The sequence below is a fragment of the Anomaloglossus baeobatrachus genome, chromosome 1 (assembly GCF_048569485.1).
Source record: "Anomaloglossus baeobatrachus isolate aAnoBae1 chromosome 1, aAnoBae1.hap1, whole genome shotgun sequence".
Taxonomy (NCBI): domain Eukaryota; kingdom Metazoa; phylum Chordata; class Amphibia; order Anura; family Aromobatidae; genus Anomaloglossus; species Anomaloglossus baeobatrachus.
The window spans coordinates 706116273-706188361 of NC_134353.1; positions in this window are offsets into that span (position 1 = coordinate 706116273).

Below are 72089 nucleotides of genomic sequence, written 5' to 3' on the forward strand. Positions count from 1 at the left end.
ATAGGGGAAAGTGCGGTCACGAGGTTATGGGCGGCACTTACTGATGACACTCACAGCGCCGCCCATAACCTCGTGCCCGCGCAAAGCGTCACCAGCGGTCACACGTGCACACAGTGCACGGCACCACTACAGTGGAACAGCGCATGCGCGGGACCACGGGCACCCAGGGGCGGCGTCCTGATCTTTGAAATTCAGCGTTCGGGGGCGGCGTAAATCTGCAGGAGGAACAGCAACGGACCCCAGGCAGTCCGCCCCCATGGAAGATTTAAGAAATTTGCATAAGAAAAGGTACAAGTTTACAAAGTGTTTATTTTGGTATAAAAGGTGCCACAAAAACTATAGGAAGCTTCCTAGAATGCAGCCCAGGAGCTGCAGAGGGGGGAACTTTTAGCTTTATAGCTAAATTTCTGATGACAGGTTCCCTTTAAGTCTAGAAATCAGGAGGAGGACAAGAGTGCGGAAGTAGATGAGGTGATGTACAATTACGTCAATGACCCAACCTGGCAACGTGTCATGCAGAGCAATGACAGCAACTCAGATAGGAAGGGATCCACAGTAGTGCAACAGGCAACAAAGGCAGTGGGGAGCAAGAGGAAAAAGGCAGACAACTATTCGCCGGAGCACCCACATGCGGCAAGATCTCAGGTCAAGGGTTAGTTGGTCCCCAGTCTGGCGCTTCTTTAAAGAAAGTGCAGAAGACAAGAAACGGTCATTTGCAACCTGTGCTGTACCAAGCTCAGCAGGGGCCAGATCACTACCAGGCTGACAACCACGCATGCTGAGGCACATGTCATCCAAGTGCCTGACTGGGTGGGTGAAATTGCTTGGGTCCGCAATCATTGTCTAAGGTGACCCCACTGCTTCCTCTGTGCTATGTGCTGGTCAATCCCCTGTCCAGGACGCAGGTGCTGATGCCTCCTACCCTGAACCTGTTCTTGCAATTCACAAACAACATCAGCAACCATGTCGACTTCCTTGTCCCAGCGCAGCGTAAAGCAGTCTGTACTACCGGCCTTGAAACGAAAGGAGAAATACGCAGCCACCCACCCACAGGCAGTGGCGTAACTAGAGTTTCATGAACCCCGTGCAAAGATTGGACCTGCCCCCCCAACCGTACACAGACACTCGAGGTACGGAATAATTACACTAAGGCTATGTTCACACTAGAAAAATGATTTTTCTTAATAAATTTCTTAAGAAATTTCTTAAGAGTGAAGGATTAGTGCACCTGCGTTAAAAACGCACCAAAAACGCACGTGCGTTTTTGCCGCGTTTTCCGTGCGTTTTTACCGCTGGTTGCTCCCTGCGTTATTGTGCCAATTATCTATGGCAAATAACGCAGTTAGCTGCAGAAAAGAAGTGACATGCTCATTATTTTTCTTAAGAAAATCTACTGAAAGAATTTTCTTAAGAAAAAAACGCAGTGTGCGCACAGCTAATTTTTTTTGCCATAGGTTTTGCTGGGGAATGTCTGCAGAAAGGTTACAAGAATTTCTCAAGAAATTTCTGCAGCAAAAACGGACCAAAAACGCAGGTAAAAAACGCAGTGTGTGAACATAGCCTAACACTCAAGGTATGGGATTGGCTCTTTGTCTTAGCACACATGTTTCCCATGATCTGAAATCCCTCTTTCTATCAGCACCCAGCTTTCCTATGTTCTGATATCCATCTTGTCCTCAGCATGCACCTTCAGCACAACACCTTCACGTTAGAGGCTCTGGTGAAAAATTGATGAGAACCCATAGGCAAGCCCCTCTAGGTTTTGTGTGCGCTGTGGCCCAGTGGATCCACTCCCTGCTTGTACTCGCGAGCATTACACATTGCACTGAGGGCATAACCTTTCCCATTTCAGGAGTCAGAATGTTTTCAAAATTGTGCCAAAATTTACGGTATATCCCTCCTTGGAATTCTTGATAGCACTTCAACTGAGTGCATAGGCTCTATCAAGATAGGAGTCTAAATATTCTGAAAATTGACACAAAATTTAGTCTCAGGCTCTCCCCTCTATCTCTACCAGGGTGTATCCTAGTGCCTCCTTTTAATTGTTGGCAGCCCTTGCACTTAATACATAGGATTTATTACTGTGGGGCTAGCTGCTGAAGAAGGGATAGTTTAGGCATTTAGCCAAGGTTTCTTTCCTTTACAGTTATCATGCTGGTAGGTGTGGACACACTGCACCATGGGATCGGGCTCACCCTAAAGTGGTGTGAATAAGCTAATATCACGTCTTCATCAGAGCCTCTGATGGTGAGGTTAAGCTTGTGCTGGTAGGTAGCCACCAGGTACCACTCTAGGAAATCTCTCTACACTCTAGCATCTGGCCCTAGGGGTCAGGGATGCAAGAATGGACTAAGGAAAAGACCAGAAGGCTAAAACAGACTCGACAGCTGGATTAGATTGGACAGCTGGTACAGACTGGACGCCAAATAGCAGCAGGATGACAGGTACAGGCACCCTTGATTGGCACTGGAATACAGATACAGGTTAGTGTGCACAGGATACGGGACCTGACAACTAGCAACCATGCATCAAGAGAATAAACACATTGCTCAGGCACCTCCTAAAGGGGGAGGATGTCTTAAATACCCAGTACCTCTCAGCCATAGGCTGAGAGACAGTTCTAGGTTAAAGCATGCTGGTCCTTTAAGAGAATGGAGAAGGGGCGTGCAGACGTGTCCTAAGCGCGCTTCTGGGGGACCTATGCAGCATGTGGAGGCCCTGAGAGCAGGAGACAGTGATGAATATCGGAACAGGTATCGCTGCAGGACGGCCGAGGTGGTAAGTGCATCAGCGTCCTTGCCGCAGTGACATCGGTCCAGGAGTAACAACAGTCCTTGCTGTTGCAACTTAAAACCAATGGACATTTTCCATGCTGCATGTATTAGATTTTATACCCGATTAATTCCGCTGTTAGCGGCATACATAATTTAATATGTGCAAGACGTGCGGTAAGGGACAGGAAATGGACATGCTGATGATGGTGTAAGTACAGGTCGAGTTTGTGGGCCAGGTGAAATTGTGCCTGCTGCGTGAGCAGAACAAACATGCTCATCCATGAGACACACCTTACTGTACCACTTTGCAGGGGGCATGAGACAACACTCCTGAAGGCCGAACAGTGCAAACAGGTTGTCGGTTGGAAAGCAGAAAAGTGGTCTTGGATTGAAAATGTTTTAAAAATTGTCCCAGAATTGAATCAGAGTCTTTTCTCTCCGTCTTGCTGCATGTAATGCAATCCACACTTGGAATTCTTGCTAGTCCTGCCACTGAGTGCATAGGCTGTAGCAGGGTAAGAGTCTGAATCTTTTTAGAATTGACACAACATTTAATCAGAGGCCCTCCTCTAGTCTTTTGCTCTGTGTATTACTATCCCTCCTTGGAATTCTTGCTAGTCCTTCCAATGAGTGCATAGGCTGTACAAGGGTTGAAGTCAATCTTTTTAGCATTGACACAAAATTTAGTCAGAGGCCCTTCTCTCCATCCCTTGCTGCGTGTATTACAATCCATCCTTGGAATTCTAGCTAGACCACGGCACTGAGTGCATAGCCTTTGCCAGTTTCATAGTCCGTTCTTTGTAATATTGTACCAGTATTTAATCAGAGTCTCTCCTCTATGTCTCTTGCTGGCTATATTGCAGTCCCTTCTGTTATTTTTTTTGGGCAGCTCTTGCACTTAGTGTATAGGCTTTTCCAGTCTATAAATCCCACGCCTTAAAAATGGTCAATAAATAAGTCTCTATGTGTCTTCCAGGGAGTATTGCAGTCCCTCCTTCTAATTTTTGTCAGCCCTTGCACTTAGTGCATAACCTTTATGAGTGTAGCAGTCCCACTACCTAACAATTTTAACAGAATGTGTATGAGGCCCTCCTTTATGTCTAATACAGGCTGCATCAGAGTCACTCTTCCTTCTAATTTTATGATGTGCGATGGCTCTGCTATTAAAGGCCGCTTTACACGCAGCGTCATCGCTAACGCGATGTCGTTGGGGTCACGGAATTCGTGACGCACATCCGGCCTCGTTAGCGACGTCGTTGCGTGTGAAACGTATGAGCGACTGCTAACGAGCAAAAATACTCACCTTATCGTTGACACGGTGCTCTATTCCCAATTATCGTTGCTGCTGCAGGTACGATGTTGTTCGTCGTTCCTGCGGCAGCACACATCGCTGTGTGTGACACCGCAGGAACGAGGAACCTCACCTTACCTGCGGCCGCCCGCAATGAGGAAGGAAGTAGGTGGGCAGGATGTTCGTCCCGCTCATCTATGCCCCTCCGCTTCTATTGGGCGGCCGCTTAGTGACGTCGCTGTGACGCCGAACTAACCGCCCCCTTAAAAAGGAGGCGGTTCGCCAGTCACAGTGACGTTGCTAGGCAGGTAAGTAGTGTGACGGGTCCGAGCGATGTTGTGCACCACGGGCAGCGATTTGGCTGTGACGCACAACCGACGGGGGCGGGTACGCTCGCTAGCGATCCCGCTAGCAAGATCGCAGCGTGTAAAGTGGCCTTAAGGCTATGTTCACACACTGCACTTTGGCAGTACAGTGTTTTTAGTTTGTTTGATGCAAATGAAAAGCTGATTTTACAGTCCCAGCAAAAGCTATGGGATTTCATAAAGCTAATGAAGACATTTGTTTATTTTTCAGGATTGAAATAGAAAACTGCTGCATTTTTGAAAGAACGCTAAGTATGAATATAGCCAAAGGGGTGAAGAGAATTATATGGGAGTGTTTTCTAACATTTTATCCTGTAATATCCATTTTATCCTTTGTTTTGTGGGTTTTAATGTCAGTGGAAGTAAAAGTGGAGTAATACTCTGACAACATTGTTCCTAGCAGCGACTTAGGAGTCAGAGATATTGTATGTACAGTCATCTTCCCCATACTGTTCCCAATCCATTTCAGCGACATTTCCGTCCATTTCAGGGACTTTCAGGCACGCACAGACCTACCAGAAGGGTCTGATGGAAAAATACTATAGCTTCCCATTGACTTCAATTATGCTCGTTACTCGAGTCGAGCACCCGAGCATTAGAAATTGCTCAACTTGAGTAACGAGCACCCTAGCATTTTAGTGCTCGCTCATCACTAATTGTTACCCTTTTGCTCATCAGTGTACTTGGCTTATGGGTGCTGAGGCCAGATAGGTGCAGCAGACAGTTGAGGTGGCAGATGGACAGGAGGTCATCCTTTCTAATTTGAGTAAAGTTTACTACAAATTTAAAATAATTTGTAGAAAACCCTTTAATATTCTTAAGAATTGTTTGGCATTGGAAAAATGTGGACCTGACAAGAGGGAATTAGATTATAAATGAAGATATAAGTAGGGTAAGGCTATGTGCGCACACTTTTGGTTTTTTTTTACCACCCACAAAGATGCAGCGTTTTTATCTTTGTGGTGACTACTTTGAGCAACGTTTTTGGCTTAAAAAAATGCAGGAGTCCTCCACCTGTCAGACCTCTACTGAAGTGAGCCGCGGGATTAGCGCTGACGTCACCTCATATCACCTGACAGAAGTCACTGCTGATCTCGCGTGGCTCACTTCAGCCGTAGCCTGATTTGCGGTAACAGGTGGAGGACTCCAGTTAGGTGATGTGCAGTGATAGCTGGAGTCCTCCACCTGTTACCTGAAATCCAGCCGCAACTGAAGTGAGAGCGAGATCAGCGGTGACTTCAGTCAGGTGATGTGTAATGACAGCTGAAGTTACCACTGATCCCACGCGGTTCACTTCACTTGTGGCCTTACCCTCACAGCCAGCAGTCATATTCTATGGCCACTTGCTGTGATTGTCAGATGTAGCAGAGCTGGATGCATCGTGGGACCTCGTGTGGATTACGTCGGACCTGGAGGGATGTTTTAGGGATTAATAAAGTGGTGAAAGAGGGGGATTTTTGTGTTTTATTTCAAATAAAGGATTTTTTGGGTGATTGTGTTTACTTACTTTCACTTACAGCTTAGTGATGAGCGGGTGTCTCATAGACGTCTGTCATCACTCAGCTAGGACTTAGTGGCAGCTATGGGCTGCTGCCATTAACTCCTTAATACCCAGATTGCCACCGCATTAGGGCAACCGGGATGAGCCGGGAAAAGTCCTGGGACTGTCGCATCTAATGGATGCAGCAATTCTGGGCGGCTGCTGGCTGATATTTTTAAGCTTGGTGGGCTCCCAATAACGTGGGTCTCCCCAGCCTGAGAATACCAGCCCCCAGCTGTGAGACTTTATCTTGGCTGGTTATTAAAATTGGGGGGGACCGCACTTCGTTTATTTTTTAATTATTTCTTAATTTTATTTACTGTACGATATAGACCCGCCCACCGGTGTCTGTGATTAGCTGTAGTCAGACAGCTGTCACTCACCGTGGGGGCGGGTCTGCCTGCAACCAATCACAGCCACCGGTGAGCAGGGAAGGAGTGAATATGTTATGACCCTAATGAGTGGCCGGCTTAGGAAGATGAAAGAGCTGCCACGGCAGCAGTTTATGATGAAGCGGCCAGCGATGTGCTAAAGACCGCGAAACGTACCTTGTAATGCTTTCTGCACTATGCAGTTAATGTTTCACTCATGCCTAAATTGTTTATATTCCATGTATGTCTTCTTGGTCCCTTTATATTAGCAATATGCATACTACACAACCACTGATGTTACTGGGCATTTTTTTAAAATTGCCAATCGGCACTGTTTTGGGATCTTTGATGACTTACTTGGTATAAAATATATATTTTGAAAGGCTTTATATGTGAGTGTCTCTTATTTTGGCATTACCATGGTCTGCACCCGATAGTAATAGTTTTTTGTCCATTCTTTCCTCCTTTAATACCATCTCATGTTTTAACTGTGTTTACAATTTTGCACTATGCACTTTAGAATTTTCTTAATAAATATTGAATATAATTCAGCATTTCTGCTCAAGTTTTCTTTTTTGTTCATGATCTTGATGAGCTGCTGTTAGTCAATTGTGGGTTCTCCCACATTGGCTCATTTAGTGTTTTTTCTCTGACGGAATTTAAATTTCTCACAGCTGTCACTCAGCGTGGGGGCAGGTCTGACTGCAACCAATCACAGCCACCGGTGAGCAGGGAAGGAGTGACTGTGTTATGAGCCTAATGAGCGACCGGCTTAGGAAGATGAAATAGCTGCCGCCGCAGCATTGTGACAGCCATGCGGTGATCGGTGAGTATGTAGCACTTGCTCCTACTCCTTTGCGCCCGATTCTGGTCCCCATAGACTTTATATGGGGAGCAGTATCTGGCCAAATACCAGCCCTCCCAAAACGCAGTAACAAAACGCAAAAATAATTGACATGCTGCATCTTTGTGGTTACCACAAAAAATGCAGCTAAATAAAACTGAAATGTGCGGACAGCAAAAATGAAATCTCATAGACTTTGCTGTGGAAGGAGATTCATGTAGTTTTTTAAACAAAAACGCACCCAAAAAACAAGTAAAAAGGCGGCAAAAAACACAGCGTGCGCTCAGTGCCTAAGATGGGGAAAGTGCTTTTATTTTTAGCTGCAAATACTTATTTATTGTGGTTGAGAAAAGTGATGGAAAATGGGGGTTGTTATCAAAATGAGCATGGCTTTAAAATGGGTGTGTTATCAAAAGGAGCATGAGCTTAAAAGGAGCATGGCTTTTAAAAATGGGTGTGGCTTTAAAATTGGCGGGTTTTCTTAACACAAACATGGAACCTGTTCTTTAAAATTTGCATCCCACCCCTGGGAAGAAGAGAGACACAGCTGATAGCCAACAGCTAATGGGCAAGTAAGGGGGCACCTTAAGTCAGCAAAATAATATGGTAGAAAAGGGAGTTCTTAGACGTGGCAGAGGTTGTTTTTGACTTAAGTCAATGGACAAAGGATACAAACTGAATATCTTCAGATTGTATAGGTTATTCCTTTCGTGTGATAAAGGATTACAGGGAATCTGTCACCAGGTTTTTGCTACCTAATCTGAGAGCAGTATAATGCAGGGGCAGATATCCTGATTCCAGTAGTGTGTCACTTATTGGGCTATTTAGTCATTAGAGGACTACTTGGCCTACTCCCAGGTAGTCCAGCATATTCATGTATAACTGCTAGATCTGCAGCAGCAAAAACATTGATTTCATCAAAATGACAGCAAACAGCTCAGTAAGTGACACATCGCTGGAATCAGGATCTCTGTCTTTACATTTTGCTTCTCTCAGATGGGGTAGCAAAAACCTGATGACAGATTCCTTATAAGTACAATTGCTTACAATTACGGTACAAGAAAAATAGAGCGCTGTTCTTTATAATGAAAATAGAGTGCTCTGTTTTTTATGGAAAAAACAAACAATGAGCTGTGTCATGAATTAATATTGCAGGACTGCCATGCAAAAACATCCTGGAGACTGCCTGGTCTGTCAGTAACTGCTGACAGTAGTTGACTTGGTCTAATGACAGCTTTTGGATGACTCCTCTTACTGCCTTAATCCTGCAAAGCCTTCTCATAAAACCAGCAGGATCAACTGCTAATCTCTTGAGGCTACTGGTCCAGTCCCATCCATTAATATTCTAATTAAAGAATGGTGCTGCTGAATCACATAACTGGAGATGAGGTCAGGAGCGCTCAGGCATGGTGCACAGGGTTCGGCTACACTATGACTATACAGTGTATTTTCATACAAAGGTTTATGATAGGTAGCAGTAGACACATTACAGGGTACACTCATGTATAGCTTCTCTCTCCTTATGTATCTAGTTTTCATCGGGATTACTTTAGGCTATGTTCCTATGTTAATGATCACCAATTTGTTTAAATGCTGGGAAAAGCTCCCTATGTATTCTGAAGGAAGCCTGCAAGGTATCCTGCGTCATAGGCATACCCTTAGGGTGCCATTGCATAAAATGGTGTATACATTATTTTACGTCATTAGCCTACCATCTTTTCCCTTACTTATTTTTAATTTTTAGAGTATGTTATGTTTGCACAGTTCTTTTTCTGCTTAGAAAAAAGCAGTATGTTTGCAGCACAAATGGTGCATACATTACTCATGGACAGCAGGACAGACTCCGAACTCATTCCCGAATCCTTGCGGTCGCTGACTGACCGATTGAATGCCCTTTTTTTTTTTTCCAAAACGTTTTTTATTGATTTTTCAAATTTGTAAAAACATGACAAGTATCATTGCAAAAGAAGAACATTCGTCTGACAAAATGTGACATAGAGGTGGGTGATACCCCAATTTGGAGTTCCATGTTGCTGTTCGATTTAAGATAGTATACAGTAACATTAAACCAAAACATAGGTAATGAAATATAATATAACATATGCAATACAATTCGTTAAATCTCTGTGTCGTCCCTGAATGATTTCAATTTTGCTAGCGTGTCTTGGTATTCCCAACCGTCTCGTCTCCCCCTCCCGCCAGAGCCCCCTCCTAGGTGATTCTCAGTTTACCCAGGCTGTCCTGGATATCGCTCAGGATATACCACTCCGAGTGAACAAAAGGTGCCATCAGGTTAATTATTTCTCCCTGTGTGAATTGGCTTTCAATAAAATGTCTCCATCTCACAAAAAACTTGGCTGTCAACCCATCTTTATCCCTCTCCGCTTCTAGTTTTTCCCACTTCAGAAGGTTGTGTAGTTCGCCCACAACCTCCTTTATGGATGGGCCCTCCCTTTGAATCCAGTGTTTTAAGATGCAACGCTTAGCTATCAAGGCTATGTCATGCATTATTGCGTATTTCCTCTTTTCCTGCGTGCTCGGTCCTCCTCCTACTCCTCCCTCAAAGGAGTGGAAAATCCACACCATTAAGTCTAGTTTGCTGAAAATTCCCCATGTTGACTGGGCAAATAGTCTGACTTGGTTCCAGAACCTAGCGATTGTCTCACATTCCCATAGCCCATGCAGCATATCCGTTTTTTCTTTTTGACACTTAGGACACCACCTATCCCTACCTGGTATGTTGAAACCTATAATGGCCCTATGTAGAATTCTGAATTGAGTGTCTCTCCATCTCTCATTGGTAATGTGTTTCCGCACTTGTACCCATCCTCTCAGTATATCATCCACCACTTCTTCCCTTCCCAATTGTTTCCCCCACGCTTTTAAAGTCCGACTATCCTCCCGAGAGATAAGCACCCCCCTTAGCGATCGATAAATTTTAGAGACATTTATACTTGTTACATCACATTCCAGTAACTCATCAATCGAACTTCTGTTCAGCTCTCTTCCAACCACACCCAGGTCTCCTATTATTCCATGTTTCAATTGTTCATACTGGATGACATGTGAGCTATTAAGGTTGTACTTATCCAGCACTTCCCGACCTGTCATCCACCTCCTGTCCTCCACATTCATAACATCTATCATTCTCCTGACTCCCCTCTCTTTCCATCTAGTAAATAGCTTGTTTTCTCGTCCCAGGGGAAAATTTGGGAATGCCCAGGGGTTAAAGTACTTGGACACTTTCCATGAGAGCCCCAGTTTTTTCCTTACCGACTTCCATGTTAGCATGGTGTCTCGGAATATAATTGAGTTCCTTATGTGCCCTTCAACCCTGGATAGTGGGGAGTGCAGAATGGACGTCAGATCCCACGGTGACGCATATTTAGTTTCCATCGCATGATCTGAGTGCCTACTCGTTCCTCTCACCCAATCAATTACATGCCTCATGATACATACAAGATTATACCCTTGGACATCTGGAAAGTTTAGACCTCCCTCCTCTGCTGACTTCATCAGCGTACGCAGCTTTATTCTGGGTTTCCTTCCCCTCCACAGAAATTCTGTATACGCGGAGTTGAGCTTATTCACATCCTTTAGTTTTAGCAATAGCGGGATTGTCTGGAAGGGATACAGCAGCCTAGGAAAGCTCATCATTTTTATCAGGTGACATCTTGCCAGTAATGGAAGTGGCAGACCTTTCCATCCCTTTAATTGAACTATAATTTTCCTGATTAGCGGTCCATAATTCAAGTTATAGATTGTTTCCACCGATCTTCCTATATGCACTCCCAGGTATTTAATTGAAGATTGTGCTATAGGAATTTCACATAGACAGCCATCCCTTATTTGTCCCCCCATTGTCCCATGATGCCCCTTTAGGAACATGATCTCGCATTTTTTTTTGTTCAGTTTGAAACCGGAGAATGAGCCAAATTTTTCAATCAAGGCAAGAGTCTGTGGCAAATCCGCACCGGGGTCCCCCATATAAAGTATGATGTCATCAGCAAAAAGCGCTGTCTTTACTTCTGAACCCCTTATCTTGATTCCTTTAAAGCTATTTTGTCCCTGTAGTATTCTTGACAACGGCTCGATTGCCAGGTTGAATAAAAGAGGAGATAATGGGCAGCCCTGTCTTGTTCCCTTCATCAAAGGGAACACGTCTGATAGAAAGCCCGGAGTGTGAACCCTAGCTCCCGAGTTGGCATAAAGGTTTCTAATGTAAAGTCTCATCTTGCCTACAATCCCTATGGCCTCCATTACCCTGTCTAACCACCCCCAATTTACATTATCAAACGCTTTTTCTGCGTCAAGTGTAACTAGGGCAGGTCTAGCCCCTCCCTCAGTGAGACCCAGTCTAACCGCGTCTACCACTAGAATTGTCTTTCGGATATTGGTAACGGCATTTCTCCCCTTAATAAACCCCACCTGGTGATTCGTAATGATCCTAGGTAAGATCTCGGCCAGTCTATTAGCCATGATCTTGGACATAATTTTTAAATCCTGATTTATGAGCGATATAGGTCTATAACTAGAGGGATCATCCAGGTCCTTGGTTCCCTTGGGGAGTAATTTAATATATGCTATGTTGGAATTTCTGGGTATTTCCGCCCCTCCCAGGAAAGCATTAAAGACTGAGGTTAGATCCGGCGAGATCAGATCCTTCAGAGCCTTATAGAATTCACTATTGAAACCGTCAGGTCCCGGTGCCTTGTTGGTGTTAAGCTCCCCAATTGTTCTCGTCACCTCCTCTACTGTGATATCTGCGTTTAAGGCACTCAAATCTTCCTCCGTCAAGCTAGGCATTTGGGCTTGTCTTAGCCACTCTGCCTCATCAGTCATGTCGTTATTCCCTGACCCATATAGTTTTCTATAGTAATCTCCCAACAGTTTATTAATGTCCTTAGGATCCGTAGTCACCTCTCCCCCCTTTGTTTTCAGTTTAGAGATCACTGTCATCTTTCTGCTGCCCCTTGCCAGATTGGCCAACATCCTTCCCGCCTTGTTGCCAAACCTATGTAAGTCAACCTCCTTGTGCGACCAGAATAGTTGTTCCTTTTTTTTGGCCCATTCGTCAAATCCCTCTTTTGCCTCCAACCATCTGCCTTTTGTCATGGGAGATCTATTTGTCACATAATTTGTATATGCTACCCGTACTGCTTCACTATGGAAATTATAATTCTCATTGGTTTTCCGTTTGATCATGGCTGCGTACCCCACCAGACGGCCCCTTAGGACCGCTTTTGCCGTTTCCCAAAATATCACTGGGGACTCTCTATGTTCCTTATTGTCCTCTGCGAATTCTCCCCACCACTCCTGTAGCACCTTGTGGAAATTATCTTGCCTGAGAAGGAACGATGGGAATCTCCATATGATATCTGTACCTCTCCTGAATTTCTCTCTAATGCCCAATCTCACCGGACTATGATCAGAGATCACCATATTCTCTATCACACAATCTTGCGTTCCACTCAGTAAGTCTTGCGAGATCCAGAACTGATCAATACGTGACCAGCTATCATGAGGGTGAGAGAAGTGTGTATACTCTCTGTCATGTGGGTGAGTTAGTCTCCAGATGTCTTTCAGTCCTACGTCTTCTAATGTTACATCCCTATTGTCTAAACTCCTGCCCACATTAGCTGTCCCCTCCTCGCCCCTCCTCCTATCTTCAGCTGAGTCTGGGACAGTGTTAAAATCGCCTCCCACTATAATGTTAGCCTCCCCATCTGCTAATATGGTGGCCTTTATGTCATCATGGAATGTGATTTGTTGTGAATTTGGGCCATAGACATTATAAATACTGAGTTTACTCGCTGGACTAACGATTGTTAAGTGCTGCCACCTTCCATGGTCGTCTGCCTCATGTGCCACTACCTCATGACTGAATTGTTTATTTATTAGAATCATAGTGCCCGCTTTTCTACCTTGTGCCGCTGCCCCGTAAACGGTGCCCACCCAATGTTTCTTCATGCGGAAAAAGTCCTCCCCCCCCAAGTGGGTTTCCTGTAATAAGGCAATGTCTGTCTTTAGTCTTTTCAGATGTCTCAATATCATTGCTCGTTTGTTAGGTGATCTCAGCCCTTTAACATTCCACGTAGTTATCTGTATCATGTTAACCTGTGTATTCTGCTTTTACTACTCCCTCCCCTATGGGCCCCTGCATCAAGGAAGACGAGATGTTCGACACTAGAATCACAGTTGGTACCACAAAATCGACACTCCCTTTCCCCACCTTGCAAATATAACAAATACAACAAAAAGCATGTAACTGTAAAACATATTTTCCCTTCCGAGAAATCCACGGCGTTTCCCGCCACGTTGGTGAGCTCCCCTATTCCTAGCCAAAATATGTAGCTCCCTAATCACCCCCCAAAAAATATATGTTCTATCCCCGGACTAACTTGAATAAGCCTTTGAAAATTATGCAAAAATTAGCACAGTATGTCAAAACCTCAGCAAGATTCTCCAGTCCTACTTATCTCTGACTCCAGGTAGCCATCAGTCCGCCCAGAACAGGCCCACTTCATTTGAATTTGGATGATGTTCCTGGACAAAGGAGAAAAAGAAAAAAAGAAAAAAAAAGACCAAGGGGAGAGAAGATGGAGAAAGAAAGGAGAAGAACAAAAAAAAAAAAAAAAAAAAAAGAGGGGGGGAAGAGGACCCAGACTTTGGGATGTTTTCCTCTCTTTTCTCCCTTCCCCCTCCTCCTCTCACCTCCCCAACCCTCTCTCCGTAATGCATCCTCCTCAACGCCTCTCCCTGTTTGGGAAGAGAGAAAAAAAAAAAAAAACAGGCAAAAAAAGGAAAAACAATGAGCGAGTTCCAGTTCAGGTATCATGGTTTCTCTCCAAGGGTTGGTTCCTGTGTTCCAGGCGAGAATTATGCTGTCGACCCGGGCTTGGCCTCCTTTCCTCCCTGGTCTCGACTTGCTTTTGTCCCCCAAGACGTCCCACATCTCTTCCTGAGCTTGTGGGGGATCCTCTTCTATTATTCCCTTCTCCACTAGCTCCTTTTTCTTGCCTTTCTGACCTAGTCTTGTTGAGCTCTGCCATGAGAATGTTTTCTGCTTCTTTGTAGTCCTTGTAGTATACAAACGAGCCATTGGGGTTTCTAACTTTCAGTGTAGCAGGGTATAATAGCTGGCACTTTACTTTTTTGTTGTACAGAAATGAGCAAATTTTGGTAAATTCTTTTCTCCTTCTGGATACTTCCGCTGAATAGTCCCCAAAAATTAGCAGTCTGTTGCCTTGATATTGTAGTGGACGCTTTCGTTCTCTAAAGGCCCTCAATATTTCCTCCTTATGCTTATAATCAAGGTACTTGACAATCACCTGCCTGGCTCTTATCGGGGTATTCTTGTTTGAGTTTTGGCCCTCTCCCTTATTCGCCTCCTGGTGTCTCAGTGGACCCACTCTGTGGGCTCTTTCAACTCTGAATTTCGCCTTTATGCCCAGGGCCTGCGGTAGCTCCAACTCGCATATATTATCCAACCGTCCAATCGACACAGACTCTGGCAACCCGACTATACGTAAGTTGTTTCGTCTCGATCTGTTTTCCAAATCGTCCGCTTTATCCTTCAAGTATTCATTAGATTTTGCTAGAGCTGCTATTTGCGCTTGCATAGCCAGTATTGTCTCCTCGGAGTCAGATATTCTCTGCTCTGATTCTGCCAGTCTAGATGCATGGGCATTTATCTGTTTTTGCATATTAGCTAATGATGTTTGTATGGCTGCCTCAATAGCCACTTTAACCTCTTTTGACAAGTGTGATGTCACTTCTTCAGCCAGTTTTTTATAGTCCACATTAAGCTTTTGTGTGTACTTGTCTTGGCCTGCAGGTGGTGCTGTTTTCTTAGTTCTCTTTGTCTGGACTGGGACACCACCTCCATCCCCCAATAGCTTGCAGGCTTGTGATGTTGGTGTAGTAGGCTGCTTTTTGTTTCCTTTGGAAGGGGTACTATGAATTCTTGCTTTTGACTTCCTGTGAGTCTGAGTGGGATTAATCTCCCTGTGCTGTTTGTCAGTTTCATCCTCCAACACTGCTGTGCCTCTGAGCTGCCCTGCTTTGCCTGCATCTTCTCTCCCCTCTGCCTCCATATCTCCTTCATCCTCCCATTGCGATCCACCATCATCAGTCCCCTGCATCCACCTCTCTCCTGCTGTGTCCTCCTCCTCGCTCATATCTTCCTTATCTCCTGTCTCCTCGCTCATATCTCCCTTATCTCTCCCCTTCCAGCTCTGTGTTTGCTTTTCTGTGTCTCTCACCATGCGTTCAGGCTCCTCCCCCATCAGGCTCGGCGCCATTATCTTATCTTCTCCCCTGTCCATATCAAAGCTTCTCCAGGCTGACTCACCGCTCCCAGAGCTTCTCAGGAGGTACCGTTCCATAGCTGTCTGCTTTAGGTAACCTCCTGTGCTGCTCTCTGTTTGGTGGCTCGTCCGGGGGGTCTGTTTTTAGTCGGTTTCTGTGAGGGGTGGCAGGAGCTTCTCCCCTAAGCTGCCACCTCAGCCAGGACAGGAACAGGAAGTCGCCCTTTTTTAATCTGTTTTTTTATGTATGTTTTTTTTTTTTATTTTGGGCCTTCATAGAGCGGGTGTGACGTGTAGCGCCGACTCCTTAGTGCACTGGCATTCCGCGGCGTCCTAGAGCCTTGTCCCTGCTCCTTCCTGTATGGCCAATCTTCGTGCTGTGTGGTTCTCCTTACCTGTATGGCCATCCACATGCATGGTGGTCCTCTACACTCCCATATCATGGGCATCTTCATGTTGTGTGGTCCTCTGCATCCCTTCATTGCAGTCCACATGTAGCGCAGTCCCTACCTCATCAACCTGCCTAGGTCCCCAGCCACGCGCATGCTGTGCGAGGTTTCCTGGTCTACAGCCTAGTGGGCGCGCACTCTTCCTGTCCCTTTAAAAGGAAGCATGCACACCTTGAGTGATGGACGTGGTCGTACACATTAGTTAACTGTGGTACAAATGCTCAAAGCTGACTACTCCATACACATAAATTGCTGTTCTAGCTCAACTGTGGTGTGGTCAGTTTGGGAAGAGGCGAGTATGATGCTGTCAGACACATCTGGCAGTGGCTTATCTCTTGGGAGAACATAAGGGTTGGGAAATTTTAATTCAAATTCAGTCAGCAGAGGGTGAGCAGATCCCTATACGTATATGATGGTTGGCAAGTCCCACCAAAATTGGCAGGTTCAGCTGACTTTTAAAATGTAAGTAGGTCTTTTGTTACCGTTTCAGCAGGATTTCACCCCCAAACTATTTCTAAGTACATGTAGCTCTTTCAAAGACAAGGCCAGCAATACCTATACATTGCAGTTCATTCCTGTTACTGAGAAATCAGTGTTTAAATTAATATGCAAATAAGGATAGAGATCTGATGTCTCTGTCACTCCAGCTCTATTAATGCAAAAAGAAGAAAAAGCCAGCTTACCTAAAGTGGTACGTTGCAGGTGGAGCACGAACAAACGCTCTCAACCATCATGGAAATCCAAATAGTAGATAAAATCCAGAGATAAAATTCTAGTCTTTATTTCAACTTTAAAATCCATATCCATAGAAGGTGAAATAAAATTCAGACTGATCCCATGTTGGGTAGATGTGATTACCAATGACCATGGGTGGCAATGACTCATCGGTCATCACATCTAACCAACATGGGATCAGTCTGAATTTTATTTCACCTTCTATGAATATGGATTCTAAAGTTGAAATAAAGACTTGAATTTTGTCTACTATTAGGAACTCTATCTCTATTCTATGTCCAGGGCTTCGTACTCCTTCTGGACTGGTAACAGAGCTGGAGCGACATAGACATCAGATCTATAGCCTCATTAGCATATCCGTTTCTCAGTAACGGAGGAGCGGATTGGCTGTACTATTTGAAAGAACCACATAAGCATATCAATAATTTGAGGTATGAAATCCTTCTGACAGACTCCTTTTAAAGGGTAACTATCATTTAAAGGGAACCTGTCAGGTGCAACATACACCCAGAACCACGAGCGGTTCTGGGTGCATATTGCTAATCCCTTCTCAACCTGTATCTAGTAGCATAGATAAAGAGATCTTACATAGTTACATAGTTACTTAGGTTGAATAAAAAACCTACGTCCATCTAGTTCAACCTTCCTCCACACGTTGTACATTTGGTCACTAAGTCATTTATAACCAACAATGTTGTGTGTACTGAGGAAATCATCCAGCCCTTTTTTAAAAGCTGTTATAGTATCTGCCATTACTACCTCTTGTGGTAGGGCATTCCACAGTCTGACTGCTCTAACTGTAAAGAACCCTTTCCTATTTAGCTGTCGGAATCGCTTTTCTTCCACTCGCAGTGAATGCCCCCTGGTCTTTAGTATTGTCTTTGGAAGAAATAAGTCATGTGCCAGTCCTTTATATTGACCACACATATATTTATACATACAAATGAGATCTCCTTTGAGACGTCTTTTTTCTAAGCTAAACATATCCAACTTTTTCAACCTCTCATCATATGGGAGGCCTTCCATTCATTGTAGTAGTCTAGTTGCCTGGCTTTGAACTGCCTCTAACTTCTGAATGTCCTTTTTAAAATGTGGAGCCCAAAACTGTATCCCATATTCCAGATGTGGCCTTACAAGTGATTTATAGAGGGGTAACAATACGTTGGGATCACTCGATCTAATCTCTCTTTTTATACACCCTAGTTTAAAAGCTCCTCCATCCGTCTGACCATTTTCTCCCCCAGCACAGCTGCACCCTCCCCATTGAGGTGCAGCCCGTCCCTACCGTAGAGCCTGTAGCCGACTGAGAACTCGGCCCAGTTCTCCATGAACCCGAACCCTTCCTTCCTGCATCAATTTCTAAGCCACGTATTTATCTCCCTAATCTTTAGAAAACGTATTTCTAAAGATTCTTTATAATATGCTAATGTCGCGGGCAGGGGTGACTGACCACGTCAGGGAAGGCTACCCGGGGAGCTTGGATCCGGGATCGTGGCTGGGGCTTGAGTGGCAGCTGGATCCGGGGCTCGTGCAGTGGCCCGTCGCCAACAACATTAAAAAAGGGGATATTTATGTGACGCCCTGGCCAGCCAGGTAGTCACAAATAGGGCTCCGCATTACACCTTTCCCTCACAGGTAACACACAGCCAACCTTAAAACCCTAGTCACCTCCCTCAGGGCTTGATAGACACACCAGGTGCGGAACCAGGTGGTTGGAAGAGTAGAGTTCAAGTTGGAGAGGAGTGTGGGCTGGAGCGGTGTGCAGCTCTAGCAGAGGCGAATACCCAAATTGAACAGGTGCCAGGGTAGGAGCCCTGGTGCCTTTGGCTAGGAGGCAGACGGTGGTCTCCATCTGCATTAGCCGGGAAGACGGCTCAGTGGAACCGAGGTGGACCGGGACAGGGTAGTGGCCCACCGGTACCAACCCGGGGAATCGACTCGGAAACCGGAGCACAAAGGGGGGTACTCAGACCCTGAAGCTAGGCCCAGAAGCTACTGGACTTAGTTAATTAACTGATTTCGGCCAGGACTAGAGGTCCTGTCCCACCCAAAGTCCCTAATAGAAGACAACAGCCCACCGAGGGGGATGAAAGGCCACTGCCACGGCTGAGGGATCCCACGGGCCAGCGTCAGCGGGCAAAGGGCTCCTTAGGCGACCACAAGCTGGGAGCGGACTCCTGAAGTTGCAAGCACAGGCAGTCCACCATTCCAAACAGGTGCAGGAGACAGACAGAGCCCACTAGCCGGGTGGGGGAATCCGAACGCAGCTGGCTGCTGGCACCGACCACCATCACCTTGGTTTACCAGAGACTCGTGTGTTTACTAATAGTGAGTACATCCGCACCCTGCGGTCGCCCATCTCCCTGCACCGCCAAACCCCTCAACCGGTACCAGGGCCACCATCCCTGCCCACGGAGGGGTTAACATCTTGCTGCACAACATCTCCCCCGGGTGCCCCGTAACTGCAGCGGTGGTGTCCAATATCACCACACACCGTGGGTGGCGTCACGAACTCCGTACGGACAAACCTGTACATTTACGTCCTATGTCCACCATCCCATGACTCCCCCATTTGAAGTGAGCGTGAGGCCCCCGGGTCCGGAGACCCTCGAGCCACCCACAGAAGGGCCGGATCCGAGCAGCTCAGCTGCTGAGAGTGGGGCGGTACACCTCAAATTTCTTGCGTCACGAACAGGATACTTACCCATCCACTTACCTTGTGGAAGTGCGCCTTGTATTGAAGTCAGCGGTGATCCGTTGAAAAATTTCCAGAAACCGCCATCTTTCCGCCATCTTTTGGCGCGAAGATTCCCGCCCAAAGTCTCCTTCCCCGAGAAAAGGACGCTGTAGAAAAGGACGAAAGCTGAAGCCCCGCCATCGGAGATGAAGGGCCTGGTTGCAACCGTTCAGGCATGCGAAGTGGAGGTGGTCTCAGAGGAGCAGGTAAGCAGTGACCCACGCCCCTATGTTCCCCAGGAACCAGCCTGGCAGGCTGAGGGGCCCGGCCTGCTGTCATCCACCACGCCACCTCCCTCGCTGCCCATGCCCGCGACCAACACCCCGACCGACCCGTTACCCCTGTCACCGGTAGCGGAGCCCGCAGCATCTGTGGGAGGGGGGCCAGACCTGGGACCCCCGGGCCTTACCTTTGTCACCATCCTGGCACCCGTCTCGGCTTCCATCCCAGCCGCACCGCTGATGACATCTCGCTCGGCCCAGAGCATGGCCGCTACAGAGATGATGACGGCTCCGGCAGTCCGCCCGGCCGCAATGGAGACGATCCTCGCCCAGAAGATGACCGCAGCAGCGACGCTAGTCGCTCCCAAGTACCCAGTCTTGCCTGTGGAGCAGCCGGAGTGCCTCTGCAGAGAGGAGGAGCAGGCCACTGAGCAGTGGGGCTTGCGGCAGAATGTGAGTCTGGTCGTAGCCGGCGCCGGGGACATCCGAGTGAGCCTGGCTCCTGGGCAGGAAGGAGATCACGGAGCCCGTGCCCCGTACTGGGAGCCGCAGCAACAGCAGCTGCACCAAGAAATTGCTGTTTAAAGAAGAAGAATATTAGGTAGCGGTTCCTGGCTACCTTACTGTAAGTCCCCGTTGGGACCCTGTTGATGTTCCCGTTTTATAGTTAAATAAAGACATGGCTGAGAACTTGCAGTCCAACCCATAAACTATTGGGTCTTGTAAATAGCCCCAGACCACCCTTTTCACCGTCCCTCAGTCTCCGGAGAGGCTGGTTGGAGGAAGGGCCTGCGGCAGAGTAGGCCAAGGTCCTGTCACCAAGAAAACCGGTGACTACCCTCTGGGTCAGGGGTCCCTGGACGTGGGGCCTCTGAGAGAGACTGCCGGGTAAGGAACTTATTACCCAGCCCGTGTGGGCAACACCCAGACCCGAACCCGTTTCCTGGACTGGTGAAAAGGGATGCTGACCTGGTTTTTAGAGGCAGCATCAGGGCGAGGTTTGTTTGGGTGGTTTAAGGTGAAAAGGACCCGGTCCCGTCCCGTCACGGTTAATAAAAATGTTTTATTTCAACGTTTAAGTAAACTGCCTCCCGTAAGGGAAGAAACCAAGCCTTCATACATTGTAAATATGTTATTATAATTGTAAATGTTTTATCTTTTCCAGTTAGTTAAAGCAAAATAAACCGGTGGTGGTCGGACAGCCCATGGACGGTCTGTGTTTAACCAAGGGGGAGTGTGACGCCCTGGCCAGCCAGGTAGTCACAAATAGGGCTCCACATTACACCTTTCCCTCACAGGTAACACACAGCCAACCTTAAAACCCTTATCACCCCCCTCAGGGCTTGATATACACACCAGGGGGCGGAACCAGGTGGTTGGAAGACGCCCACCAAGGAGTCTGGACAGCCTGGGGCGGGAAAGTAAAGAGTCTGTTGTTAAAATTCAAGTTGGAGAGGAGTGTGGGCTTCAGCTGTGTGCAGCTCCAACAGAGGCGAATACCCAAATTGAACAGGTGCCAGGGTAGGAGCCCTGGTGCCTTTGGCTATGAGGCAGATGGCGGTCTCTGTCTGCAGGAGCCGGGAAGACGGCTCGGTGGCACCGAGGTGGACCGGGACAGGGTAGTGGCCTGCCTGTACCGACCTGGGGAACCGACTCGGAAACCGGAGCACAAAGAGGGGTACTCAGACCCTGAAGCTAGGCCCAGAAGCTACTGGACTTAGTTAATTAACTGATTGCGGCCAGGACTAGAGGTCCTGTCCCACCCAAAATCCCTAATAGAAGACAACAGCCCACCGAGGGGGATGAAAGGCCACCGCCACGGCTCAGAGATCCCACGGGCCAGCGTCAGCGGGCAAAGGGCTCCTTAGGCGACCACAAGGCGGGAGCGGACTCCTTAAGTTGCAAGCATAGGCAGACCACCATTCTAAACAGGTGCAGGAGACAGACAGAGACCACCAGCCAGGTGGGGGAATCCGAACGCAGCCGGCTGTGGGCACTGACCACCATCACCTTGGTTTACCAGAGACTCGTGTGTTTACATATAGTGAGTACATCAGCACTCTGTGGTCGCCCATCTCCCTGCACCGCCCAACCCCCCCAACAGGTCCCGGGCCACCATCCCTGCCCACGGAGGGGTTAACATCTTGCTGCACAACATCTCCCCCGGGTGCCCCGTAACTGCAGTGGTGGTGTCCAATATCACCACACACCGTGGGTGGCATCATGAACTCCATCCTACATCCACCATCCCATCACTCCCCCTTTACATTTGAAGTGACCGTGAGGCCCCCGGGTCCGGAGACCCTCGAGCCACCCACAGAAGGGCCAGATCTGAGCAGCTCGGCTGCTGAGAGCGGGGCGGTACATTTACAGGGGAAGAGTTTGTCAGTGACGCCACCCGTGGGTTGCGGTGATGGTTGGTGACACTGCCGCTGCCTTGGTATGAGACGCCCTGGGCTAATGGAGCGGGGCAGCAGGATGGTATCGCCTCCACGGGTAGGGGAGGTGTTGTCCCGGGGCCCAGGTGTACGGGAAAGGATGCTGTGGAGCGTGTTCTGCAGGACTGGAGTGGGTGGTAATGGTGTACTCACAGTTCCAGAGAAATTAACACAGAGTCCGAATGGTAAACCAAATTGCCAGTGACCGGTGACCTCTGGTGGGTTTATTCGAGTCCCACTCCCTGGTACAGCAAACAGGGGTCCCTTCCTCCTGCACTTAGTGTTTGTGTCTTCAGTTTGACTACTCTGCTTGAAACGGGGAAGTCCACTCCCGGTGATTCTGTGTGTTGGGAGCTGTGGCCCGCGAGAACTGACCCGTGGGATCTTAGCAGGCAATTGCGGATCCCTATCTCCCTCGTTGGGCTTACGTCTCACTCTTGGGGCTTACTAGTGGGACAAGACGTGGAGACTTGTCCCCCGTTGGCTAATTGACAAGGTGCTTGAAGCTGTCCTCACCCTAGGGTCCAGGCACCCCAAACTGTGCACGGCCTCCGGACCGGATTCCCGCTGTCGGCACCGGCGAGCTACAACCCTGCCCCAGTCCACTTAAGATCTCCCGCGACCGGATCTCCGTGGCCTGTGGCCTTGTCTGCCGACTGCCACCTAGTCAGTAGTCTGGTAGTCCAGAGGCTCCAACCCCTGACTACCCTGTCACTTCACACTCCTCTCTTTTCCTCTCTGCACACTAGACTGTCTTGTGCCCTCCCAGAACACCTCAGGACCCCAAGGTGGGCGTCACTATCCGCTTGGCCCCGCCCACTGGTGTGTCCCTTTTGTCATGGGGGGGTGACTAGGCTTTGCTGGCTGATGTTGTGTACCTGGATGTGGGTTTGTGTTGGTATGCCAAGGAGGATGGAGTCCTACACCTGGAAGATTTGTGCAGACTCTGTGACAACCTGGTTTTGCCAGGGCGTCACACTAATGAGTCCAGCGACTAGTCACAAGGGCGTTAGTTCCCTTGGCTAGTCGGCCCCCTTAGCATGTAAGTACGCCCCTGTGGGCGTGCTAACATACTAATGAATGCGCAGCGTCAAAGGCATGCTTGCTCTCACCTCTGCTGACACTGCTGGTTTTTGGCTCAGTGCACACGATCATAACGACTTCTAGTTATGCGCACTACACGAGTATGAAGCCGAGACGCGTACACCTGGCTTCATAGTACGCATGACTGAAAGTTCGGGACTTCTGTTTATGTGCACTGAGTCGAAATCCAGCGTCTGGCGCGATGGCAGCAGAGAGCGGTAAGATCGACCATGCCTCTAATGCTGTGCATTCATTAGCCTGTTAGCACGTCCACAGGGGCGTGCTTACATGCTAAGGGGGCTGACTAGCCAAGGGAACTAACACCCTTGCAACTAGTCCCTGGCCTCATTAGCATATTATAAAGGATCTTTAGAAATACTTTTTCTAAAGATCTCTTTATCTATGCTACTAGATACAGAGACTGTTAGGAAGGGATAAGCAATATACACCCAGAACTGCTTGTGGTTCTGGGTGCATATTGCACCTGACAGGTTCCCTTTAAAAACAACAACAAAAAAAAAACTTTATACCCAAATAGGGGCTGCTACATGCTGCTGATCAATGTAAGTCCAGGTCTGGAGACCCATAGTGATTGCTCAAAACACAGCTCTGAAGTGCAGAGCTCCCGTGTGAGCCACACGCACAGAACGGTGTAAAGGCTCAATAGTAAGTTTATGGATCCATATGTGGCGCCCCTGAGGCTTTGGTCGCCACAGGGTACTGCACTCCACTTAGGGTGTAGTACTGATCATGGATCTGGGGGAGGTCGGTGCCGGTTTCATCATATATAACACACATACTCACATGGGCTGCCCCTTCTCCACTGGGGACTGGGCTAGGGTCAAGTACCAAAGGGGTTGCCAACAGTGTGGCATTTACAGGATGCCATCACAACTGGGGCCCCAATCCACTAGCTTAGGACATGGGTAGGGGGAAGAGCGGCCACCAGGGGGAGTTAGGAGTCACACACACAGCAATTTAGAGAGTTCTCCAGCAGGAGTGACAGTGAGTGGACGTCTTTTCCAGTAGCTCCTGTGGGATATAGGAGTTTAATGGTCGCTGTGGAGGATACCGTGTCAATTCCCCAAGGACCAGCGCAGTTCAGGGTGCAGCACCCTAGGGTGGTGCAATTCCACGTTGCATCACCAGATTCTGCTCACAGACTAATGGCAGAAGATGTAAACTGCCCAGGCCAAAAAGACTAATGCACTACCAGGATGCAGCAAGACCTCCATTAAATGGAGACATCACAGGTGCAAAGGGAGATGGTAGTAAAATTGCACGCTTGTGGCTTGCATAGGTCACTGTTCACACACACAGGCACACAGTATCTGTTAAGCAACCTATTAGTTACGCCCATCACAATCGATGCAAGCGGGCTACACCAGTACTATATATGTGCACCATGCAGGGACAGTGAGTATAATATGCAAGGCCTAACATTAAGAGGCCTGGCTGCATCCTGTATAAAATATTCTGTGCAAAAGAATAAATAAATATATGAGGTATTGGTAGGTAATATGGCCATAGTACGGTAAGCCCACAATCTGCGTCACGGATCCTCATGTTTGTGGGTCCCTACACTAATAAATCATATCTGTACATACATAAAAAACACCAAAAAGAGGAATAAAAACCTCCAAAAGTTAAGCAAAAACTCACAGACTAATGGCAGGAGATGTAAACTGCCCAGGCCAAAAAGACTAATGCACTACCAGGATGCAGCAAGACCTCCATTAAATGGAGACATCACAGGTGCAAAGGGAGATGGTAGTAAAATTGCACGCTTGTGGCTTGCATAGGTCACTGTTCACACACACAGGCACACAGTATCTGTTAAGCAGCCTATTAGTTACGCCCATCACAATCGATGCAAGCGGGCTACACCAGTACTATATATGTGCACCATGTAGGGACAGTGAGTATAATATGCAAAGCCTAACATTAAGAGGCCTGGCTGCATCCTGTATAAAATATTCTGTGCAAAAGAATAAATAAATATATGAGGTATTGGTAGGTAATATGGCCATAGTACGGTAAGCAGGGCCATATTTACCATTAGGCACCCGTGGTCCGATGCCTGGGGCGGCAGGTTGTGGGGGGCGGCACCTTCTGGCAGCAAAAAAAAAATTATTTTCTTTTTACTTTTTTTTTTTTTGCGGCCGCCGAGCACAGGGAGCTGATTGACCCCGGAACTGCCGGCGCCTGCACTTCCGGGGTCAAAGGCGCCCGCCAATCAGCTCCTTCCTCTGTGCTGTGTCCACTGCTGTGTGGACGTCACATGCAGAGCTCAGAGCAGGACGCCGCGGAGGACGCCGTGATGGAAGCCGGTGTCAGCAGAGGATACTCACGTGAGCCAGGAAGATGGCGGCGGGCACTGGAGCAGGTAAGTGGATTCATAAGGAGCGTGGGGGTGTGTCTAATGCAGACCGGAGATCTGCGCATGCGGGGGGGGGGGAGGCAAAGGCTGATACTGGAGGGAAGCAGAGGCTGAGACTGGGGGGAGGCTGGAGGGAGGCAGATGCTGAGACTGGGGGGAGGCTGGAGGGAGGCAGAGGCTGAGACTGGGGGGAGGCTGGAGGGAGGCAGAGGCTGAGACTGGGGGGAGGCTGGGGGGAGGCAGAGGCTGAGACTGGGGGGAGGCTGGAGGGAGGCAGAGGCTGAGACTGGGGGGAGGCTGGAGGGAGGCAGAGGCTAAGACTGGGGGGAGGCAGAGGCTGAGACTGGGGGGAGGCTGGAGGGAAACTGAGGCTGAGACTGGGGGAAGGCTGGAGGGAGGCTGAGACTGGAGGGAGACTGAGGCAGAGACTGGGGGAGGCTGGAGGGAGGCTGAGGCGGAGACTGGGGGGAGGCTGGAGGGAGGCTGAGGCGGAGACTGGGGGGAGGCTGGAGGGAGGCTGAGGCGGAGACTTGGGCAGGCTGAGGCTGGGGGGATGCAAAGGCTGAGACTGGGGGAGAGAGGCTGATGCTGAGGGAAGATAGAGGCTGATGCTGGGGGAGAGAGGCTGATGCTAGGGGAGTGGGAGAGAGGGGCTAATGCTAGAGACAGAGGACAAGGGATGAGGGATAGTGCAATGACAAAATCGATTAGGTGGGGGGAGTGTAAGGACTCAGAATAAGAGGGGGGCAGCATTGGGAGCTCATTATGGAGAAGGGGCAGCATGTGTGGGATCAGTATGGAGTGGAGCAATGTAGGGGAGTCAATATCAAGAGTGGGGTAGTGTGTGTGGGGGGGTCTCAGCATAAGCGTTAGTGTGGTGGTCATAACATGAGTGGGGCAACATGAAGGTCTCTTTATGGAAAAGAGGAAGGCAGCATTAGGAGCTCATGGAGAGGGGCAGCATGCATGGGACATTGTGAGAATGGGGCAGCATGCATGGGACACTGTGAGGAGGGGGCAGCATGCATGGGACATTGTGAGGAGGGGGCAGCATGCATGGGACATTGTGAGGAGGGGGCAGCATGCATGGGACACTGTGTGGAGGGAGCAGCATGTATGGGACATTGTGAGGAGGGAGCAGCATGCATGGGACATTGTGAGGAGGGAGCAGAATGCATGGGACATTGTGACCAATCACGTGACCAATCATTCATATGTGATTTGCACACTTACAGTCATGCGCTATGCATCACCATTCTCCCCCTGTGCGATGACGTCACTCCCGAGCGACTGCTGTGCTGAGTGCACAGAGTGCAGGACAGGAGGACGCCGACCGCAGCACCAGCAGAATGAGCAGCGGGGAAGACAGCAGCGATGGAAGGAAGAGAGAAGGTGAGTACTTGTTTTTTTTTTTAATATAAGTGAGTAAACGGTGGCCAGAGGCTTGGGAAGGCAGTTCTGGGGAAGCTGCATTATTGTATATGGAAGCCTGGAGAGGCTGCTTTATACATGGAGGTCTGAGGAGGCTGCATTATATATGGAGGCCTGGAGAGGCTGCTTTATACATGGAGGTCTGAGGAGGCTGCATTATATATGGAGGCCTGGAGAGGCTGCTTTATACATGGAGGTCTGAGGAGGCTGCATTATATGTGGAGGTCTGGGGTAGCTGCATTATTATACATGGAGGCCTGGAGAGGCTGCTTTATACATGGAGGTCTGAGGAGGCTGCATTATATATGGAGGCCTGGAGAGGCTGCTTTATACATGGAGGTCTGAGGAGGCTGCATTATATATGGAGGCCTGGAGAGGCTGCTTTATACATGGAGGTCTGGGGAAGCTGCATTATTATACATGGAGGCCTGGAGATACTGCATTATACATGGAGGCCTAGAGATATTGCATTATACATGGAGGCCTGAGGAGGCTGCGTGCATTGTTATACATGGAGGCCTGGAGAGGCTGGCTGCTATATTATACATGGATTCCTGAGGAGGCTGGGTGCATTGTTATACATGGAGGTGGTCTGGAGAGACTGGGTGCTATATTATACATGGAGGCCTGAGGAGGCTGGGTGCATTGTTATACATGGAGGCCTGGAGAAGCTGGCTGCTACATTATACATGGAGGCCTGAGGAGGCTGGCTGCATTATTATACATGGAGGCCTGGAGAGGCTGGCTGCATTATTATATATGGAGGTCTGGGGGGCTGCATAATACAAAATGAAGGACATCTTATACATGGAATATAGGGGTGCCTTATGCATGGAGGAGTATGGGGCTGCATAATGCATTATGAAGTTTTATGGGGTTGCGTTATAATACATATAGGACTATGGGGGCTACATTATAATATATGGAGGACTATGGAGGCTACCTTATACATGGACTATGGGGGTGCATTATAAAACATTGGGGACTATGTGGTGCAGTATAATATATGGAGAACTATGGGGTGAATTATAATATATGGAGAACTATGAGAAATTCATTATAATAATTGGAGGGCTACTTTATACAAGGAGGACTATAGGGCTGCATTATAATATATGGAGGCCTATGTGGTGCAGTATAATACATGGAGAACTATGGGGTGAAATACAATACATAGAGAACTATGAGAAATTCAAGATAATAATTGAAGGGCTACTTTATACATGGAGGATTATGGGGGTGCATTATAATATATGGAGGACTATGTGGTGCAGTATTATATATTGAGTACTATGGGGTGAATTATAATGCATGGAGAACTATGGGAAATGCATTATAATACATGGAGGACTATGGAAGTGTATTCTAATATATGAAGGGTTATGTGGCACCCTTTATACTATTTGGAAGGCTATGTGGGTGCCATTATTGTATTTGGAGAACTATATACAAGGGGGGGACAAAGATACAAGCAGGGGATGGGAACGTTTTGTGCTGAGGGAAAAAGGCTCTTTTCCCTCAGCACCCAGCTTTCCCATGCTCTGCTATACATCTTCTCTCAGCACCCAGCTTTCCCATGCTCTGATATGGGAAAGCTGGGTGCTGAGGGAAAGATGTATAGCAGAGCATGGGGAAGCAGTGTGCCGAGGACAAGATGGATATCAGAAAATAGGAAAGCTGGGTGCTTATAGAGGGATTTCAGATCATGGGAAATCTGGGTGCTGTGAGTAAAGGTCGCTTTACACGCTGCGATCTCGCTAGCGTGTGTACCCTAAGAGCCAAGTGTCAGCATCATTATCCTGTACCCCGAGTGTCAGTGTCATTATCCTGTACCCTAAATGTCGATGTACGTGGAGGGGGGGGCCCAGGTCTGAACTTTGCACCGGGGCCCATCAAACTCTAGTTATGCCCCTGGTCTAATTATACCAAAATGTGGCACTTTGTTCCTGGCGTTCTCCTATCAGGTCCTCATCCTCAACAGGTAAAGCTCCTGTCACTAATGAGGTGGAGAAAAGATAATTCAAATACTAGCCATTTACCCCTCTAGAAGCAGCAGTCAATCACGACCGCAGAATCTAAGTGGTTAGATATAGGGAGTGAGGCCCTTCCTTCCCCGTGACCCTCCCACCATCTTGAAACAATCATATGGTGGAAATAAAAAAAGGCAAGAGGAAAGTAAAAGTTAAAAAAGCAAAAATAAATACTTAGAAATAAATAATAAAAAAACTAAAATAATTGAATTAAATTAAAACGCTTTATAATCTCTATAAAATTATATATATATATATATATATATATATATATATTCTAGAAGGTGGCCCAATTCTACGCATCGGGTATTCTAGAATTTACGTATTGTGTAGTTAATGTATGATTTTTGTTATATATATATATAGATGTTGTTGTGTGTAGTTACCAAGTGTTTGTGTAGGGCGCTGTACATGTTCTGGGTGTTGTCTGGGTGTGGCGGGGGGTGAGAGCGGTGTTGTATGTGTGTAGCGTGTGTTGCGTTGTTTGTGGAGCGCTGTGTGTCTGTAGTGTTGTGTGTGTGTGTTGCGCGGTTTGTGTGGGTGTGGTGTGTTTTGGGGGGAGGTATGTTTTGTGCAATGTGTGTGTTGCGTGGTATGTGCGTATATTTATGTATGCCGCGGTGTTTGTGTGTTGGGTGTTGTGTGTGTGCAGCGTTGTCTGTGTGTGTGGGTGTCTGTGTAGGGCGGTGTTTGTGGTTCCCAGCGTGTGTGTGTGGTGTGTTGTGTGTGTGTGTGTGTGTTGGGGGGAGGTGTGCACCTCCCATCGTGCTCCATCCCCCATGCTGCGCACCCCCCATCGTGCTCCATCCGCCATGCTGCGCACTCCCAAACGTGCTCCATCCCCCATGCTGCGCACTCCCCATCGTGCTCCATCCCCCATGCTGCGCACCCCCCATCGTGCTCCATCCCCCATGCTGCACCAGCATCAGCCTCTCTGCCCCCAGCATCAGCCTCTCTCCTCCCAGCATCAGCCTCTCTCCTCCCAGCATCAGCCTCTCTCCTCCCAGCATCAGCCTCTCTGTCTCCAGCATCAGCCTCTCTCCTCCCAGCCTCAGCCTCCCCCAGCATCAGCCTCTCTTCTCTCAGCCTCCCCCCTCCCAGCCTCCCTCCTCCCAGCCTCCCCCAACATCAGCCTCTCTCCTCCCAGCCTCCCCCAGCATCAGCCTCCCCCAGCATCAGCCTCTCTCCTTCAGCCTCCCCCAGCATCAGCCTCCCCCAGCGTCAGCCTCTCTCCTCCCAGCCTCCCCCAGCATCAGCCTCTCTCCTCCCAGCCTCCCCCAGCATCAGCCTCCCCCAGCATCAGCCTCCCCCAGCATCAGCCTCTCTCCTTCCAGCCTCCCCCAGCATCAGCCTCCCCCAGCATCAGCCTCTCTCCTCCCAGCCTCCCTCCTCCCAGCCTTCCCCAGGATCAGCCTCTCTCCTCCCAGCCTCCCTCTTCCCAGCCTTCCCCAGCATCAGCCTCCACCTCCCAGCCTCCCTCAGCATCAGCCTCCCCCAGCATCAGCCTCTCTCCTTCCAGCCTCCCCCAGCATCAACCTCCCCCATCATCAGCCTCTCTCCTTCCAGCATCCCCCAGAATCAGCCTCCCCCAGCATCAGCCAGCCTCTCTCCTCCCAGCCTCCCTCCTCCCAACCTCCCCGAGCATCAGCCTCCCCCTCCCAGACTCCCCCAGCATCAGCCTCCCCCAGCATCAGCCTCTCTCCTTCCAGCCTCCCCCAGCATCAGCCTCCCCCAGCATCAGCCTCCGCCTCCCAGCCTCCCCCAGCATCAGCCTCTCTCCTCCCAGCCTCCCCCAGCATCAGCCTCTCTCCTCCCAGCCTCCCCCAGCATCAGCCTCTCTCCTCCCAGCCTCCTCCACCATCAGCCTCTCTCCTCCCAGCCTCCCCTAGCATCAGCCTCCCCCTCCATCAGCCTCCCCCAGCATCAGCCTCTCTCCTTCCAGCCTCCCCCAGCATCAGCCTACACCCTCCCAGCCTCCCCCAACATCAGCCTCCCCCAGCATCAGCCTCTCTCCTTCCAGCCTCCCCCAGCATCAGCCTCCCCCATCCCAGCCACCCCCAGCATCAGCCTCCCCCAACATCAGCCTCTCCCCCAGCCGGGGCGAGAGGCCAATCCGTGTGGGGGGCGGAGCCTGTGCGAGCGGCCGGCCAATCAGTGTGGGGGGGGAGCCAGGGCGAGCGACCAATCCATGCGGGGGGGCGGGGCCATGGCGAGGTCAGTGGCCAATCCGCTTTGTGTCACCATAAGGACACAATTTTGGAGCAAGACAGACAGACAGACAGACAGACAGACAGACAGAATAAGGCAATTATATATATAGACTAGAAGGTGACCCGATTCTATGCATCGGGTATTCTAGAATTTACGTATTGTGTAGTTAATGTATGATTTTTGTTATATATATATAGATGTTGTTGTGTGTAGTTACCAAGTGTTTGTGTAGGGCGCTGTACATGTTCTGGGTGTTGTCTGGGTGTGGCGGGGGGTGAGAGCGGTGTTGTATGTGTGTTGCGTTGTTTGTGGAGCGCTGTGTGTCTGTAGCGTTGTGTGTGTGTGTGTTGCGTGGTTTGTGTGGGTGTGGTGTGTTTTGGGGGGAGGTATGTTTTGTGCAATGTGTGTGTTGCGTGGTATGTGCGTATATTTATGTATGCCGCGGTGTTTGTGTGTTGGGTGTTGTGTGTGTGCAGCGTTGTCTGTGTGTGTGGGTGTCTGTGTAGGGCGGTGTTTGTGGTTCCCAGTGTGTGTGGTGTGTTGTGTGTGTGTGTGTTGGGGGGAGGTGTGCACCTCCCATCGTGCTCCATCCCCCATGCTGCGCACCCCCCATCGTGCTCCATCCGCCATGCTGCACACTCCCAAACGTGCTCCATCCGCCATGCTGCGCACTCCCAAACGTGCTCCATCCCCCATGCTGCGCACTCCCCATCGTGCTCCATCCCCCATGCTGCGCACCCCCCATCGTGCTCCATCCCCCATGCTGCACCAGCATCAGCCTCTCTGCCCCCAGCATCAGCCTCTCTCCTCCCAGCATCAGCCTCTCTCCTCCCAGCATCAGCCTCTCTCCTCCCAGCATCAGCCTCTCTGTCCCCAGCATCAGCCTCTCTCCTCCCAGCCTCAGCCTCCCCCAGCATCAGCCTCTCTTCTCTCAGCCTCCCCCCTCCCAGCCTCCCTCCTCCCAGCCTCCCCTAGCATCAGCCTCTCTCCTCCCAGCCTCCCCCTCCCAGCCTCCCCCAGCATCAGCCTCTCTCCTTCCAGCCTCCCCCAGCATCAGCCTCCCCCAGCATCAGCCTCTCTCCTCCCAGCCTCCCTCCTCCCAGCCTTCCCCAGGATCAGCCTCTCTCCTCCCAGCCTCCCTCTTCCCAGCCTTCCCCAGCTTCAGCCTCCACCTCCCAGCCTCCCTCAGCATCAGCCTCCCCCAGCATCAGCCTCTCTCCTTCCAGCCTCCCCCAGCATCAGCCTCCCCCAGCATCAGCCTCTCTCCTTCCAGCCTCCCCCAGCATCAGCCTCCCCCAGCATCAGCCTCTCTCCTCCCAGCCTCCCTCCTCCCAACCTCCCCGAGCATCAGCCTCCCCCTCCCAGACTCCCCCAGCATCAGCCTCCCCCAGCATCAGCCTCTCTCCTTCCAGCCTCCCCCAGCATCAGCCTCCCCCAGCATCAGCCTCCGCCTCCCAGCCTCCCCCAGCATCAGCCTCTCTCCTCCCAGCCTCCCCCAGCATCAGCCTCTCTCCTCCCAGCCTCCTCCACCATCAGCCTCTCTCCTCCCAGCCTCCCCTAGCATCAGCCTCCCCCTCCATCAGCCTCCCCCAGCATCAGCCTCTCTCCTTCCAGCCTCCCCCAGCATCAGCCTCCCCCATCCCAGCCACCCCCAGCATCAGCCTCCCCCAGCATCAGCCTCTCTCCTCCCAGCCTCCCACAGCATCAGCCTCCCCCAGCATCAGCCAGCCTCTCTCCTCCCAGCCTCCCTCCTCCCAACCTCCCCGAGCATCAGCCTCCCCCTCCCAGACTCCCCCAGCATCAGCCTCCCCCAGCATCAGCCTCTCTCCTTCCAGCCTCCCCCAGCATCAGCCTCCCCCAGCATCAGCCTCCGCCTCCCAGCCTCCCCCAGCATCAGCCTCTCTCCTCCCAGCCTCCCCCAGCATCAGCCTCTCTCCTCCCAGCCTCCCCCAGCATCAGCCTCTCTCCTCCCAGCCTCCTCCACCATCAGCCTCTCTCCTCCCAACCTCCCCTAGCATCAGCCTCCCCCTCCATCAGCCTCCCCCAGCATCAGCCTCTCTCCTTCCAGCCTCCCCCAGCATCAGCCTACACCCTCTCAGCCTCCCCCAACATCAGCCTCCCCCAGCATCAGCCTCTCTCCTTCCAGCCTCCCCCAGCATCAGCCTCCCCCATCCCAGCCACCCCCAGCATCAGCCTCCCCCAACATCAGCCTCTCCCCCAGCCGGGGCGAGAGGCCAATCCGTGTGGGGGGCGGAGCCTGTGCGAGCGGCCGGCCAATCAGTGTGGGGGGGGAGCCAGGGCGAGCGACCAATCCATGCGGGGGGGCGGGGCCATGGCGAGGCCAGTGGCCAATCCGCTTTGTGTCACCGTAAGGACACAATTTTGGAGCAAGACAGACAGACAGAATAAGGCAATTATATATATAGACTAGAAGGTGACCCGATTCTATGCATCGGGTATTCTAGAATTTACGTATTGTGTAGTTAATGTATGATTTTTGTTATATATATATAGATGTTGTTGTGTGTAGTTACCAAGTGTTTGTGTAGGGCGCTGTACATGTTCTGGGTGTTGTCTGGGTGTGGCGGGGGGTGAGAGCGGTGTTGTATGTGTGTTGCGTTGTTTGTGGAGCGCTGTGTGTCTGTAGCGTTGTGTGTGTGTGTGTTGCGTGGTTTGTGTGGGTGTGGTGTGTTTTGGGGGGAGGTATGTTTTGTGCAATGTGTGTGTTGCGTATGTGCGTATATTTATGTATGCCGCGGTGTTTGTGTGTTGGGTGTTGTGTGTGTGCAGCGTTGTCTGTGTGTGTGGGTGTCTGTGTAGGGCGGTGTTTGTGGTTCCCAGTGTGTGTGTGGTGTGTTGTGTGTGTGTGTGTTGGGGGGAGGTGTGCACCTCCCATCGTGCTCCATCCCCCATGCTGCGCACCCCCCATCGTGCTCCATCCGCCATGCTGCGCACTCCCAAACGTGCTCCATCCGCCATGCTGCGCACTCCCAAACGTGCTCCATCCCCCATGCTGCGCACTCCCCATCGTGCTCCATCCCCCATGCTGCGCACCCCCCATCGTGCTCCATCCCCCATGCTGCACCAGCATCAGCCTCTCTGCCCCCAGCATCAGCCTCTCTCCTCCCAGCATCAGCCTCTCTCCTCCCAGCATCAGCCTCTCTCCTCCCAGCATCAGCCTCTCTCCTCCCAGCATCAGCCTCTCTCCTCCCAGCATCAGCCTCTCTGTCCCCAGCATCAGGCTCTCTCCTCCCAGCCTCAGCCTCCCCCAGCATCAGCCTCTCTTCTCTCAGCCTCCCCCCTCCCAGCCTCCCTCCTCCCAGCCTCCCCTAGCATCAGCCTCTCTCCTCCCAGCCTCCCCCTCCCAGCCTCCCCCAGCATCAGCCTCTCTCCTTCCAGCCTCCCCCAGCATCAGCCTCCCCCAGCATCAGCCTCTCTCCTCCCAGCCTCCCTCCTCCCAGCCTTCCCCAGGATCAGCCTCTCTCCTCCCAGCCTCCCTCTTCCCAGCCTTCCCCAGCTTCAGCCTCCACCTCCCAGCCTCCCTCAGCATCAGCCTCCCCCAGCATCAGCCTCTCTCCTTCCAGCCTCCCCCAGCATCAGCCTCTCCCAGCATCAGCCTCTCTCCTTCCAGCCTCCCCCAGCATCAGCCTCCCCCAGCATCAGCCTCTCTCCTCCCAGCCTCCCTCCTCCCAACCTCCCCGAGCATCAGCCTCCCCCTCCCAGACTCCCCCAGCATCAGCCTCCCCCAGCATCAGCCTCTCTCCTTCCAGCCTCCCCCAGCATCAGCCTCCCCCAGCATCAGCCTCCGCCTCCCAGCCTCCCCCAGCATCAGCCTCTCTCCTCCCAGCCTCCCCCAGCATCAGCCTCTCTCCTCCCAGCCTCCTCCACCATCAGCCTCTCTCCTCCCAGCCTCCCCTAGCATCAGCCTCCCCCTCCATCAGCCTCCCCCAGCATCAGCCTCTCTCCTTCCAGCCTCCCCCAGCATCAGCCTCCCCCATCCCAGCCACCCCCAGCATCAGCCTCCCCCAGCATCAGCCTCTCTCCTCCCAGCCTCCCACAGCATCAGCCTCCCCCAGCATCAGCCTACACCCTCCCAGCCTCCCCCAGGATCAGCCTCTCTCCTCCCAGCCTCCTCCAGCACGCCGTGCTCCTCTGCCGACACTCACAGATCCGATCGCATACACTCACACACACACACACCCACCCGATCGCATACACTCACACCCACCCGATCGCATACACTCACACCCACCCGATCGCATACACTCACACACACCCGATCGCATACACTCAAACACACACCCGATCGCATACACTCACACACACCCCCGATCGCATACACTCACACACACCCGATCGCATACACTCACACGCACACCCGATCGCATACACTCACGCACACACACATTGACGATATTGCACATACGCGCTCATACTCACAACATCCGGAGATACCACATGCTTCTGGCCATGTGATCCTCCGGCAGGTCCTGGAAGCTCACAGCACAGTATCGCGGCCGAGAAGCAAGCGATATCTCCGGATGCTGTGAGTGTGTGGATGCGATGTGAGGTGTGTGTGAGGTGTGTGTGAGAGTGAGTGTGATCTGATGTGTGTGTGTGTATGTGTGTGTTGTTATGTGTGTGCGTGTGTGTATTTTCCGCCGCTGCAGGACCTTGATGCGCTGGTAACTATGCTACCATGGTTACCAGCGCATCACGTCCCCCACTCGCACGGGAGCCCACACCAGCATACGGCGGCAAACCCCAGCAATGCGAGGGTTTGTGTCGGCTGGGATGGCGGAGTATGCTGGTGTGGGCTCCCGGGGGTACAGTACTCAACTGGTAGTCGTGTCTCCGTGTCAGTTCGGGGGATGCGTGCGGGGGGCGGGGCCAGAGCGAGCGTGCATTGCGTGAGGGGGGCGGGGCGTGGCCGAGTTGCCAATACGTGCAGGGTGCCGGGGCGAGAGGCCAATCCGTGTGGGGGGGGGAGCCAGGGCGAGTGACCAATCCGTGCGGGGGGCGGGGCCATGGCAAGGCCAGTGGCCAATCCGCTTTGTGTCACCGTAAGGACACAATTTTGGAGCAAGACAGACAGACAGACAGACAGAATAAGGCAATTCTATATATAGATATATATATATATATATATATATATATATATATATATATAAAAAATCTTATTGCTGATTGATAAAATTATAATGAATGGTGTATGAAAGAAATAAAATTAGACTAGCCAGGAGAAATCCTTATAAAACATTATTTTTCTTTTAAGATGCATTAAAAATGCTGGAGCCCGTCCCACCGTCCTATGTGTTTCAGACAACTATGTCATTAGTCAAGGCCTAAAATTATTATGCGTGGCAAACACTGTTGAAAAAAAATAGTCAGGATTGCTGTTTTCTGTTAGTCCCTCCTTCCCAAAAAAAAATACAAATTAATGTCCAAAATGGATCCATTGCATAACTGACTCAAATGGAAGCAGAAGGGAACGATAGATTACTGCGCCTTAACCCCCCCAAAAAGCCAGTCCCCAAATAGCTCCACCGACAGGAAAAAAAAAAAGGTAACACTTTTACAATGTGACGTGAAGGTGTTAAAACATAAAAAAAAACCCACACATACTTGTACTAGTCCAAACATTTTTTAATCTGGGCCTTTATCCAGTTTGGTCATCACAATGATGCACAGGTACAGTAGAAATGTCACTCATACCATACAGTGAATACCATAAAAAGCTCAACCCGAAAAAAAAATGTTTCTCCATTTTCAGGAGGTAAAGATGAAAAAGCTAAAAGATTGAGACGGAGGAGATCAGGTCTCTTTCCACCACAATAGTGTTGTGTTATTCCCTTTCTTAAATCCCTGAAGCTGGAAACAAAGGAGAAACTTCTAGGGCAGTGATGGCGAACCTATGCCACGCGTGCCACCAGGGGCACGCAGAGCCCATTCTGCTGGCACGCGTGCTGTCGCCTGATCCTGCCGCTTTGATCTGCTGGTGCAGTCGCGCCGGCAGATCAAAGCTGTGTTGGAGCGGAGGAGACATTTCTCCTCGCTCTGACACTCCTCCTCTCCCAGGCTGCAGGTGTGTTGCCTAGAAGATGGAGGAGCGTCAGTGAGCGGCTCCGGCGTAATGAGGTCTTCTGGCCGCGTGGGAACTGAGGACACAGCGGGGCAGCGTGTGCAGGAAGGTAAGTTGTGTGTTGCTTTTTTTTTTATAACTCGTGTGCGGCTGTGCCAAGGTGGCGATGGGGGGGGCCAGTGCCAGCGCCAGCATGGGGTGGGGGAGAACACACATGCCAGCATGGGGGGGGGATGCACATGCCAGCATGGGGTGGGGGAGGGGGAACGCACATGCCAGCATGGGGCGGAGGAGAAACACTCATGCCAGCATGGGGGAGGGACGCACATGCCAGCATGGGGTGGGGGAGGGGGAACACACATGCCAGCATGGTGTGGGGGAGAAACACACATGCCAGCATGGGGGGGGGGAACATGCATGCCAGCATGGGGGGGATGACATGCATGCCAGGATGAGGAACAATGCATGCCAAGATGGAGGAAACATACATGCCAAGATGGAGGAAACATGCATGCCAGGATGGAGGAAACATGCATGCCAGGATGGAGGAAACATGCATGCTAGGATGGGGAAAACATGCATGCCAGGATGGGGGAAACATACATGCCAGGATGGAGGAAACATGCATGCCAGGATGGAGGAAACATGCATGCCAGGATGGAGGAAACATGTATGCCAGGATGGGGAAAACATGCATGCCAGGATGGAGGAAACATGCATGCCAGGATGGAGGAAACATACATGCCAAGATGGAGGAAACATGCATGCCAGGATGGAGGAAACATGCATGCCAGGATGGAGGAAACATACATGCCAAGATGGAGGAAACATGCATGCCAGGATGGAGGAAACATGCATGCCAGGATGGGGAAAACATGCATGCCAGGAAGGAGGAAACATACATGCCAGGATGGAGGAAACATGCCACGATAGGGTACATTTACCAGGAAAGGGAACATTTACCAGGAAGGGGAACATGCCAGGAAGGGGGACATTTACCTGGATGGGGGTACATTTACCTGGATGGGGGTACATTTACCTGGATGGGGGTAAATTAACCAGGATTGGGAACATTTACCAGGACGGAGGACATTTACCAGGAATGGGGTACATGCCGGGATGGGGGAACATTTACAAGGATGGGGTACATTTACCAGGATGAGGTATATTTACCAGGATGGGGCCATGATGGGGACAAATATACCAGAATGTAGGAAATATATATCAGGATGGGGGACATGTTAACCAAGGAGTGGCCCAGGAAGGGGACATAACTACACAATGAAAGGGGAGGGGAGCAACTCATATGTCTTTATGGGATTTCAAGATGTTCAGACTTTGAAATGTAGATGTGGATTACAGGGTGATATCTGATTGCATTCCAGGCTAAAATCTCTGTCTAATATGCTGCAATTTTTTCCAGAAAGATCAACTGCTGTGTCTGGAAAGGGCAGGGGCTGAGCTTCAATGTGTGGTAAGCATGCATGAGCGTGATGCCCCCTGCTGAAGAGAAGAGAAGACTGCAAAGGTAAGGTTACAATCAATTATTTACATAATAGGATTGGTTGGAACTTCTGAAAAAAAATGGGTTTAGGACAACAGTTTGGGCACTCGGCCTGTAAAAGGTTCGCCATGACTGTTCTAGGGGGTCACAGGACTAAAGGGTTATAGAGGACTAGAGGGTTATTGATGGATACCGGGGTATGTTCTGGGCAGGGGCGGATTAAGGGTAACCAGGGCCCCGGGCTGTTCAGGACTTGTGGGCCCCCCACCCATCCCTACACACGGGTCATGTGACGGGTCAATCATCTTACACCTGAAACAGATAATTTCTGAAAAATAGTTGCCGAAACTATAACCTAAAAAACATCCACTAATCTAATAAATATACCCTTTAGTTTAAAAACACAAAACACTAAGGCAGAGTATTAGGCCCTGTGCGCACTGGAAAACAGAATTTTCTTAGGAAAATTCCGCAGGGTCTGAAAGATTACCGCACCCGCGGTAAAAAAACGCGGCAAACCGCACCCAAAAACCGCATGCGGTTTGCCGCGGTTTTACTGCGTTATTGCCGCGTGCAGGTTGGTACATGTGTTTTAATGCATTCAATGCAATAAAGCACATTGAAGAAGAAAAAAAAGTAATTTCCTTAATTTCCTTCTGAGATAGATAGTAGATAGCTAAATAGACAGATAGAAGGATAGAGGGATAGATAAAGGGATAGATAGATAGATAGCTTCCCTGTGAGCACACGCTGCATTTCTCACGGTCGGTAGTGTGTTCACATTACCGGCCGTGGGAAATGACCTGTAATTACCTCTCTGCAGTCTGTCTCGTTGTGAGGCTGCATTCAGCAGTGTGTCAGTCGTGGCTGGATGCAAGCGTCGCAGGACGTGAATTACGCCAGAGCTGTGTGTTTTGGGGGGGTTAATAAAGGGGTGAAACAGGGGCTTTTTTGTGTTTTATTTAAAATAAAGGATTTTTCGGGGTGTGTGTTTTTTCACTTTACTTACGGGTTGATCATGTCAGCTGTCTCATAGACGTTGCCATGATCAAGCCTGGACTTAAATGGCAGCGATCCGCTGCCATTTAACTCGTTATTACCTGGATTGCCACCGCATCACGGCATCTGGAAGAGCCGGGGACACTCCGGGACTGCCACATAATGGATACGACAGTCCCGGGGCAGCTGCGGGCTGATATTCTCGGCTGCGGGAGGGGGGGACATTAACCCTGCCCTTCGCCCTCCCCAGCCTGAGAATACCGGGGCGCCGCTGTGTGCTTACCTCGGCTGGAAGGTAAAAATACAGTGGAGCCCACGTGTTTTTTTTTCTATATGTCTGTTTGATTTCTATGTGTATTCTATGTGTCTGTGTCTGTGTGAGTGTGTATTGCAAATATAAAAATGGCTATTTTTGAGTTTATACATTATGTTATACTATAACATATTGATTAACCAGACAGACAAAGTGTACATGGTTACAAAATCTTGTATATACTTAAGGATTTCTGTGTGTTTGTCTTGAATATACAGACAAACAATATATCCATTTACCTAGCTCAAATACCTGATGTGTATTCTTGGGAGACTTGAATGCTGTGGGTTTATTACCCCATTGTCTGATGTGTGGTGTATCTCTGGTTCATCTATGCCCAATGACTGGCCATCAAAGGGCATGGATCAATAAGACTACAACACATTAACTTTAAGGCTTGTAATATTGTTCAAGCCTTTTTAAGATCAGCTGAAGTATAGCACAGACAGAAGCTCGTGTTTCCTGCCTCCGTGAGACGTCCGGGCAGTGATGTCCAGGAGTTCTCTGTCTATGTCATGCTTCTCTGACTGTATTTCCAGACAGATGATGTCCAAAGCTCCTTGGTGATGTAAGTATATTTAACTGTACTTAACCTTTGTATGTTCAATATACAAAAGTGTACGCAATATCATATTTTTCCTTTAAGTTTGTATTTCATATTAACCTTTATAATAAAATTACTTATTTGCCTTCTTTAAAGCCGTATCTGAACCTTAGTGCTAAAATTATTAGTAAAACAGAGTGTGATATGTGTGTGTTTACTCTGCTCCGCTTCCTCTTCCTGTCATAATGACATCACTTCCCTGCAAACCGGAGGGCAGCGATGAACATTATGTCCCGAAACCGCGAAATACCAGAGGGAATAACGCAGGAAAATGCAATGAAACGCACAGAATTTGCTGCCTGCGTTATTGCCTGCGGGATTTCACAATTACATTGCAGTCAATGGAATGAAATGCCGCAGCGACGTGCGGAAAAGAAGTGACATGCAATTGTTTTTGCAGCGGGAATCCCGCAGCAAAACATGCAGCTGTCAAAATCCGCATAGTGCGCACAGCATTTTTTTTCCCCATAGGTTTTGCTGGTGAATCACTGCAGAGATGTTATGAACATAACATGCAGCGAAACATGCAGCAAAACCACAGGAAATCCGCGGCAAAAACCGACAAGTGCGCACAGGGCCTTATAGTACTGAACAGTCCAACTCCAATCTGTAAACAAGACTATTGCCCAAAAAAAATAATGAAAAAACTGAGGAAAAACTTCCTGTGTGATCATAGTTTAACAAATACTGAAGTAAAATACTCAAATTGTCAACGTGTGCACAAGGCCTTACAAATGCTGAGGTAAAAACTCACCAATACTGAATATGTGCACGAGGCCTTACAAATACTGAGGTAAAAAAAAACCTCCCCAATACTGAACATGGCACATGATCCTAGCCTATGTTCACACAGGGTGTTTTTTTTCTGCAGCAAAATCTGAGCAGAAGCTGCAGCTTGTTATTAGCATTAAACCAATGAAAAAAAACCTGCCCTATGTGAACATAGCTTAACAAATACTAAGGTAACAAAGACTAAGGGCTCGTGCACGTATTGCACTGCAGTGTAAATGCATGTGTCCTGCGTCCCCTGCACAGTCTATGTAGATTGTGCATGAGACGTGCGCACGATGCTTTTATGAACGCAGCGATTTGGGTGCTAAAATTTTGACCCAAATCCGTGCGTTCATAAAAGCAGCATGTCAATCATTCCGTGTGCTTTGGATGCAGCTCCCACTCTGTCCTGTCTATGGTGGGGGCAGCAGCCATAGCGCATGAAATCGGCTTTTGTACAAAAAGTTTCTGCAGCGATTTGAAGCGCACATGTGCTGTCAAATTGCTGCAGAATATTCAGCAGGTATGTGCGCATGAGCCCTAATACTGAATGTGTGCACGATTACTTGAGCCATGTGCACATGTTTAGTATTTGGTGATTTTTTTACCTCATTATTTGTAAGGCCTCGTGTGCACGTTCAGCATTTGGGGACTTTTTTACCTCCGTATTTGTAAGAACTACTGACATAAAAAAACCTCACCAGATACTCAATGTGTGCACACGGCCTTGTTGTAGTAGTGAAAATATATCTGGGGTATGGGATTGGTATGGGCAGATGTCCCCGGCTTGTACACTGTGTGTGCCCCTCCATTCTGCTTGTATCATGTGTTCATAGCCACTACATACATCATGATACATGCAGAATATCCTGATGGAGGGGCACACACAGTATGTGGAGTCAAACATTGGAAATATTCAAGATGGAGGGAGGGCCAGTGGGGTACAGTGTGCTGGGGTGTTTCATCCATGCAATGTCAATCCTCCATTCCCAATCTGTACATACACAGTGTATGGATTGGAAATGGAGGATTGAATCTACACAGATCAGATGCCAAAGAACACTTTGATAGAGGACACCCTCGTCCCACCTTGTAGAAAATTACAATCCCCCCCTTTCAAATAGTGTGACCGCTGTTGCCTGCTGCTAGTGCACAGGTCGGCAGACATCTCCAAAGAACAGGTCACCAGTCCGTCTCCACTCTTCAGGCTGCTGGACTCTAGCGTAACCTGCAACAATGCCGTCTACCGTCACCATTACAGAGGACGCATCTCTTCTGCAGACAGGTGGGCGGGACTCCCTCAGCCACGCAGCACCTTGTATGTTGCTGGTACGTCCTGCTCAGGGCTGCCACCAGGAATTTCAGGGCCCCATACTGCCAAAATTTTCGAGCCCCTTTCAGACTCTGCCTCCACCACAGCTCCACCTCTACTCCTCGAAACTTCGGGAATAGAAAAATGTTTCCAGCATCACGTCCAAGAAATAAGGTTAATATTTTTAACTTAAAAAACTATTTTATTCCATAAAGTTAAAACTAACACTAAGTTGGATGGACGTCCACGAAGTATAAAACATTCTCACCTAAAAGAGGTTCTTAAGGCCGGTTTAAACGCTATGACATCGGAAATTGAGACGCACATCCGGCCGCGTTAGCGATGTCGTTGCGCGTGACACCTATGAACGACTTTGAATAGTCACAAAAACGCTCAAAATCGCTAATCGGTGACATGCCCCCCTATTCCCAATTATCGTTGCTGCAGCAGGTACGATGTTGTTCGTCGTTCCTGCGGCAGCACACATCGCTACGTGTGACACCGCAGGAACGAGGAACCTCACCTTACCTGCGGCCGCTGGCAATGAGGAAGGAAGGAGGTGGGCGGGATGTTACGTCCCACTCATCTCCGCCCCTCCACTTCTATTGGGCGGCCGCTTAGTGGCGTCGCTGTGACGCCGAACGAACTGCCCCCTTAGAAAGGAGGCGGTTCGCCGGTCACAGTGATGTCTGACGTCGCTAGGCAGGTAAGTACATGTGAAGGGTCCGCGCAATTTTGTGCGCCACGGGCAGCGATTTGCCCGTGACGCACAAACGATGGGGGCGGTTACGCAAGCTAGTGATCTCGCTAGCGAGATCGCAGCGTGTAAAGCCGCTATTAGTCTTAGACATATCCTGCTAGATTTGCACAAGTTATGGAATCAAATTGGTTTTTAAACTAATTTCTTGGACGTGATGCAGGAAACAACTTTTTTCTATTGCCGGACTTTGCCTCTTTGAACACGGAGCTGACCTCCCTGCACCGTCCTCCAGAGAAACGACCCCGGTGATGCATTTACCGGGTGACCTGAGATCGTCCTTAGCATACTTACCTCCAACCTTCCACAGTCCCACCATCACTGGAAAATTTAAAATTCTGCAAACAGTCCTCACCAATCAAACATTAACCGCCAGTCATCATATTGACAGCCCATTTTTTGGGTCATCAAAATGACGACTCCCAGTCAAAATAGTCAGCCATATGCGTATATCTAATATATAAAGCTGAGTGTATGTGTATATGTGTGTGTGTGTGTGTGTGTGTGTGTGTGTGTGTGGTGTGTGTCCGCTAAAGGAATCCGCACCGTCACATTTACAATCACGGTATTTTGCACAGACGCCTCATTTGACTCAGGGAACGTCATAGACTATTTTTTGAGGGGAAAATTTAACCCCATGTTATAGTTATTATATGTTATAAAAACCTCCTTACATTAAAGTCAATGGAGCTGGAAGCTACAGGTCATTAATAGGGGCGGTGATTGGTTGATATAGGCAACAAAGGACATTGTTAGTATAAGAAGCTTATGTGTAAGGTAATATATGAAATCGGTGGAGAGACGGACAGACAAGGAAAAAGAGACAGGGAAAGAGGCAGAGACAGCCAGAGACTGCTACTACCCCCTCCCCACCCTCGCTTCCCCCATACTTTGTCTATAGACACTGCACCCTCCCCACCCCACCCACTGTCCCCCCATACTGTGTCCACAGATAGTTCCCTCTCCCCACCCTCTCCCCATACTGTGCTTATAGATACTGCCCCCTCCCCACCCTCTGTTCCCCAATACTGTGTCCACAGATAGTTCCCTCTCCCCACCCTCTCTCCTTCATACTGTGTCCACAGATAGTTCTTCCTCCCCACCTTCTGTCCCCTAATACTGTGTCCACAGATAGTTCCCTCTCTCCCCCATACTGTGTCTATAGATACTGCCCCCTCCCCACCCCACCCTCTGTCCCCCCACTCTGTATGCATAGATACCTGACCCCTCACTGTTCCTCCTCCATGTCTTCAGCTCCACACTGGAGCACTTATCATCAGTGCTCTCTGCCACCTCTGCGCTGCGGCCCTGACTTCCGGGTCAGCAGTGTGATCAGCTGACCTGATCACACTACAGCCGTTGCTCTGACCCAGAAGTCAGCTCTGGCGGTCACCGCTTCAATTGTCCTCGCGTCTGACAGATAGGAGGACAATTGATCAGTGGGAGTCGGGCGCTGCAGTTTCTATGAGTGCGGCTGTCAACATAACAGCTGCGCTCAGAGAATGGCGGTTCCCACTATGGGGCAGCAAACGCAGCCCTCGGGGAGACTCTCAGTGCTGCATCAGGCAGCCTGACAGCGCCCCCCTGACAGCTGCACCCGGGGCAGATGCCCAGCCAGCCCCCCCCCCCCCCCACAGATACGCCTCTGCATAGTAGCCTTATGATATAACTCATTTTTTAAAGGTTACCTTTTAATATAGTGTAGCTAATCTCAGCTATAAAAAAGTAGTAAGAATGATCTAATTAATTTAAAGCAGGCAGTGGGGGCAATCTATCTATCTAGTCAGTGGATCTAGCCAGGAATTGTTTAGACAAAATCAAGATATTTGAAGGGACACTACCAAATGTTATCTAACTATTATTTCTCAGTCTGTATAAGGTAAAGAAAGAGTGGTGTATTATTTTTACAGTCGGCTTTACAAGCTGGCCTGATATGGGGATCAGCGTATTGATCATCATGTAGCCTTGTGGACAGGAAGTTATCATGAGATGTGAATGCTGGTTGCTATGAAACGCAGAGAAAGTATCGGGGAGGAGAAGCGGCTGAGCGTCAGCAGTTCTTTAGCCTTTTCTATAGAAGACATAAATAGCGTGCTCGTGTTCAAAATTGTTTTCAATGAAATCTCGGACAAAGAGGATTTTTCTCATTTGTCTAATTCAGTATCAAATAAGCAGCTACAACCCAACGTTCACAGAAGGTCTGGCTGGTAAACAGCTGTGGTTATGGTTACAGATTTCTGCTTATTCCCTTTTTCTAAGATTCTTAAGACATAATTATGTCCTTGGTGTTGTCGCCCTGGCTGTGATAGTGCTCTGCTGGGTGAGGTAACGCTGCTCATGGTCACAAGTATCATCAGTGTATACCGCTATTATGTGTCGTTATGAGTCAGAGCGCCGTCATATTTACTGGAAAAACTGACTATTGTCAGAACAGAAATGATCATTTTATTGATTCCTCATTACCCTGTTATTTTTTTTCCATCTAAATCCTTTTGTTGTTATCATAGAAGACAATTTCAGAGGGGTCTCCATATTTAAACATCTTTAAGTGGTCTCCACTCTTGATACCCACAAAATACTACACTGCATAAAGGAGCCATTTTTAACTACAGTAAATCCATCATTTATATGTTGTAAAACGTTCTGCAACCAAATGTGCCGCGTAAAAATTCACCCAGAAGGTATATTCACACATGGCGATTTTACGGTGTTTTTTTTACATAGCGTTTATAATATCAGCATGATCAATGAAATCTCACGCACACGCTTGTGTTTTTTTCTGTGTGTATTTTGAGCCCTGCTGCTGTTTTTTTTTGCCATGATGCACTATGTAGATTTTTTTTCAGCACTTTTGACCTACTCAAATTTGGATGGTTGAAGAATGCAAGTAAAAATGGGACAAAAACTTGCAAATTATAAGCTGCAAGTATGCCAGGTGTCACATGAAAGAACACTATTAACCTGCAGATAAGGGTTTAGGGTGAGAACGCACTTTGTGTTTTCACCAGCGTTTCAGTCGCGTTTTAGGTCCGTTTTGAGAAGCACCTTTTTCATGCCAAAAGGCATGCGTTTTGATTTTCCAGCAAAGTCAATGGAAAATGGGGATTTCTAGACCGCACTTTGCGTTTTAAAACGCTGCGTTTAATTTGCATATTTTGTGGCAAAAACCATGCGTTCAAAGAAGCAGCATGTCAATTGTTTTTTCCATTTTGGGTGCGTTTTGCTAACATTGAAGTCAATGAGAAATGGCAAAAACCAAGATTCCTTCAAATTCCTGCGTTTTACCTGCTTTTTCAGTGCAGAAAACATGCGTTTTGGACTACCAAAACGCATGCTTTTTGGACATCAAAATAATGATTTGATATGTCCCTTTACACACACACAAAATCCGACAATTAAATTTATGAAAAATATGCATTTATTGCTATATTTCCGATAAAATGTATATTACCGCTATAATTTTATGAATTATATCTATTTTCATTATTTTTCCCATTAATATAGATTTTTTCCTTTTTTTCTCTTTTTTCATTCTTTTTGACTGTTTAAACTTTATTAGGCAGTGTTTTGCTGTTCAAAACGCATCTGTGAAAACGCATGTAAAAAGCGCTGAAAACGCATCTAAAACGCAGTAAATACGCATGCGTTTTCAGCGCTAAAGTTCAGAAAAAGGCAACTTTGGTCAAATCAATTAAGCCCAAAAGGTGTGCTTTGAACTGCAAGTAGGTGAACGCAAAGTGCGTTCTCACCCTTAAAGTGCAGGTTAATAGAGTTGGACCCTACCCGGCACCTGCACATGAAACCCCACTGCTAGGAGGAAATGAAGTTTATTCATCCCGGCAGTGTTCGGGTTTTAGTCATCTGGGAAGCATGAGCGGCAGGTGGAAATGCGCCATGTGCACTGACTGACAGCCACTCAGAATTAAACCCAGATGGCAGTCAGTGTGGGGGGCACAGTTACAACTGCTGCTTTTAATACAGAGTGGTGACTGAACCCACCAGCGCCCCCTCCCTCATCTTATGACTGAATCGCTGCCAGGGAAAATAAAGATAATTTCTTCCTGGCAGCGGTCCTCATATATAGTGGGGCTATTAACACTAAAAGTCCCAGAGAGGGGTCATTTAACATTTCTACCATTGGAACCCTATGGAGCTCGAAATTCCTGGGACTTCTAGTGTTAGAGGGAACCTGTCAGGTGCAATATGCACCCAGAACAACGAACAGTTCTAGGTGCATATTGCTAATCCCTGCCTAATCGTCCCTGTATACACTAGCATAGATAAAGAGATCTTTATAAAAAGTATTTCTAAAGATCTTAGATCATATGCTAATGAGCACAAGGACTCTGGGCTTTAGTTCTCCTGGCTAGTTGGCCTCATTGGCATGTTAGTACACCCCTGTGGGCGTGCTAACATGCTAATGAATACACAGGATGATCTCACCTCTCCGGCTGTCATCGCCGCCTGACACTGGATTTCGGCTCAGTGCACATGACCCCAGAGTTCCGGTCAAAACTCCGGGGTCATGCGCACTGAGCCGAAATCCAGCGTTGTACACTACAACGTACACTGAATTGTACACGGACGAGCAAAAGGGTAAAATAAATGTTTTTAGGGAGCATCTAAAACTGTGTAAGTTGTGGTTAGTCCTACTTTCTTGGGGTAGAGTGTTCCAGAGAATTGGTGCAGCTTGGGACAAGTTTTAGGAGCCGAGAGTGGGAGGTTTGGATTAGTGCGGATATTAGTCGAAAGTCGCTTGTGGCGCATAGAGAACAGGTTGGGTGATAGACAAAGATGAGGGTGGAGATATAATGGGTGCAGCACTGTGAAGAGCTTTGTGGGTGGAAACAAGCTATTTAAATTGCATCCTATAATGTATGGGCAGCCAGTGCAATGTCTGGCATAGAGCAGAAGCGTCCGAGCAACGATTAGCCAGATAAGTGACCCTGGCTTCTGCATTAAGCATCAACTGGAGAGGGCAAAGTCTAGTGAGGGGAAAGCCAATTAATAGATTATTACAATAATCAAGGGAGGAATGGATTAGGGCCACAGTGAGGGTTTTTGTGGTTTCAGGTGCAGGCGACAAGATCGGTCGAGAGATTGCATATAGGGGGTGAAGGAAAGAATGGTGTCAAACATAACACCCAGACAGTGAGCCTGCTGCATAGGCTTAATCATGGTGCCGCACACAAAGAGGGAGATGTCAAATTCATGGAGATTAGTTGGCGGCGGAAGCAGAAGTAGTTCAGTTCTGGAAAGGTTGAGTTTTAGATATAGAGTGGACATGATGTTGGAGACTGTGGACAGACGGTCCCTGGTGTTCTGTAACACAGTGAGGGTGAGGTCAGCGGATGAAGTGTATAGATCTGTGTTATCAGCAACTTTTGACTTTCAGGCTCAATATCTAATCATCCATTACAGCTTCAAATGTGGATCTTTCTATAAAATGATAGCCAAGATGATTATTATCTCATACATAAATTTGACTGTCAAATATTTAACATATGATTAGCTATTTAGATTCTTGTCACTGCATTGTTGCTATTTTACTCCTGGTGGTGGAAAAATAATTTTCTTCCTGTATACTACAAATTACAACCTGTTCTCACATTCTTTAATAGCTCATTGTGTTATTAATTTGATTCCCAAGCAAAAGGTCACTGGTTCCAATTGAGGAGCAGTCATGAAGATTTCCCAAAAGAGAAACATCTTCATCCAGCTCATCGATAGCGGTATGTCAACCAAGAAATATTGCCAAACTGCATTATGTGAGCGCCATGACAGAAGAATAACTAAATGAAGTTCGTCCATCGATTCAAAACCCAAAAATGTAGACATACTGGCAAAATATCAGAATCAACAAGTTGGCTCATCACAAGAGCTATCAGTTTTGGTGCGTAAAACACGGCAGTGGAGGTGGCTCATATTAAAGATCTTCGTAATAGTGAGATCACAGATGTCCATGCAAGCTCCGGGCTATGCATATTACACAAGTCTGGAATGGTAGGACTGTACCCACTAGGTACACCTTGTCATGATTGGATGGCTTTTATGCTTTTTGATCACTACACAGACAGCTCAGCATCCTCGTTTCAGATTAGAGGGCTGCACTTTCCATCACCATACTGATAGCTAAGCATACCTCTGTTCAACATTGGATGGCTGAACTGTCACTCACTATGTCTAGACACACCGGTAGGAGGAATCATGACACATACTGAGTATAGCAGAGTTGTAGGCATATCATACTGTGTAAAGTGTAGGGGAGCTGTGAGGACATGATACCTTGTATAGGGGAGCTCTGGGGACGTCAAACTTTGTAGAGGGGAGCTGAGAGGACATCATACTTTACATAGGGAAGCTGTCAAGGAGGGGGGGACTAAGAGGACATTTTTAAATGTTAAGTGGTCACTTGTTATAGGGGTAATTAGGGTTTTGTGTGAAAGGGGCACAAAGGGTGCGTATTAACATTATAGAGGCCATAATGTGGGCACTATTTTCTAGGGTACTTGCACAGGGCACTAAAATAATCTATGGGTCAGTTTTACCATCTAAAGGGCACAAAAGAGGCATTTTATGTAATGCTTGCAGAGAAAGCGAGCGGGTAAAGACCAACTAGACCACAAGGGGAACTGTGGCAGCTGACCCCCAAGGCAGTAATTGGCTTTGGTACCTACAAGCAGAGTTTCTAGTGCAGGTGAGTGCAGATGGGTAGTGTAGAGGGTAGGCTGATGCAGACTGGACAGCAAGGGCCAGCAGGCAAGGCGGGTACGACAGGTACTGGGAAGTTGGAATGAGTAAGCTGGTATAGGTTCAGCAAACGGCACAGGATTAAATGTGACTTGATAACTAGCTAGCTAGACAGATATAAACTAACTTACAATGTTGCTCAGGCACCTCCCATAGTGGGAGCATGCCTTAAGTACCTAGTGCCTCTCGGCCATAGGCTGAGAGGCACTTCCAGAAATTAGAGTGCTGGCCCATTAAGGGAGAGAATGTGCACATGCCATAAGCGTGGTCCGAGGGACCTGTGCGGCATGCACAGGCTCCAGGAGGAGGAGGAGGCAGCAGGGAAGCACGTGGAGGACCGCAGAGAGGTGAAGCAGAACTCAGTATAGCCGTAGCGGTGAGTCGGTGTTCCTACTGGAGGGGGGGGCAGGACCATACAGGAACGCTCATGTGACATTTTACTTTGTAATGTGTACAGTAGTGTGATGTGGGGTACGAAGAGGATCACTGTTTTTGTTCTACACAGCAGTTCCAATAATGGGACACATACAGCAGCAGAGGTAAGCATTGGGATATCAGCAGGATGAGGAATTTGGGTAAGTTGGGAATAGATGGGGACAATTCTGGAAATATGGTAAGTCAAATATGTCTTTGTTGGAAACTCTGCAGCTGAGTCATGGCTGAAGAAGTTATCATGTTCGTTTGGGCCAGATGGAAAAGACAGGAAAAATGAAAGACTCCATCAGACAGAATGTCAGCTGTAAGGCACCATTTATAACTGTATTCTCTTCATTTCTGAAGGATTGGTATCTACCACTATATGGTCTCCAAATTGCGATGATATTGGTGTTGGTCCTTGTATAGAGTTTTGTTTTCAGTAACAGCATGATCCTCTATACCACTATTAGGGTGTAGATTATAGTTCTAAACATACCTGGTGACCTGGTTAGGGGCCCACTCAGACGTTTTGCCCCCTCTAAGCTGAAGCACTAGCTAACCCTCTGATTACAGATCCACCAGGCTCTCTAGTCAAGAGTTGGTCACTTGCGCAGCTGGTGACTGCTGGCAGCAATAGCATGGCCATAGACTGAGCAAGAAGTATAGATGCTAAGGGGTGCAGTAGGCGGACATTACTTTTATACCATTTTTTCCTTCAGTTCAGTGACAGTACAATGCCCCTCTCCCCCTTTTTATTTTCTTCTATAAATACTTAAACAGCCGAGTTACAATTCAGACATTAGAAATCCATCTTTAAAGGAAACCGGTCACCTGTAAAAATGCGAGGTTAATCTGCAGGTTAATAGCGTTTGAATCCTACACAGTGCCTGCACATTGAACCCTGATGCCAGGAGGAAAAGAACTTTAACCTTCCTGGTAACATGAAGGAGGTGTCGGCGCGGGTTGAGTCACCGGTCTGTGTATGGATAGCGGCGGTTGTAATCACACTCCCCACACTGACTGACAGCTGGTTCGGATGAGTGGCTGTCAGTCAGCGCGAAGGGTGTGGCTCCAGCTACTGGTGTCCATACACAGTGATGACTGAACTGGCACCGTCCCTGTGACTAAAACCCGAAAATTGCCAGGAGGATTGAAGTTCTTTTCCTCCCGGCATCAATGTGCAGGCACTGGGCAGGATTCAAACACTATTAATCTGTAGATTAACCATATCTGAAGGTTAATAGCGTTTTTACAAGTGACAAGTTCCCTTTAAATTATCTACAAGATTTCTTACTTTATACAGTAAATCAAAGTATTGATGAGCAATTTTTTTTTCACCTTCATTAATGAATGATAAGTTTATATACAGTATGACAGCTTTATTTTACAATCTTGTGGATGCACAGTATACTGGTACTATAGTCATTGTAGAACACAGCAGAGCAGAAAGCATCTCTAAGTCGCTATGGTGAAATGGAAATGTGTCCAATCCTCAATGAACGTAACAGCACACTCACCCTTACTAGATACTGTACATACAGATCAAAAATAAATCATGTCACTATAATACTTCCCTTGGTGTGGGGGATGAGAAATTAACCACTCGGTGTTCTATTTCTTTACCTCTCCTCGAGAATGCTATAAAAGTCCAATGTGTACAAACAATGCTAATAGCAGATTCAGGTGTTATTATTTCCAGGTGAACAATGTAACAAACATGAAGGTAACTTCAGAACATTTACAACAAACTAAAACAAAAAAATGTCCACAACCTGAACTTGAAATATCTCTTCAACGCCATTGTATTGTCCCATCTGATATTGGAGCTGAGCTGAATGTTGGGTGTCAGTTGCCAAGACTAATTTATGGGAAATATTGACTTGAGTCTAGAAATACAGTCATATTAAATTGTTTGGTCACCCCTATTAATGTTAACCTTTTTTCTTTATAACAATTAGGGTTTTTGCAACAGCTATTTCAGTTTCATATATCTATTAACTGATGGACTCAGTAATATTTCTGGATTGAAATGAGGTTTATTGTACTAACAGAAAATGTGCAATCCGCATTTAAACAAAATTTGATCAGTGCAAAAGTATGGGCACCCTTACCAATTTCTTGATTTGAACACTCCTAACTACGTTTTACTGACTTACTAAATCACTAAATTGGTTTTGTAACCTCATTGAGCTTTGAACTTCATAGGCAGGTGTATCCAATCATGAGAAAAGGTATTTAAGGTGGCCACTTGCAAGTTGTTCTCCTATTTGAATCTCCTATGAAGAGTGGCATCATGGGCTCCTCAAAACAACTCTCAAATGATCTGAAAACAAAGATTATTCAACATAGTTGTTCGGGGGAAGGATACAAAAAGTTGTCTCAGAGATTTAAACTGTCAGTTTCCACTGTGAGGAACATAGTAAGGAAATGGAAGAACTCAGGTACAGTTCTTGTTAAGCCCAGAAGTGGCAGGCCAAGAAAAATATCAGAAAGGCAGAGAAGAAGAATGGTGTTAACAGTCAAGGACAATCCACAGACCACCTCCAAATACCTGCAGCTTCATCTTGCTGCAGATGGCGTCAATGTGCATCGGTCAACAATACAGAGCACGTTGCACAAGGAGAAGCTGTATGGGAGAGTGATGCGAAAGAAGCCGTTTCTGCAAGCACGCCACAAACAGAGTCTCCTGAGGTATGCAAAAGCACATCTGGACAAGCCAGTTATATTTTGGAAGAAGGTCCTCTGGACTGATGAAACAAAGATTGAGTTGTTTGGTCATACAAAAAGGCGTTATGCATGGAGGCAAAAAACCACGGCATTCCAAGAAAAGCACTTGCTACCCACAGTAAAATTTGGTGGAGGTTCCATCATGCTTTGGGGCTGTGTGGCCAATGCCGAGACCGGGAATCTTGTTAAAGTTGAAGGTCGCATGGATTCAACTCAGTATCAGCAGATTCTTGACAATAATGTGCAAGAATCAGTGACGATGTTGAAGTTATGCAGGGGATGGATATTTCAGCAAGACAATGATCCAAAACACCGCTCCAAATCTACTCAGGCATTCATGCAGAGGAACAATTACAATGTTCTGGAATGGCCATCCCAGTCCCCAGACCTGAATATCATTGAACATCTGTGGGATGATTTGAAGCGTGCTGTCCATGCTCGGCGACCATCAAACTTAACTGAACTGGAATTGTTTTGTAATCAGGAATGGTCAAATATACCTTCATCCAGGATCCAGGAACTCATTAAAAGCTACAGGAAGCGACTAGAGGCTGTTATTTTTGCAAAAGGAGGATCTACAAAATATTAATGTCACTTTTATGTGGAGGTGCCCATACTTTTGCACCTGTCAAATTTTGTTTTAATGCAGATTGCACATTTTCTGTTAGTACAATAAACCTCATTTCAATCCAGAAATATTACTCAGTCCATCAGTTATTAGATATATGAAACCGAAATAGCTGTTGCATAAACCCAAATTGTTATAAACAAAAAAGGTTAAAATTAATAGGGGTGCCCAAACTTTTTCACATGACTGTACTGTGTTTGTCTCAGTCACAGTTACAACTAGCTTTCACCCTGAACCTCTCAACCCATAAAGGGATTCTGTCAGTACAGATTGATTAGTCAAACTAAGTACCGCTGCTCGGTGCATCATGGCGGGGACAATCGTGTACATGCACCTTCCCACCTGTTTACCCTAAATCTCCAGCCCCCCTCTTGTTCCTTGATTGACAGCTCTGGCTTAATGGAGCCACAAAAGGGTGGAAAAACAACAGGTCGGAAAGTGTATGTAAATGATTGCCCACAACCTAATACACAGAGCAGCTGTACTTCGTTTTAACTAAGCCCCTTTAAGGGAGTCAGGCAGCACAGCGACTGTCAAACCAAGTACAGGTGCAAGGTGCTCCCTTGGTGTGGCCAAATAATGAAATGCTTTGTTCGGGACTTTAAGATTGATGACCTATCTTAAGGATAAGTCATCATCAATGTCATATCAGTGCGGGAGTAACACCCTTTGCCAATCAACTTCCCGATGCCATTGCTGTTCGGATCTTCTCCATAGTGGAGCTGTACAGCAGAGCTTCTTCAACTGTATAGAGGCCACAGCTGGGTACTGCATATCTTTGCCTGGGGGCAGATGTCAAGTTCCAGGCCACGGCCATTATTCCATTGACGAGTATGTGCTGTGCAGCTCCTCCACTAAGTAGTTTTAGCAAGTGGCAGTACCGAAAAGAGCTGATTAGCTGGGGTGCAGTGTGTCGCACCCCTCTGATCAATAGTTCAGTATAAAAATCCAAGGTACCGGCCGCGCTGCTCAGATTTGGAGATAGATGTTACTGATATAATTTTTTTAATTAATAATGTTATAAAGTTACAATGTGTTTCGGGGGCATGTCTTCCCCCTTCCTCAGGTAGCAGAAAAATCTACAGAATATGGAACCTATATATGCAGAGGCATTTACAACAATTGAATTAACATCTTATCAAAGTAAATCAATTAAATTATTGATTGATTAATTCCTCCCCATACACCACACAAAAAAAAAAAAACCAACCCATAAGAATATGGGGAATTCAGGAATCACCCCTCTGATCAGACATTGTCACTATGGATAGGTCATCACTGTTAAAGTCCCAGACAACCCCTTTAAGTAACCCTTGCCAGTAACTAGTTTTCCAGCTATCTTTGTTCTTTGGCTCAAAAGCCAGAGCAGTTATTCATAGAAGAAGGTGGAGACAGGGAAAACAAGCAGGATGATATTTTTTGCATTTGTGAAAATATCGGAAATTTTGAGAACATTTTGCAATTTTCAAATTTATAATTTTTATGCCCTTAAACCAGAGACATATGTAATGCAAAATAGTTAATAAATAACATTTCCCACATGTCTACTTTACATCATTGCAATTTTTGAAACATAAAATTGTTTTTGTTAAGAAGTTAGAAAAGTTTAAAGTTTATCAGCAATTTCTCATTTTTCCAACAAAATTTACAAAACCATTTCTTTTTTAGGGACCATATCACATTGGAAGTGATTTTGAGAGGCCTGGGTGACAGAAAGTACCCGAAAATGACACCATTCTAAAAAGTGCACCCCTCACACTGCTCCAAACCACATTCAAGAAGTTTATTAACCCATTACGTGCTTCACAGGAACTAAAGCTATGTGGAAGGAAAAAATGAAAATTTTACTACCCGATTGGAGGGTACTGTGTCCTTCTCTTTCCGGGCACCTCAGGATCTAACGCCTGCTGCTATCACACAGCACACACAGCGTGCTGCTCTGTCACCGGTGAATTCCGCACAGCTGCGCCTCTTTGCCACAGCTTTGTCTCTACAATTTGGTATTTATGCACTTGGAGCTTATTTACATTTTCTGTGTTTAGCATCTGTTTTTACTCACTGACTCTTAGCGCCTGCCTTCAGCGCCCCATTTACTTATAGTCTCTCTCTATAACTCCTATCATATAGACTCTAAGGCTATGTGCGCACGTTGCGTAAATACATGCAGTTACGCTGCTCTTTGTAGCGCAGCGTAACTGCATGCGTCCTGCGTCCCCTGCACAGTCTATGGAGATTGTGCAGGGGCCGTGCGCACGTGGCGTCTTAGAGCGCAGCGCTTTGGCTGCTGCCCGAAGCGCTGCGTTCTAAGAAGTGACATGTCACTTCTTCCGTGCGCTTTGCCGGCAGCTCCTGCTCTGTCTATGGGAGGAGCTGCAGGCAGAGCGCATGGAATCGGCTTTTTTTTTTTTCTCTACGGACATTTTCTGCAGCGATTTGAAGCGCACGTGTGCTCTTCAGATCGCTGCAGAAATTTCTGCAGGGCTAGTACGCAACGTGCGCACATAGCCTTACTATCTAGATAACTGTATTCGGTGATGCTTTTTGCTTCACCATAACTTTATTTTCGTCTATGTTCTCTACAAGCCTGTTTCACTATGCATTGCTGTCCTTTCTGTTGTTGGCTTCTCCTGGATTTTTTCTGCTGACACACAATATTTGTGCGGTCTCATGTATTTCTAGTTTATATAGTCCCATTGTTGACTAATGTATTATCTAATATCCTCTACTTTGTTGGGTTTTTTTTCTAATTTTGTATTGTATTTTTTATGACATGCACAATTTCTCAACTTTGTTTTTTTTGTACTTGATTGTTATCTCAATATGTGAGATTTGTTTGATTGATTTGTACAGTGGGAAAAATAAGGATTTGATACACTACTGATATTGCAAGTTTATCCACCTACAAAGAATGGCGAGGTCTGTAATTTTTATTGTGGGTACACTTAAACTGTTAAAAAATGGAGACCATTAACAGTCCAAGGGAATAGAGGTGCAGTCCATGGATATCCTGAGCCGGTTACCAGAAGATGTGGAACTGAACAAAGATGAAAAAAATCCAGCAGCCGCAAATAGTTGGTTGCAGTGAGACACGCCCCCACGCTGAGTGACAGGTGTCTCACTGCACCCAATCACAGCAGCCGGTGGGCGTGTCTATACTGTGCAGTGAAAAAAATAATTAAATAATTAAAAAAAACGGCCAATTTTAATACCAGCCAGATAAAGCAATACAGCTGAAGGCTGGTATTCTCAAGATGGGCAGCCCCACGTTATGGGGAGCCCCCCAGCCTAACAATATCAGTCAGCAGCCGCCCAGAATTGCCGCATACATTATATGCGACAGTTCTGGGACTGTACCCGGCTCTTCCCGATTTACCCTAGTGCGTTGGCAAATCAGGGTAATAAGGAGTTAATGGCAGCCCATAGCTGCCAATAAGTCCTAGATTAATCATGTCAGGCGTCTCCTCGAGAAACCTTCTATGATTAATCTGTAAATTACAGTTAAAAAACACACACACCCGAAAAATCCTTTATTAGAAATAAAAAACAATAACAATAACCTGTCACTCAGCGTGGGGGCGTGTCTCACTGCAACCAATCATAGGCGCCAAAAAGCAGGGAATACGAGATTGTTTAATGAGCGGCCGGCTTTTTCAAAAGAGGAAAAGCCGCCGGAGTTTAGTGAACAGCTGTGCAGCGCCGCGGCAGTGATCGGGGAACGGTAAGTAAGAGAGAGGGGGGAGAATGACCGACAGACTGTGAGAGGGGGACAGACAAGACAGAGAGAGACCGACAGAGCGAGACCGACCGACAGGAGATAGAATGAAAAAAAAAATGACCGACATCGCTAGTAAAAAGCACAAAACGTGCGTTTTGGACATCGGAGTGCCACACAATGTTTTTACGTAAAATCTTTCATGTAATAATCTCAAAAAGTAACATACACCAGCTCTATCTCACTATTGGGTATGTGCCCTTAACATTTCCGCCATGAAAATTCATTTTGGTGTCATTTTGGAAGGTTTTCTGGTGAGTCCGTAAAAATGGCGTAAAACTCGGACAAAATTGTTCACAGCTGTGACTTTTGAGTGATAAATGCTTCAAGGGGTCTTCCCCATGCTGTTGCCATGTCATTTGAGCACTCTTCTGAGACTTTTGTGACATTTTTAGGGTTTTTACATGCTGCCGGGGGTCATTTCAGAAAAATACTCGGGTCTCCCATAGGATAACATTGGGCTCGGTGCTCGGGCCGAGTACACGAGTATCTTGGGATGCTCGGCCCGAGCCTCGAGCACCCGAGCTTTTTGGTACTCGCTCATCACTAGATACATGCTCTTAATCATGACAAAGTTAAAATACAAAAAATGTGACTTTATATAGTGCACTCCTGACATCAAGTGAATAAGGGTGGAGACTGAATACACAATTCAATTAGTAGATTTAAAAAAAACAAACCCTGAATGATTGTCTACTCAATAACAATACTGTTGATAAATGTCTAAAAAAGTGGACAGAGAATTGATGAAATACACTTTTCAATTTAAATAAATCAGATGAAGAAAAAAATGTTAAACACACAATAACCTACAAAGTATGTATATATAACGCAATCGCACATGTATATAAATGCAGCTATCCACTTGATATAAAACCTAATTCATTCAAGAACATGTTATCAATATAGAAACAAATAACATAATAAATATCTGAATTTTCGCATGAAAAAACGAACTCCAAACAGGTGAAAACCAAAAGGAAAAAAAATTGACAAAATATCTCAGAAGGAAAGAGTGCTGCTCTGGTTGGAACAGTCATTCCTTTGGAGAACGTTGAAATCGATGGGAGAGATGACTTCCATAAACGTGAACCAGTTACTCCTAATCAAGGCATAGACAGACCGAGCAGTCAGGAAATCGCATCCAGATAGGTAAGATAGTGTTCACACATAATGTATAAAAAGAGGATGCATATGACAGCCGATTATACAAAATAGAGCCGAAGCGCAAAAACATACTGTATATAATATAATCAAGACACTAAATAAAAATTAGTTTTCGGGGTAATGCATAAACTAACACAGTAGGAATATTTGCAGAATCATGTATAATATATTAATACATATAATATTCTGGAAGAGAAACCCAAAACCTTGAATATGTCAATATAAATATAACAGATTGGTTCTATAATTAAGACCCATGAGAGACCCCTGTAGCTGTGGCTTTATCTGTGCTGGTATCACTATAGGTGTTACGGGGGGCTGTCTGATAATAACTGAAAGGAGTATCAGACAGTCAGGGTCCACCGTGCAAAGACTTTGCTGCAGACTATGGCAGAGTGCAATACCTCTGTTAACTCACAGAAGAATATAATAAGTAAGTAAAGCAATTCCTCCCTTACTTGGAGGGTGTGTGGAATGATCTCTGTTAATAATCACAGAGACAAAGGCAATGTGTGCGAAATGGCACCTACCTAGGTCCGCTCTTCTAGTGGTGCAAAAGAGACGAACAGCAGCGTAAGCCGCACAAAGCTCCTACCTGCGTTCGCTCCACTAGTGTGCGAGGACACGAACCACTAGATATGGCACCTGCCTAGGTCCGCTCTTCTAGTGGTGCAAAAGAGACGAACAGCAGCGTAAGCCGCACAAAGCTCCTACCTGCGTTCGCTCCACTAGTGTGCGAGGACACGAACCACTAGATATGGCACCTGCCTAGGTCCGCTCTTCTAGTGGTGCAAAAGAGACGAACAGCAGCGTAAGCCGCACAAAGCTCCTACCTCTGTTCGCTCCCCTAGTGTGCGAGGATACGAACAACTGCCAGACGCAGTATAAGGAACGTTACCCTAGCGGCAACGTCCACCTACGAGTAGAATCACAAGGCCCAGCCAGACCATGTGCCTCAGGCACCTGCCTATGTCCGCTCCCCTAAGAGGTAAGGATACGGACAGCAGCCGAAGCTGTAAGGTATAAGAACGCTACCCTGCCGGTAGCGCTCACCTAGCATAGACAGAGGAATGCCTAGAGGAACGCGCACAGAGCGTCTACTCATATGCATGAACCAAGAGGACTGAGCACCATGCGGCGTGTGTCAGGGTCTTATATAGACTCTGTGCCTCATCCAAGATGGAGGACACCAGAGCCAATCCGCTGCCAGAACGACAGGAGTGACGTCATGCTGGCCTATCACCGAGCAAGACGTCACAAGCACATGACCAGCGACCAATCGGCATAGAAGGTGTCAGAGACATGTGACCTCGTGTCAGCGATGATGTCACCCGCACATGTGCAATGGCTCCAAGATTGGACTTAGTCTCCGGCGCTCGCACATGTGCAGTAGCAAGAAATCTGGACTTAGTCTCCAGCGCTCGCACATGTGCAGTAGCAAGAAATCTGGACATAGTCTCCAGTGCTCGCAGCAACCGTAACAATAGGGGGACCATAAGCCATTTTTTTTAATTTATTTAGTTTACACTCCACTATAAGCATGCAGACAGCAACTGTGATTCCAACCAATCATAGGCGCTGTTAGAGAGGGTGGGGTTGTTGGATACAGGGAGCCAATCAGAGCCGTCGGTGGGCGGGAAAAGCAGTGATTATGTATGAGGACTGATGAGCGGACCCGGAAGTAGCGTTACAGCCATGCGGGAGGCTTGGTAAGAATATTCTCCTGTAATCTTTTTATTTTACAGGTAATGTTTGGTTCCATATAGATTTAGCAGGAGCAGATACCCAATCAAGTAAAGTGTGAATAGCAGGGTAAATAAAATATAACTTTTAATAATAAATGTTAAAATCAGGGGCTTGAACAAACCAACACATATTAAGAATGATACTCCGGTAATGATGCAGCTACACAACCAATACAGATCAGCTGACATGCAACGGAGTACCAGATAAGGTGCCTGCTAACAAACAAAATTGCAGAGGCTACAATGATACCTTAATAAGTAAGGCAAATAAAGGAACAATCTCACCGGTATAGCTTTTGCTTCAAAATCCTGGTGATGGAAGGACCACAGAGGGGGAGCTATGAGGCGTCTACCTCTGCACAAGAGGTTTTTCTACCCTTGGCTTTAGCAATCCAGGAAAGCTCCCCTGATGAGTGTAATGATACGAAACGCGTAGGGAGACTGGAGTACGCCGCATATGGATCGCAACTGGAGGGGTTGGTGGTAGCTGTGTATTAAATAGCTCCCCCTCTGTGGTCCTTCCATCACCAGGATTTTGAAGCAAAAGCTGTACCGGTGAGATTGTTCCTTTATTTGCCTTACTCATTAAGGTATCATTGTAGCCTCTGCAATTTTGATTGTTAGCAGGCACCTTATCTGGTACTCCGTTGCATGTCAGCTGATCTGTATTGGTTGTGTAGCTGCATTATTACCGGAGTATCATTCTTAATATGTGTTGGTTTGTTCAAGCCCCTGATTTTAACATTTATTATTAAAAGTTATATTTTATTTCCCCTTCTATTCACACTAATGTTTGGTTCCCCATAGACTTAGGCTACTTTCACACATCAGTTTTCTGCATTCAGGCACAATCCTTTTTTTTCCTGATGCAAAGGATCCGGCAAAAACGGATGCAAACTGTATCCACCGGATCCGGTTTTTAACGGATCCGTTATGCCGGATGCGTACAAAACCGGATCCGGTGGATACGGTTTGCATCCGTTTTTGCATCCGGTTTGTCCTTTTTTTTGAAGGATCAGCTTTTTTAATTAATTTGGTGCATGCGCAGTTTACAAAAACGGATCCGGTAGCCGCATCCATTTTTTACCGCATTGCGCCGGATCCGGCGTCCATAGGCTTTCATTGTAAAACACGCCGTATCGCGCCGGATCCGGCGCGATGCGGTTTTTTTGCCGGACAAAAAAACGTTGCAAGATACGTTGCCTCCGGCCGCCGCTTTGATAAATTTTGCCGCATCCGGAAAAAAACGGATGCACCGCAAAGCCATCCGGTACAATCCGGTACCAATGCAAGTCTATGGGGAAAAAACGGATGCGGTACCGGATCCGTTTTACCCGTTTTTTTCCGGATTGAACCTGATGGCAAAAAACTGATGTGTGAAAGTAGCCTTATATGGGGTTCGGTGTCTGGGCAGATGTTCGGGTTCAAGTCCAGTCTGTCTCGAACTGGACTTTTTTTTTTTTTTTAAGAACAATCTGCAGGTTTGCTCATCTCTAGTTATTTCAGTACTAATGAAGGTCTGAGGTGGACCGAAACGTCTATTTTGGGAATTTTTTGGATTAAAAGCATTTTATTAAACAATTTTATGTTTCACTGAGACTCTGAATGCCAAGTTTTGATTTGGCTTTCACCTTCATGACCAGGCCATTATTTTCAATTCTGACCAGTGTCACTTCAGGAAGTTATAACTTTGGAATACGTCAACAAATCCTGGTGATACAAAGCTTGTTTATTCATGACAATTTTGCGCTCTAAAATTCACATGACGCTCTTTCCCTACCGAGCTCTGCTGTGCTCCCAAACAGAAGATTTCCACCGCATATGGGGTATCTGCATACTCAAGAGAAATTGCAGAAAGTAAGTTGTTCTTTTCTTTTGTTACCCTTGTGAAAATGCTAAATTTAGGGGTAAAGTAATATTTTCATGGGAAAAAGTAATATTTTTTTTCCTCCACATTGTGAAGCGCCTAAAGGGTTAATAACCCTGTATATGGGTTTGAGCAGTTAGAGGGGTGCAGGTTTTAGAATGATACCTCTAAAAGTTCCTTCAAATAGGATGGGGTCCATTAAAAATGGTTTTGTAAATGTTGGAAAAATTAGAAAATTGCTAATAAACTTTGAACCGTTCTAACTTCCTAACACAAAAAAAAATTAAAAAATTGTACTGATGTAAAGTAGATATGTTAGAAATGTTATTTATTTTTTTTTTTTTATCATAAAGGTTTTTATTGAGTTTTCAGAAAAATACAAACTTCTCATACAACAACATCAAGAACAGGAGCATTGAGTAGCAAGAGGTGGAATAGCCTCGAGCCATTATCAGAATATCAATCTGGGACATTAAATACCCCTTACAACAACAACCTGAACATAGGAGCAGGGAGGGAGGGGGGAAAGAGAGGGGGTGGGGGAAGCAGCTCTACAAGACATTCTTAGGCATAATCAATTTATTTATGGTGTAGGTGTCGGTATCTGGGGGAGGGCCGTTGCATAAAGGGAAGTGGCCCACGGGTGCCATTGTTTAAGTCTCACCGTTCTCTTCTCTAGGTTGGGGGCCAAGTTGGTTTCGTATAGCCAGTGTAGGTTGATCCTCTCAATTAGATCTCTTTTTGTAGGGGGGCTCACCGACCTCCACTTGTATGCCACACAGTACCTGCCAGCTATGAGAATGTGAGAAATGATGTTTTTTAAAAGATCCGGGATCCCATCTAAGCCAATGTGTAGCACCGCTAAGGTTGGGTTTGGAGAAAGGCGGAGACTAGTAACCTCATGGATTAGATTGAACACCTCCTGCCAGAAGTTAGATAACTTAGGGCAAAACCACCACATATGACATAAGGTGCCCCTGTGGTTGCAGCCCCTCCAGCACAGTGGTGACACATGTGGGGAAAAAGAAGCCAGTTTAGTAGGGGAGTTGTACCACCTCAGATGAACCTTTTTTAATTGCTCTATATGATTGAGACAAGAAGAGAACTTGTGGATCCATTTTGAGGCCGCGAACCATTCTTGCGGCGGAAGCGGAGAAGCTAGATCTTTTTCCCATTTGAGCATATACGGCAATTGTTTGTCCGGTTGTGGGGAGTTTAGCATATTATGGATATATGAAAGGCCTTTGATTTTGCTATTTTGAAAGAATTTTTTAATTGAGGCGTGGTCAGCTGTCGTGGGAGCCGGGAGATGAGGAGCGGACTGAAGAAAGTGACGTATTTGAAAAAACTGGAATAGACTGTGTCGGGGAAGGTTAAATTTATCACACATTTCTGAGTACGGGAGTAGGACGCCTTCTCTATAGAGATCTGCTAGGGTGATTGGACCTCCACGTGTCCAGGCGGCAAGATTCAAGTTCGGAATGAAGGCTTCTAGCGATCTAAGGGGAATGCTGGGACCTAAAGCATGTGACACTGGCTTGCTCCACAAGGACCAAGCTTTCTTTAGAGCTGCTGTGGTGGGTAGAAGATCGCCGGGGGGCGAAGGGGTTAGGAGCAGGGAGTCTATGAATTGTTTAGGGGAGTGGACCTGTGCCCAGGTGTACTCAATCTGTAACCATCTTAAGTCTGAATCATTCCTCCACCAATCTCGAGCCGGTTCCAGGATAGCGGCTCTGTGGTATGTTAGAATATTAGGAATACCCATTCCTCCACCACTTAACGGGGCATGCATGCATCTCAGGGCTATTCTAGGTTTTTTCCCAGCCCATATAAATTTACTCATTAGCGAATGAATTTTGGTGAGATACCGTTGCGGAATTGTTAGGGGCAGGCACCGAAGTAAGTAGATAATTTTTGGGAGGCAGATCATTTTAAAGGTCTGCATTCTCGCCACCCAAGAGAGCGGGAGAAGAGAAAGGCGAGTAAGTTCTCTATCCAGTGAGGTGTGCAGGGTCAGCAGATTTTTCCGGATCACGGAGTGTAGCGGGGCCAGTATAATACCCAGGTAGGGGATACCCTCGTCTTCCCATTTGAAAGGGTAAAGATGAGAAAGAGTGGCTCTAGTTGAGGCGGGCAGGAAGAGCGGAAAAATTAAGGACTTGGTAATATTAAGCTTGTAATACGAGACTTGAGCGAAGGAGGACAGGATCTCCATTACGTGTTTTAGGGACACCTCTACATTAGTGCAGGATAAAATCACATCATCCGCATATAGACTAATCACATGGTTTGTACTCCCCACTCGAATCCCAGAGATCCGAGGGCATTCACGGATAGTCTGCGCCAGAGGCTCTATAGCAAGGGCATAGATGATAGGGGAGAGCGGACACCCCTGGCGTGTCCCATTGGATAATTCAAAACTCCGAGATATAAATCCGGATGCCAGAACTTTGGCGTTAGGGTTAGAGTATAGTGCCATTATGGCGGTAAGTATGGGGCCTTCAAATCCAAACTTGGCCAGTACAGATTTCAGATATCCCCAGTGCACCCTGTCAAACGCCTTCTCTGCGTCCAAGGACAGGAATACACTGGGGATTTTCCTCCCCTCAGCCACCGCAATCAGGTCCAGCATACGTCTCGTCCCATCTTTCGCCTGCCTCCCCGCCACAAACCCCACTTGATCCGGGGAAATCAGTGATGGAAGGACTTTATGTATTCTAGCTGAGATTATTTTGGCGTACAATTTTAAGTCGCAGTTTAGGAGGGATATTGGCCTGAAGTTTCCTGGTGATGTAGGGGGTTTTCCTGGCTTTGGCAGGGTAGTTATAATGGCCTCTAGATTATTTGGTGAAATATCTGCTGTGGCTCGCCAAGAGGAGAAAAGTCTCAGGAGGAAAGGAGACAGGGTTTCAGTGAATTGCCTATAATAGGAGTTAGTGAGGCCGTCTGGGCCTGGAGCTGAATTTCTTTTGGCTGTGATCACCGCCTGGCGAACCTCTTCCAGGGAGAAAGGGGAATTTAGTTGCTCTAGATGTACTGTAGATAACCGAGGAAGATTAATATTGTTTAAGAAGGAATTAATTGCCGATTGGGTAGGCTTTGGGGCATTGGGGTCATTTTTAAGGTTGTAGAGAGACTGATAAAAATCAGCGAATGCATTGGCTATTTCCGTTGGGTTGCGTATTGTGGTATTAGAACCCGTCACGAGGTATTCAATTTTGTTTTGCATTTCTCGTTTTTTAACCCTCCTGGCTAGTAAGGCACCCGCCCTGTCACCCATCATATAGTACCGCTGTTTGAGGGATCTTAAATTTTTCTCATAGTCTACCATCAGCAATTGGCGGAGCTGTGTTCTTAGTTTCCTGAGTTCGTCAGATGTTGACATGTTTGGGGCAGATTTATTGTGGGCTTCTAAAAGCGCTATGTGGGACAGTAGAGCTTTGGAAGTTGCCTGACGCCTCCTTTTCTCCCTAGTGGCAATTTTGATGAATGACCCCCTAATAAAGGCCTTGTGTGCAGACCATAGCGTTTCCTCTGTCACCTCCTTGTTGTCATTAAATTTAAAAAACTCTGCGAGGTCGGCCTGCAACTCCTCAGAGATTTGTCTACAGGCTAGGAGGGAGTCATTCATGCGCCAACGGGTAAAAACGGGCGTGCGGCTTTGCTCCTGGACTGTCAGGTATATGGGGGCATGGTCCGACCAAGCTATAAGTCCAATTTTTGAATCTGAGCAATCCAAAATAAGTGAGCTTTCAACCAGAAAGTAGTCCAATCTGCTGTATGAGGTGAACCGAGGTGAGAAGAATGTGTAGTCCCTCTCATTTGCATGTTGGTATCTCCATATATCATGGAGATGCCTTTCTGAAATTATTGTGCTCATTTCCTTCCTCTTTACAGCAGTATTGGAGCAATCCAGAGTGCTGGACATTAACATGTTAAAATCCCCGCAGATTATTTGCTTACCCTCTGTAACAGATGAAAGCTTGGAAAGAAACCTCCGCAGAAAGCTGATCTGACCAGAGTTCGGGGCGTAAAGGGTTGCAATAGTATACTTAGAGCCATTTATGGAGCCATTAATAATGGCGTATCTACCTTCAGGGTCTAAATGTTGGGAATGTAGTGTGAACGCAACAGTATTTTTTACACAAATGAATACTCCAGCCTTTTTTTTTTTCCCACAAGCCAGCAGTATGAAAGGAAATTTAGCATTATTTAACCTGTGCGAGTCCCCCTGGAGGAGATGAGACTCTTGACCACAAATCACGTCACATTTGGATTTAACCACTTCCCGCTAAAACATGGATCTCTTGGCCGGCGAGTTCAGGCCCCTAACATTTATAGACATACAGTTCAGTACCATTGTACATGAAAAAAAGCCTCTTGCCTAGAGCTGCGGGGGGAGAAAGGAAGGTTAGGCAGGAAAGAGGTAACACTGACAACATTAACATCACTAACATTACTGATGTAGGGAGCATCAGTCCACATAGAAAAAAGCCCAAAAAGGGGGCCTGCGGTATGGTGGAAATGTACCGCCATGGGGGCTCAGGGTCCTGGTTGAACAGAACCAGCGGACCTTAAAAGTAGCAACTAAGTCTCAGCCGCGACTCAGACATATCGCATAACTCACGCGACGGACCAATCTTCATTCACTTTATCCCTTTGGGATGATCCTGTGGCTCTTGGAGATCTGGCCGGGAGATTTGCCATGTTCCATGAGGATAGGAGCTTTGCCAACTGTTGTGGGGAATGGCAGACGTGGGTGTTTCCTGCACGGAAAAGCAGGATCTTTACAGGGAAACCCCATCTATAGGATATAGCTTCATCCCTGAGAATTTTGGTATAAGGGGCAAATTCCCTCCTTTTTGCCAGGGTTCCTGCAGACAGATCCGGAAAAATGGACAGGTGCCGGAATTGCTCAGACAGAGGCGGCCTCCTTCTCAGGGCTCGCAGCAGGGCTTCTTTGGTCTTGTAAAAGTGCAGGCGAGCCAAAGTGTCCCGGGGGGCATCAGCACTGAGGGATTTAGGCTTAGGGACTCTGTGTATTCTGTCCACCAGGAAATCAGTTGCAGACAGGTCTGGGAGCAGCTCCTGCAGCAAGGAGCCTAGAAAGCTCTGCAGCCCCTTGTCTGGTATGGCCTCTGGAATTCCTCTGATTCTTATGTTGTTTCTGCGGGACCTGTCCTCTAAATCCAAGACCTTGGTATGGAGCTTTTGCACATGTTCCTCCAGTGCTGCATTGGCATCAATGAGGCTATTGTGTGACTTTGTCAGCTCCTGCATTTTAGTTTCAATGTGTGCTGTGCGACTGCCTATGGCAGTGATATCTCCCCTCAGCTCAGCCACCATATCTTTCCAATCCTGCTGCAGTGATGAGCGGAGGGCACTGAGCAGTTTCTGCATGGTACCTTTGGTAAGCGGTATATCTGCAGCGTCTGTGTCCAAGTCTGGGCCTGCTGTGGATCCCCTCCTGGATGAGCGTGAGGAAGCTGTGGAGGAGGATGCTGCTGCCATTTTCCCTCGTCCCGTGCTGGAGAAGAAGTCTGTAACTTTCGCCGGGGACGGCTTCTTCTGGGACTTTCCCCTTGGCATGCCACGTTCCTGGGTACCTCCGCAGCACTTTCCCCCCGTGTGCAGAGAGATTGGTGCCACTGGTGAGCCGCAGTGAGCCGGTTAGGAGTCGAGGTGGCTGGAGCTCAGCAGCTAGGTGACCGGTGCCATTAGCCAGCAGGCCACGCCCCCCAGAAATGTTATTTATTAATTCTTTTGTGTGACATAACTCCCTGGTTAAAAGGCATAAAAATGTAAAAGTTTGAAAATTGAGACGTTTTTTAAATTTTCACTAAATTTTTTCTTTTTTTTTTTTTACACAAACGCAAAAAAATATTTTCATAAATTTACCACTGACATGAAGTACAACGTGTAATGAAAAGATAGCTGATGCCATGTCGCCTTTGGACAGTCCCTGATGTGCCTAGCCTAAACAGTGAAACTACCCCACAACTGACCAGATTTTGAAAACTAGACCCCTCAAGAAATTTATCTAGATGTTTAGTGAGCACCTTCAACCTCCAGGGGCTTCACATAAGTTTATAACGTTGAGCCGTGAAAATGAAAAAATAAATAGAGGTGCTAGAACAGCAGAAATCCCCCACAAAGTGACCCCATTTTACAAACTGCACCCCTCAATCAATTTATCTACGGATGCAGTGAGCATGTTGACACTACAAGGGCTGTCACAAAATTTTATACTATTGGATGGTGTTGAAAAGATATTTTTTAATACTAAAATGTTGTTTTAACCCCAGATTTCCAATTTTCACAAGGTGAATCTGTAAAAAGGCCTGATAATGTGTTCCACATTTTATCCTGAACGTGGCAATACCACACATGTGACTGTACAGTACTATTTGGCCTCACCGCAGGGCACAGGAGAGAATGAGCAACATTTGATTGTTGGAGCACAGATTTACCTAGAATAACTGTCTCCATTTCCAAAGCCCCCAAGTGTTAGAACAGCAGAAACCCGCTAAAATGACCAAATGTTAGAAATTACACCCATCTGGGAGTTCATCTACAGGTGTAGTGACTGGTTATTCTCTAGAGTCAAACACAATGAGTGCTGCAGAATTAAAGATTGCAAAACAGCGACTGTCATGCCCAGTACATTGTAGTGCCCATACATTGTGCCCAGCTCGTGCTTCTGGAAACCTGCACCCTGTAAATTAAGCTGGCTACCTCACTACAACAATGCCAAACATATGGACGTTAAGGCTATGTGCGCACTTTGCGTTTTTACCTGCGTTTCCGCAGTGTTTTGAACTGCAGCGTTTTCATGCCAAAATGCATGCGTTTTTATTTTCAAGCAAAGTCTATGGGAAATGGGGATTTCTTGTGCGCACTTTGCAGTTCAAAACGCTGCGTTTAATTTGCATATTTTTGGGCAAAAACTCAGCGTTCAAAGAAGCAGCATGTCAATTGCTTTTGGCAGCGTTTTGCTAACATTGAAGTCAATGAGAAGTTGCAAAACGCAATCAACATCAAAATTCTAGCGTTTTACATGCTTTTTTGATGCAGAATACATGCGTTTTGAACCAATTATTTGTCTGCGTTTTTGGCAAAATATTAATGGCGTGATATGTCCCTTTACACACACACACACACACACACACACACATATAATCCGACAATTAAATTTAAGAAAATCCATAAATAAATGTAATTATATGCATAATTATCACAAAGTTATAATTTTAATAAAATAAGCCATTTTTTAATTAATAATAATCTTGATATTTGTTATTTTTTTATAGTGTTTGTATGTTTATACTTTATTTAACATTGTATTATTAGTCAAAACGCATCTGATTTTTAAGCAGTAAAAAAGCATGTAAAACGCAGTAAAAACGCATGCGTATTTATAGCGTTTTTGTGGTCAAAACCAACTTTGGCAAAAACCATTTCTGCCAAAGAGTGCGTTTAGAACTACAACTACCTCGACGCAAAGTGCGCACATAGCCTAACTTTGGTTTAGGCACATTGTAGGGCTCAGAAGGGAGGGGGGGTGGAATTTGGGAGTATAGCTTTTGATGGATTTCTTTTTTGAGGGGTGGGGTAGGGTGTGTGTGTGTGTGTGTGTGTGGGTGTGTGTGTGTGTGTGGGTGTGGGGGTGTGGGGGTGTGGGTGTGGGGGGGGAAATAGCATTTTTCCAGAGCCTTTATGCTACCAGTAACATGGAAGCTGCCTATACTGCAATGTGGGGTACAAAATATTTTGGATCATTTCACATTTATCCTGTGCTCTGTGCCTAGCACTTACATCACAGTTTCCATCTACGTATCCAAAATACGTGATTCAGGTGAAACCCCCGATTCAGCAATTCACTGAATAGAGGCAGCAAAGTTACTTCAGACTCCATTTGGCCTCTGATCTGTGGTGTCCGTCTTTTCAAAGGTGAACAAAAGTGTTGATGATGGCATTTTGTGCATGCCAACAAAAGATGTGTAAAAACATGGACACCACTGGACCACAGACCATACAGGAGCTTAAAGTGATTCCCTCTGCCTCATTACAGTAAATTTGCAGTTGGGAATTTTATCAGAATCACGCTTTTCAGAAATTTACACGTAATCCTCAGTGTAAGCGTTCAGCGTAGAGAGCAAGCTAAATGTGAGCTGATGTTTGAGAGACAGAATAAACATATCAAAAGCAGTTTAAGTGACTTAATTATGCTGTTCTCCTTGCGGTACAAGTGATTAGGCAGTACGATTTACGATTAAAGCGATACCAGATTGTTTACAAAATAAATTTTTTTTGCATCATCGAATTTTGAAGGCTATAGTTTTTTTTTATTCTGCGGCCCTCTTCCTCTTGTGGCCCGCGGACCCCGTGATGATCACGACTGGTGTGGGAGCCGCCACCATCTGCACTTTATGTCAGCTGATTTGTGGTGCCACGTAGAGAAGCTCTCCTCCCCAGGTATACCAATGGCTGTGTATGACGTTAGCTGCTGGCCTCTGATTGACCTGCGGCTGCCGTTGGTATAGCTGTGCAGAGCTTGTCTCTGCATGGCACTGCAAATCATTACACTAACAAAGTGCGGAGGGTGGTGGGCCCTGTAATGGCAGCAATCGTCACGGGGGTCTACGGGCTGCAAGAAACAGAAAAGAGGGCACCGAGAGGAGAGAGGACAGGTGAGAATTTTTTTTTATTGTGTATGAGAACAATAGCATAATAGGGGACATTACTACAGCATGGGAAATTGCTACATGAAGGGGACTAGGAAAGGACAATTCTACAAGAAGAGGACCAGCATGGGCACAGTACTACAGGATAGGGATAAGGATGGGCACATTAGTACATTATAGGAACAAGGATGAGGCACATTACTGCAGGGACAAGATGGGCACATTACTACAGGATGGGGATGAGAATGGGCACATTACTACAGGATGGGGACAAGAATGGGCACATTACTACAGGATGGGGACGAGAATGGGCACATTACTACAAGATGACAAGGATAGGAACATTACTAAAAGATGTTTACCAAACTTACTATATGGTGCTAATTGTAAAACGATATTACTTAAAAGAAAGGGATAAAACGTGTAAAAAAAAAAAAAAAAATAATTCTAAATTAAGCAGGATTATTTTTTTTTTTACTATTTCAAAATGCTTTTTTTTATATAAATTGAATTAAAAGAATTGCACATTTGTTATAATAAACGTGCAAAAAAATGTTAAAAAACATGATCAAAAAGGTGTATGGAAAACAAAAATGGTTTCACTAAAAATGTACCTGCAAAGAATGTGCCCCCCCCCCCAATTAATTTGTTTCCTGTTTGGCCCTTATACTCAGCACAGTTTGAGGCCCCTGTGTTAGCGCGTACCTTGGGAGTTAACATTCTTACACAAAGGTTCATACTGCCGTCTTCAGCTCGTCATTTGCATTTATGAAGTTTGCAA